The sequence below is a fragment of the Chaetodon auriga genome, chromosome 3, assembly GCF_051107435.1.
Source record: "Chaetodon auriga isolate fChaAug3 chromosome 3, fChaAug3.hap1, whole genome shotgun sequence".
NCBI lineage: Eukaryota > Metazoa > Chordata > Actinopteri > Chaetodontiformes > Chaetodontidae > Chaetodon > Chaetodon auriga.
In genome coordinates this window covers 17,705,841-17,765,578 of record NC_135076.1, presented here as the reverse complement: position 1 = coordinate 17,765,578, position 59,738 = coordinate 17,705,841, and the positions used below count along the sequence as shown (strand labels likewise).

The window sequence follows — 59,738 nt, the reverse complement described above, 5'->3', positions numbered from 1 at the left end:
GCACACACAAGCAGGCCTATATACTGTTTCTATACAAAACAATAACTCTGTGTCTCTTCGCAGGATTGTTTCACAGCCTTTCTGTTACCCGCTCAGCTGGAAACTTTGCCTGGGAATTTGTGTGCTCATAAATTTCAGTCATTGTTTCTGGTCGTGTGTGTAATGTGCATCCAAAGTCCAGCAGAGGGACCGCAGTGGGGTTCTGGATGGATTTTTCCTCGGGAGACTCCTGTTGCTGTAGTTTTCAGCCAGAGGTGCAAAGCTGAACTGTGCTTCTGAAAGATTTCGTATGTTTGTAAAAAAAAAAAACATGAACAGCCTGAAACGCTGCAGAGCTCAGCTGTCTGGAAAGCAAAGCCAAAATCTGCATCATCACTGCAGAATTGGTCAGTATCTGTTAAAGCAGGGCTGGAAGTTGCAGGCCACCAGCGAAATGTTGGAAGGCTTGGTGTCTAATCTTTTTAATGTGTTAGACACTGAAGCAGGGTTTCATCTGAGGAGCATTTCAGCTGAAAATTCAACAGACAGTAAAGACTTAAAATCTCAAATCTCAGCAGCAGCAGCAGCCACTTTTCTGGTTATGGGGGTGTATCTTCCAGTGGTTTGGTTGTGACATATCCCACTGAGGGCATGGCAGTGGTGTTACCACATGCAGACGAAGCATCAGTATGTCAGGTATGTTGATGAACCAGCTCCACTCAGCCGTTCTCATTTGATGGGTGTAACTCTGTACTTTCCTTGAGAGTGGCATGATTTATTAAATATGCTTGACAATAAAAGACAACCCGCCACTGACAGGAAGCACTTCACACAAGGAAATGACTGCACAGCGACTCCATGACAGACATAAAAGAATGAGCACGGGATCAAAGTATTTGTCTGTTTTTTTTTTGTTTTTTTTTTTTGAATATATAAGACAACTGTTGCAAATTGGCGAATGCTTTCAGTGAACATATAATATGGTGTGTCTGTGCCACCAAAAATAAACATGACGCAGCAGTTACTGTACTGTATATGGACAGTTTTAGTCTTCTGGCTTAAATTAGTGTCATTAATATTTGTATGTGCAGAGTTAACCTGTGCAAATGTCGTCCAACAGTTATTAAACTTTCAGAACAAATGTGAGACTAGGTGTCAGCCAACACCGCCACAGTTTAAAATGTAAATGTCTTTTGTGCCTTTTGCTATGCAGATTTTCCTCTGGGCCAAAAGGTTTCAGCAGGTTAGAGGGTGGAGGCTGAAGATAACACGAATTCATCTTTTCTTGGTTGCTGTGGGCAGTGTTAGCCGTTCTTGTGCAGATTAAAACCTGTACTACAGGTAGAGAGTGTGTCATCTTTGTGGTTAGATGACATTCTAGCAATGAACGGGTGCTAAAGAAAGGTTTTAAAGCCGCCTTGAGGTATTTTTTCAAAGGTTTTTTGAGGCCTGAGCTGCTTTATTACAGTAGATGCGCACCTCGTGTTCAGTGACTTGATGAATGAGTCGTATTGATGAACAGTGGAAATGCTGATACAGTTTATTACATTTCGAGATGCTATAGGTAAAAGCAACTTGTTAATTCTTTGTACTTAAAAAAGTTCTGTTACAGCAAGTGCCAACACATATGTGCTGAATCATGATTTGATTGCATACAAGCCCTGGATTAAAGAAAATAAAAAAACATAACACTCGATGTTTGAAGTCGACAGCACTCGGTTCCAAAGTCTGACGCACAACATCCACAAATACACAAAGACATCCTCATCAGATCCTTTTTGTACACTTTTCTCCTCAACTGTCAACATGTCCACAAGGTGGTGCTCTCACCAAATAAATTACGAGTCCCACCCCCGGTGGGTGTGGCAGCTCTGCTACAACCACAGCAACTACTTAGCTTTTCCCCATTTTCAAGTCCCTGAAAAAAAAAATTGCAAACATATGGCACGAATGTCATTCTGTCAACAGCGAGTCTCACATACGAGAGTTCAATAAGACCCGTCTGTCTGTCCTCACACTCCTAACACCTGGGTAAAGAAAACTGCTGTTCTCTGAACAGGGAGGGAAGCATCCTGTGCAGCGATTTAGAATTTCAGCAACATTTATCACAACATGAGAACCCAGGAAGCAGCACTGCATGTTCACTCCAGTGAATCACTGAGGCCATCACAAACATTTCAATCAACTCAAAAGCCTGACGGTGCTTCCTATTTTCCTCATCATCCGTATTCAGTATGAACAGAACATCATGGATCCTGGAGCAGTAAAAACACTAAAATAGTTTCCTTTGAGCAGTGATACATATTTTATGTCCTGTGACTGATTTCCCTCCATCCAGATCTATTGTGGGAATGTTTGCTTATTCTGCAGGCAGGAAGTGAAATCTGCCTCTGAGACAAAGAAGAGGACTGGAAGTGACTGCAGGAAAGCTTGGGGGGGGGGGATGGAAATTAAGGGAACAGTGTGAGGAAAGAGCAACAAAATCTTGTATAAAAATATAATATAAGGCTCCCTTTCTGAACAAAGATAACTGCTGGGACATGAGATACAGGGACTGAAGAGAAAATCCTGTATTTTCCACGATGGGTAACATGATTTGGTAGCACAAGTGGAAAAAAAAAAAACAAAAAACAAACTTGGATATTTACATTTAAATAAAACAAAGAACAAATATTCAACGTCTGCGCTGTAAGCACAAGCATGAACACAGACAAGCAATGTACATGCATTTCCTTTTGGTACTGGATCTTTTATGGGGCAGTTCTGGTTTGAAAATGACAAGCCGATATGAAAGAGTGGTGAAAAAGTGATAACATTGTATAGTAGTACATGAGCTAACATCTATTTTGTTCATTCACAAAGAGATTATTGGCTTTTTGTGGCTTTAGCCCTTTCTGACGATAAAGAGGGAGACATAATTTGATATAGAGCTGAAATGCATGTACACAGTTGTACACTTTCAGTAAGCATGCACATAGAAACAGTGAGTCTTACACAGAATAGCATCCATCCACTTTAAGGGTGATGGGGTTAAAAAAAAGTGCTCCTCACAAGCAGAAAAAGACACAGTCTACAGCCGATTAAAAGTCCATGGATCATCACGAAGCTTCGCCTCCTCTGCACTGGAACACGGTGGTAAACACGTCAGAGCCAAAACTACCAGCATCTTGATAAAGGCTTATTTTTTTTTTTTTAGTTTGAATACAGCAACAGAAAGGTGTGCCTCCGGAGTCACGCGCTGCGTCGGGCCCGGAGTTGGGCCTGCGCAGCCTCGTTGCACAGCATGACGAGAACAGAACCGCAGCATGGGCGTACAAAGCAGCTGCCATGTTGGTAATATCTAAGACACTGTAGCAGCCATGTTGGAGCAGACAGGCACATCCCATGAAGAGTTATGAGGAAATTTGAGATTGCATGGTCGTGTCCAGCGGAGGCCTTGAGCCCTTGTGACGGCACGGTCCACGGATGGGACGAACATCAGCACATGATGACCACAGCAGGTGAGGAGGCGCTTCCTCCACTTCAACAGCTAAGAATCAGGGGAGTTTATGTTGCAAGGCTGATATTTTGGCTTGTCTTGATGTCGAGTCAGTTAAAAGAAATAATAATTTTAAATCACAATTTACAAATTTAAAAAAAAAAAAAAAAAAAAAGGAAAAGATGAGTGTGGTTCCAGCACTCACAGACCCACTTCCTTTCACTCTGGGCCCAACTTAGGAGGGTGTTTTTAAAAAAGAAATCCCATTGCCAACTCAATCGATTGTCCCAAGGCTTTTGGTCAACAGAGTGCGAATGGTTGAAAACAAAAGATAAATTAAAAAAGAAAAAAAAAAAAAAAAAGCGGACGAAGGAGGACTGACAGCATGTCTGCACACGGTGGAGATCCTGAGTCATCGCTTGTAATAGGCACCTGGAGAAGACGGAAGAGACACAGATCCATCAGCAGCTTCATACTTCACACTGCAATTTAACTTGTACTCGGGGTGTTTGTGCACTGCTCCTTTCTGACATCAGCTTTTCTTCTTCGAGATCAGGAACATATTTCTGTTGATTATGAGAACTAATCTTTTATGTATGTGAAACATGCGCTGTTTAAGCTTCAGGAAAACACATCACGTCTCAGAGTGTGGCTCCCGGGGGGCTTTGGGGTCAAGACTAAGACCATAAACACAGAAAGTCCTGTGTGTTTTCTTAAGAACAGAAAATGTAAAAGTATACATTAGCTGAATATGGACTGATCCCAGAGGTGTTTGTTTAAGCAGCGTTGGGGTTATTTACAGCAGAGTGGAAACAATTCAACTGTTTTGATAGTAGATTCGTAGTAGAAGTGTTTCAGTCACTTTCCAAAGAAAAAAGCGAAACATGTTCATTCTCAAATGTGAGGACTTGCTCGCTTTCTTCGTCATCTATGATCGTTAAAGAAATAGGTTTGAGTTTTGGGCCGATGGTCAGAATCCCTCTGAAATCTGGATGACTGTGATGTTCCCCTGCGAGGCAGCTGGATTCACAAGATCACGCCAGGTGAGAATCCATGTTGCCAGGCTTCAAGTTCTGTGCTTGTGGTTGGACCACAATAATTTGGGCTAATCAGCATCCTATGAGGAACTAATGGCAGCTACGGGTGAGGTTTAGGTGTAGTCCAAAATAATAAACGCCTGATAAACTAAAGAAATAGCGATGATGTTAATATGCAGTTTATTGTAGAAAAACAAAAACACCAGTGCGGTCCTTAAACACAGGCTTCATACTCATTTGGATTAAGTAAACACAACCACTCTGTCACATGGATTTCATACCTTTGTAAGCAGCCTCAGGTCTGGTGGGAGCACGGGGGGGGACAGGGTGGTCCGAGTAGCCGTAGCCAGAGTTCACATTCTCATAGTCGTGTGCACGAGGCTGAGGAGGCCTGACGCAGGCAGAGAGAGAAAAACAGAAAAATTGATGGAATTCCTGAGGTTTCCACGTCTTGACTGACGGTTAATATCTGGCCCAAAGAAGCGGTCTTGCAGAGTCTTGTACCTGGCAGGCCTGCTGTGGTTCTTCTGCCTCTGGTATTCTTGCTCGTCTCGTGTTCTGGGCCGGACGACTTCCTCCGAATTTAACTGGAAACCAACAAAAATTATGGTTCCTAAAATTATGGTTGCTCTACCGCAGTGGAAATACACTTTCATATAAAATAAAGTCACAAGCTGCAAAAATATTTCACCTCAAAGCACATATTTTAAAACTAGCATGGTTACGGAAAATTACCCTGTAGTCTTTCTCCTGCCGCCTCCTTTCCATCGCCATCCTCTCCATGGCCAACCTCTCCCTCTCTCGCTCCTTCTCTTTCTCCCGTTCTCTCTCATTGTCCCGCTCTCGAATCTTCTTGTACTCCTTTTTCTCTTGTTCCATCATCAGCCGGGCGATTTCCTGCCACAGCGACACATCAGACACATTCACATCAATGTATCCAAAAACCTCCATATCCTATGTGATTTGATCTGTGGGTGACATGTCTATCATGTTTCATGTCAGCACATATTGAGATTCTGAAAGCACCCTGTTCACAGCCATATGTGCATCTAAAAGTGCATTCAATAACAATAACGTCACTTGCACAGTAGTAGATTACATCTTCTTACATAATCTTGGGCCAGAAAGTGTGGTTTGGACACGGCTTCATACACTCAGGGTTATATGGCAATAAAGCCGATTCAATTGGCTGAGCTCAGGAAATGAAAGGATATAAAAAGAGGACAGACAGCAGAAGAAGTTTCCAGACTTCATGCCCACTCACCTCATCCTGCGCCACTTGGGCTGCACGCACATGCATCTTGCTTGCCTGAAACCAGAAAACAAAAAGTCACATTTTCCCCGGAGCGGAACACATTGTTCCACATTATACAACATAGGAAACGACTGCGATTGAGGCCTTTCGTAAGTTTTTTTTTTTTGACACTTCAAGCCATTTACAGCAGAGACTTCAGAGTATGCTGCTTGAACACACTGTGCTGATAAAATAAAGCCTCTCATGTGGTTACTCCCAAAAACCTTTATTCTATAGAAAGCTGAGTAACCCCAAACACACGAGTCCAGTGATGTGTGTAGTTTTATGCTGAACCCATTATTTTGAGATCAATTTTACAAGCTCTATATCTGACTTTATTTATCTGATATGACACATTCAAGCTGCATCCAGAAGCTGGGTGTTGGCACTCAGCTCTCGCTCTTTGTAGCCTTCAGTATTACCACGTTTAAGTGCTTGAGGTTGGTCTTGAGCTGTCAGAATTTATGGCCAGGTATTAATGTCAGCACTTTACACATGCCTGGTTGGACATCTCTTAGATCTCTTAATGGAGGAGGACTTGTTAAGTGTGTAAAACTGACATACCATAAAATGTCTTCAACATAATTATCCTGTTTCTACTTGTTTGGTTGCTTGGTTTTAATCACGCCCATAAAACTGTTAAAGCTGTTAAAATGTACAAGTAAATAAAACTGAATGTTTCTCTGGTGTCCTTTCTCACTTTGATCTCCTCATCTTGCAGCTTTCTGGCCACTTCCATGTCCTTCAGCTCCTGATCTCGGAGATCAAGCTTCGTCAAGCCACTGGTGGCCTCACTCAGTCCGTACTCAGTTTCTGCTACGACTGCTCCGCTCCCTCGGTGCACAATACGACCTGCGGATGTCGGCATGTGATGGTAACAATAGATTAGGATTGTTTTTAATCTAGTGTTCAGTCTTACATGGGAAGATTATGAAAAAGAAATCAGCGATTTTTGGCATTTTTCTTGATAAATGACAAAATTACAGATTAAAACAATCAAATCATTTTCTGATTGATCAAGTAATCGTAGTCTTAAGGCACCTAAAAAGGGCTGCAGTGCATCTCCACTGGTGTTAATCACTGTTTTGTGTAACAGCTTTGGGATAAGAAAACAACCATCTGCCCTGAAGCCCTTTGTGAATGCCAAAAATCTGACTTATCAAAAATCCATGGAGCTATTCTACTACAAAATCACAGCACACGTTTCAGTTTGAGCACAGTGTTATCATTTGCTCAATGCAACAACCCAGCAGAACATGCAAGAATGAGTGATTCCCACAGCACAGCAGTGACAAGTTCAACCATGTCAAACCTGCAAAATCACATCGTCACCGGAAACTCTCAGATCACTGTCGTCCTCGTAAGAGAGGTTAGTTCATTAGTGATTGCAATGTTAGATCAACCCACCACCTGAGACTTCCACAGCAAAAAAGAAAAAGAGAAAGCTTCAGCACACCACACAAACAGCCCCGCAGAGCCCAGAGGGGGGGCTCAGGGTGGTACCTGTCTCTTCGTTGGGGTGGGTATGACAGCGTTTCCTGCCGGGACCCTCCCCATGTTGGGTGTCCCTGAACTCTCCGGTGCACCCTCTCTCTTCGACGCTCCTGAGCTCGTCAAACACCTCTTCGGGGCCGGAGTGGACGCGCTGCCGGCCCCTCGCCCTCCTGTCCCTCTCACCACCATCCCCTTCCTCCTCCCAGGAAGCCCTGCCCTCCCTCAGCCACTCCCTGCTGTACCCTGGCTCCTCTTCAAGTCCCCTCTCCCTGCTCCTGGTTCTGGCTCGTTGTCTGTCTTTGTCTTTGTGTCGCTGCATGTCTCTCTCTCTGTATCTGTCCCAGCTCTGTCCCCTGTCTCTGGATCGTTCCCTGTCTCTTCCTCCTGTTCTTCCCCTCCTGAGGTCCTGCTCCCTGTCTCTCCTCTGGTCTTTGCCCACATGCCTCTCCCATTCCAGGTCTCTGCCCCTGTCTCGGTCACGATGTCTGTCCCTTTCTCTGTCTCTGGGCTTGTCTCTCTCTATGAGGTTCTGCGGTGGAGGTGGCCTGGCTGGTCTCTCCTTCCTCCTCACTACTCTCTCTGTGTCTTCACCCCCTGGGCCCCTGGCTCTCCATGTGTCTGTGGACTCATAATCTGGGTACCTGTCCCCATGCTTGCCTCTGGAGGGCAGCAGGTGCTCTGGGTACGGGTCTGCATGTCTGCTTCGCCCTCCTTCGGCCACTAGGTAGTGCTCATGGTATCTGGAGTGGCTGTGGGGTGCTGCTGGGTCCTGTCTTGGGTACCTGCTCTTTTTGGGCTCTGTTGAGCTATAGTCTGGGGAGTAATCACGATGTGAGCTCACTGGAGCATGCGCATTGTATCTGCCTGGGGAAGCTGATTTGTGCCGGGTGTGTTTGTCCAAGTCAAGGGGTCTTCTTGCAGCTGAACAGCGCAGAGATGAAGGAGTGAGGGTGGTAGGAGCCCAGTGTGGAGAGAATGATGAAGATGATGGGTGATGAGAACATGAAAAATAATAGACAGGAGTTATATAAGCTAAGGTGGTTAGTAAGCACTGAGCACCTGTGAGGAGAGTGTTGAGTCAAAAGACAAAGTACATGCAGCAGATGTATAGAATGGAGGTATTAGCTGTACCCAAAATGTCCAGAGATGTGGTTAGTACCATGGGAAAATGAACATAAAGCTGGAACAGTAGCAACAAGTGTCTGGAGTCTTCATAAACATGGCAGCATTATAGCAGAATAGTCCTTAAAAAAGGAAAAGCTCCGAACACTTCAGACTACTGATTGAGACATAAACAAATAATATGTGCTGTAACACCCTTAAACACGGTGTTGTTTGACAGACATACATCGTGTCAGCAAAACAAATGCCGTATCATAACCACAGCACGACTGACTCAAAGGGAAAAAACTGAACCTTAGACTGAGAACGACATGTTCTTCCTTAAGAGAGCGTCCTGCTGGGAGTTGGCCTGAGACTGACAAAAGTTTGAATGAAAACAAATGAGTTGAAAAGCATGTTGAGGAAGCACACAGCGGAGGCCAGAGATCTGTGCCCTGAGAGTCAGCTCAGTGGAATTCACTTATCTAACCGGCTGCGTGGTTGACTTCTAAAAAAAAAAAAAAAAAGAGGCAGGTAGAAGGCTGGTACCTGCTCAGAGTGACTGGGCTTAGCTTACATTTTTGCCCCATCTCACTTTTAAATACGCTTTCTCTCTTCCTCACATTTTTTTCCCACAGTCATGCATCCGTCAGGCAGAGACAGGCTCTGGCCTCATCGCTGGTTTGTGTGCACCTGTAATCCACTGGATTAAGACAAACACAACCAGCAGCAGCAGCTCATTTCCTGTGAGGAGCGGCCAATGACATCACCTGATAAAATATCCAAGAAGGATATACACATACAATCACAAGACGGTGTCATTTTTTCCAGACTCTCACAACTTAACACGTGTGTGGACAAATACAATCTGCAACCTGCATGAATGTGCTGTGACGTCAGTCCCTCACAGAGCAAACAAAGGTGTTGAGTCTTTGTTCAGAACATTCACTCTGCCACAGTTGTGTACATATGTACACACACACACACACACACACACACACACTCTCTCTCCACAGGGACATTATCAGTGACTAGATAACTAACTTGCAAGGTAATACTGCTATCACCGTGAGGCTGGGAGTGGCAGAAATATAGCAGCATAGGTTGTCAAACGTATTGCTCAAAGATCTGCATGGATTGTTACTCAAGGTCAGCGGTCTGGAACGACTGGTGATAACAAAATAATATTTAATCAATTAATTAACATCACATCTCTTGTGATTGGTCCAGCACGATACAGAGGCAGACAAGGCGACTATTATTGCTTAATAATTTCACTGTCTCACAAAATGAATGTTATGCTTCTAAATCTATTTGTGAACATACTAATAACTAGATACTGACCAATGAGTCCATATCTCAACTAAAAACTCCTCTTCTGGGACTCAATACAACAGTTGGCCCATGAAAATTAACCAAGTGATGCCTCTTGCATCTAATAGACCAGCTTTGTGATTCTCTGTGACTATCCGTAAAACAGGTGAACTGTGAGTTCTGAACTTTTTGGGTTGGCAAGCTGATCGACCATCACGCTCAGGACAGACTGGACCTTTTCCACTGGTCAGTAATGTTACAAGCACACATTTTCTGAATTCATTAATATTCTGCGGGCTGGATGTGATCCACGAGCCGCCACTTGGATTGACTTGCCTTTTGGTCCGGATGCGGACCAAGGTCCAGACTTTAAGAAGCCCCGTTCTAGTATCAAGAGAGCAGATATCAAGGATGTACTCTAGTGTCAGTCCAAGCACCTGTCATGTGTGACACCTTTAGAAAGAGGTAATACACCGGGACAGCTGGTGATCTAGGCCAGGTAGACGGACAGCTGGAGACACTTGCTCAGACGTGTTTATGTCAACAAACCAGACAGTGCAGCCTCTAAACCCTCCTCTACAGCAGCTACTCACCCACGTTTCACTCACGTACATCCAGAGAGCCTAAAGAAGTGGAACAACGTATTTTACTCCATCTAGGGATGACGTGAGTGCAGCTGCATATGCTAAATATCCACCTCTGGAGAAGACAAAATCTGACATGGCCAAGGGTTCAGGCAGGAAAACCGGGAGTCCATCTAGATTAGACTCAGTAGGCGGAAAAGGCTGCGGAGAGAAGAGTCAGGAGGGGCTCACCTATGGCTCAAGAACTAGAACTGCTCTCAGACCTCGCCACACTGCTGTCAGATAGCTAATACATTTCAGCATCAGCGACATTTCTCAAGCCGACAATCTGATGGCCCTTTATTACAAAAGATCTGCATTTAAACCTACATTTCTCAAAGTGGAGATGACTCAGGAAGCCGGATCAGGCCTGATCTTGAGGTGAACGGCCTACACACGTAACTCGACAAGGGGCAAGACTTCACAAAAAAGTCGAAGAGGATGATTCAAATGAGCCTCTGTTTCTGCTTCAGTAGAAAATGAGCAGACCTCCTGTGGGATGAATCATGCAGTGGGGTGGTGTGCATGAAAAGACTTGAAACAGATTCCAGTACATCACACAGAGATGCTCCCCAGTATTTTATAGAAGCATAACAAATACAGATTTGTGGACGGAGGTGTTTTAGGTGGGTATGTGGCATCGGTTCGTAAATCTTTATGCATTTTTTTAGCCAATAACTCGAGATTTATTTAATATCTGAGGTAGAATCTGATATCAAAGCACATTTCAGCTGCGTCTTAAAACTGGAGCACTGTTAAACCCATTTACGGCCGTGTTTGTGCTTGAATGGGAGCGAAATTACAATTACGCCCCTGTATGAACATGTAAGCCTCCCTTCAAGGTTAATTATGAGCTTATGAGTGCATTCCAAAATCTCTGCCTCGTGTCAGCAGCATCAAAAGCACACCCTCACACATCCAGCTGGAAAGAAAACCCAAGTCCACGGAAGAAGGAGCACATCTTCTCATGTCCTCACACACACACACACACACACACACACACACACACACACACACAAGCTCACACAAGCAACAAACACATAAGAGGAAAGAGGTACACACACACGCCCAAACAGCCGCACATTAACATGAATCAGCGGAGCTCTCCCCACCTCCGTGATCCTCAAAGTACTCCTCCTCAAAGTTTGCTTCCAGCTGCTTCTGTCTCCTCCTTTCCTCTTTCATCTCCTTCTCCTGCAGCTTACGAGCTATGGCCTGCAAACAAACAAGCACGCAAACAGTAAACACGCCGCCCCGCATGAATATGAAAAAGTCTGCGTTTGGGCCGCTCTGTAACAAACATGTCACTGTCTGTTGAGATGCAGTGTTTCTTCTGCCAGTCAGTGCGCTTTCAAACGGATCAGAGTACAGTAGTGACAAACATCATTCCCTGATGTTTCAAACGAGTAAGCAGGTGCTGTGGAGCCCCAACATAAACATTCATTGAACTATGGAGCAATGAGACCCATCACTCCCTTCAGTCAAAAGAGAAAAATAATCAGTGTTATCTGAGACACTTCTGAAAGATTTACTGACAATTCACCCTTTAGGGCAATACATGCAACACCGGCTTATGATGGATGGACCTAAACTGAACCATGGCCCTCACTGTGGGGAGAAACAGATACTAATGTCTGAAATTATTACCAACAATATCAAGGAGAAACATTTGCAAAAACTTCCTGATATTGTGGCCTGAGAACGTCCTTAAATTCTGCTCTTAATGTGGAGCGTAAACATTGTGATTGAGAAAGATTCACGATGGCTGTCATTCCATCATTACAATGGGGACAAGGTGATAATTCAAGTGGAATGACCCACCCTGCACAGTGCATCGATACTAGAAGCCAAGCCATCGATGGGTGGACGTAACCAGCATTGTGCATGAATGGGCAGACGTGTGTGTGTGTGTGTGTGTGTGTGTGTGTGTTTCTCACCGCATCCTTCTCCTCCTGCTGTCGCTGTTGTTCTGCCTGTCGGACCAGTTGATCCTGTATTTCCTGGGCGATCTCATTATCTTGGCGCTCACTGAGATGCCCATAGATGTGTTCGTGTGGATAAGGGGAGAGGATTCGGAGAACATTAAAACATTAATGGCAGATATAGAACTGTTTTATACATATAGAACTCCAGGACGTCTTTCTTTTTGAGCACTTTCTGCTGATTCTTCTGTCGACTTTCTTCTGACCCTCAATACTTTTTCCTCATTCTCCAGGATACATTTCACCCCAAAGTCCCATGAGGTTAAAATTCCCTCTAGCCTTTATCCACACTAGATTAAAACAGCAGATTGAGACTTTCATAGCAGACAGACTTTCACAAAAATACTACCCAGCTTCCCAATTACTATGATGAAAATCTACATTCACAGTGTATTATCTATGAATAAATGACCCAGCAGCTGCACAACAGTTGAAATAATCATGTTACACCTGGGAAACATGATCAGCGGTGAAGTTGTCATCTAACATGTTGTGAGAGGAGTGTGTGCACTTCAGGCCGGAGCAGGAACGTCTTTGCCTGGTGTGATGTTGATCTCAACAGCTCGCTTTGGCTGACTCTTAGCGACATGATTTTGACAACAACACCATCTGCCTGGAGGGCTGGTATGCACAGACCTTTTCTCTGTTTGTGTGTGTCGACTTACATGAGTGTATAATGCTTTACTTAAAAAAGGCGCAGTAACAGCTTAACTACACTGAGCTGCACCTGTATTCGGCCTGCGTAGCCGACAGCTCCGGCGGACTTAAGCTGGTAAAGATAAACAGACATCGTAAGAAACAAGTGATGCAATGTCTGCGGTTGGCGTTGGCCAGTGCGGGGTGGATGGCAGTGTGGGCTCCCAGCACGACAAGCAGCATTGGCCTGCCTGCATAGATGGTGGAGCATCTGGTCTCTCCCTGGGGGTGCAATCCCACTACTGGAGCTTTTAACGTCTGTGTGGGTTTGAAAACGTGATCTCACTAAGCCGTGAGTCAGCAACTTTATTTCAATAATTGCAAAGCAGAGATGAGGAGGGGGGGTTCTGTTGCAGCTCCTCGTCAGAACCGAAGCGGAGGCAACAGAACACTGAGCTATGTTTAGGAGCCGTCACTGTGGGGAAGCTGCATAGCTGTGGATGTGCAGCTGGAGCTGACCCAAACCCCTCAGAATTATAATGATACATCAGGGCTATGGAGACACCGCACAGAGACCACAAGAACTGTGACGGGTCTGTTTGTGTTTTCTCCTACATATTTACGATGCTGGTTGTTGTGAAGATGACATCTATCAAACTGGAGACAGGCTTCATCATCTTCTCTTTTTGAGTCAAGCTAGACAGATTTATATTTTGTGATCCAGCAAAGCCTCTGCTTGTGCTAATCTTCTCCCCACAGGAACAGTTGGTCTTTATCACGAGCTACATGTAGGAATGTAAGTCAGTGAGATCTTCTGCGTACTGTATGTAGTCACCTTGTCCTCTTCACTAATCAGAAAGAAAAGAGGTTTTAGTGACTAGCTGGCAAAGCCAAACCTTGTCATCACTGCTGTCCATGACAAACTCAATGAAAGAGAATTTTAAGCTTATTTATGGTAATGAATCCAAGACATGACCTATTTACGACATTAAAGGGTTAAACCTACACAGAAGGATGAATTCATTTGGAGTCATCTGTGTCGGGAGTGCTGGATCACCTCGCCGGTGAATCTGTCTCAGGTACAGGGTTTGGGAGTAATTAGACTAATCTAAAACAGATGCAGATCAACACGTACACAGGCTATTGCTGCGACGTACTCTGAGGACTTCCTGAGGCGTTTGAGGGGCCAACAGGCAATTAAGTTCAGAAAACAGATGAAATAAAAGCAGCACATGTTCAGAATTCTGCACAAATTAAAGTGACTTAAAATATAACATTACAACCACGTAACTGTTTTCCTGTGTATGATTTCATCGTCTATTTCTGTCAGTGGAATAATGTGTGTGTGTGTGTGTGTGTGTGTGTGCGTGTGTGATACACCTACAGCTCAGTGTGCTGTTTCTTGCTTTGGACCTTGGCCCTCAGATCCTCCTCCTCCTGCAGTTTCTTGGCCACCTGCAGGTCCTTCTGCACCAGACGGCTCTTATTGACGTTGGACGCCAAGTGGCTCTCAACTGTAGACACAAACATATAAGCACTGCTTTTAAAGCTGCATACAAACACATCACAGCGCGCCAGTTGGCTGGACAGCACTTGTGATGAAGAACTGGATGAATGATGAGCAGCAGAGCACTGGGAATTTATTTACACATCCACACTTTCTTGATGTTTTTCCTCTCTGAGGAGCTGTAGTTTGGTTTAGATGGTCTGCAGAGAACAAGATTAACGCTGGGGACGCAGACGCTTCAGTCTCTGGTAATAAACAGAGAGCGCTCTTAGTCACTGAGAAATGAATGTTCGCAGCTGAGGTGCCATTCCAAGGTTGTGTGATGGCACGCTGTGGGCCATAGCAGATGATAAATCCTGCTTGCTGACGTACTCCTGCCACTTGGTAAGCATGGAGAGCATCACTCACTCCCTCAGCTCTGTTTCACCTGGCTATCGATCTGTTGCCAGCTTTCGTGTGAAAAGGACCAAATTACGTTTGGCAATTTACCCGCGACAAGCTCCATAAAATTTCTGCTTTCTGATTGGTGGGATTGAAATAGGAGACACTGAGTCACAGCCGTGGCAACTTGATAAAAAGTCAAGGGGTCGACATTGATTTTTTTGGGATGACGCTGATCAAAGATGTTTGAAGGCAAAACTGATGTCACAGCCCAAAATACGGCCGTCATTTATCCACTGCTATTTTTCATTGATTCGTCTTTCAAGGCAGAAAAAAAACAAGCAAAAACAAAACCACGAGTGGACATTCATTCATTCACAAAACTCAACTCACGTCAATTCAGGAAAAGGGGAGTTAGGGTGACAAAGCTGGACCTCAGACACATCAGCGCGGAGCTGTGTGCTGAAACAGAGGAACACGATCCAGGAACAAAGACGCCAAGTGCTGACACGGCCAAAAAGAAATGTTTTCCATGCAACATTTGGATGCTTCAGTGTTCTGCACGCTCAACATTTTGAATGAAAATAAAAGCCAGCTGTAACTTCCCATTAAAACTGAAGGCGAATGTGCTAAAAGGCCCCTTTTGCGATGGCCATCTGTTGTTGTGACCGAGAGAGAGAAAAAAAAAAAAACTGTCAGGATACGTCAGCCGGCGTTCTCCTCAGTGACCTCCAGGGTCAAGGGTCAAACAAACATTTTGCCTGCTCAAACCAGATCTGTTAAGCGTGGCAACAAAGGGGGACGAGCTGTGGTTATGGATCACTGAGGCTTTTAAAGGTTTACTGACAACACAAGGACAGGCCAGCCAAAAACAAATGAGCGACAGCTAAGACACAGCCTAATGTGTACTGACAGCATGGCTGGGTGACATCTGGCCTTCGCTCTCACAGAGCTCGTTGCATACTTTACCCTTTTATGGTGATATAGTGACATATTTAAGGAAACGGGAAAACAAACCGTTGTCCGAAGAAGTCAAAGTGGTTGTGTTTCTAAATTTGTACGTTTACCCATCCCTTCAAAACAAAAGCTCACCAGACAAATCTGAACAGCAACCAGCTGATTTCCTGCATTCCACTAGAAGCCGTCTTCTCTTTCGGTTCCTGTCATGTGTTTCTGAATGACAGCAGGTGAAGGATAAGAGGAGCTGTGGTGGCCATAAGCCATTAGTCATTTTTGCCCGATGAAAGGAAAGCCTTGTTATGTCTGGATCTGTGTTTGTCAGTGCTTCTTGGCAGAACATGTCCTTTCAACCCAACTCAGCAGGAGATGGCTTAACCTCCAGTGACGGGCCAGAAGTTCCTGAGAGTGCTTCTATTGGAAACACTCCCGCAAAAGAGAAAACTGGGAGATTTCAATCTTTCATCTAAAAAGATGCCGGCTAATTACCTGCATGTGCTCACATGAAAGCACCAGCTAATCTAATGAGGTGAGCAGGGACAATACAGCTAACGAAAAACACACTACACGCACAAAACGATCCTTTGTGATCCATGTGCACAAACAGACAATCGTAGCTCACAGTGTGTTCCATATAAAAGCTCTTGTTAAGCTTCAGATCCAGATTCAGATCCGGGCCTCTCTGCGCTACAGCTGCAGCGCACACAAATTAATGTGATCCGGTCCAATCACATGCGCCAGTCCACTGTCACCCGCCACAGCCCTGCCCTGATACAGTATCACTGTGGCATCCTGCACCATTCACACTGTTAACTGTGTGGCTGAAGCGAGGTTTTATGTGGGCTTAATCAGGCTGCAGCCACTGACGCTGCAGTTTACCCTGCTGGACTTGACAAATTTTCCAGAAGGGAAAAGAGGAGCGTGGCGGACTGCTACGCTCTGAAAACATCTTTCATAGTTTGTTCTTTTGCAAAGCAAGCATTAAGTGACCTACTACAGGAATGCAGCAGGGCAGCTTGACAAAGCGAAGTAACGGGTCGGATGCAGAAAACATTACGACGACGAGTGACGGAAGTGTTTAAGCAGACCTACAGTATCTGTGTGGACAGGAGCCGTCAAAGGCAGCTGAGCCTTCCTCTGGACCACATCACTTACATTAAAAGCAGAAAAGCAGAAGGCGTCCTCTGTGATAGGCAGAGATGACTTATCTCTAAGGGTGAAATCAAGGGGGAACAAATGAAGAATGTGGCAAATTTGTCATTTCTTACTTTCTTGTTCCTGGAGGTTGTAGGCCAGGCAGTGGTCCTCCAGCACAGCAAAGTCTCGGCACACTGGAAAAAAAAAAAAAAAAAAAGAGCGAAATTAAAAACAGGTACTGATACAGCCTTCTATGAAAAACCCAACTTAGCTTCAACCGCTACATGCATACTTGAGGAAATTGAGATGTTCGATCTGAATCTGCCAGTCACTGTTTCATATGTTTAACATCCGGCCCATCTGCCTGCACTCACGCTTAAAAAGAAAAATGATTTCAACAGTGACCCACAATGGAGGGCAGCAGGCCAAGTTTAATGGGTTAGCTAGAACACACACGTAGAGGATCCAAAGCATGTCAACGCAATTTAGGAGGAGATCTAATTTGTGACTTAAGTTCATGGTCAGTGGTTGTTTACAGCACACGATGCACTGACAGCTATGTTTAAAAGAACAGTCTTCTGGGTGATCTATGGAATTGCCTTGTGAGCCACATGACTACTGGATGATACTGAAGCAAAAATCAAAAGATCTGTTTCACACTTAAAGACCAAGTCATTAACATGATGTGAGACTTTTAAAATCTGCACATCTATGTTAGTCACAGATGAGAAACTGGGCTAAACAAGTGTTTCTCAGTCTGATAAAGAGTTTGGCCATCTGGCATGTGGTTTGGTTATTTTCTGACTGCAAAGACATGAAGTGAAACTGAGAATGAGGAACCATCACGCGTCCTCGCTCTGTAAAAGCCTAAATAGAGAAGCTCTAAATAAAGAATGATTTCTGAAGGAGCTTTTCAGCTTTTTCTTAAGTAATTTAAAGGTTTAAGACGGGAGAAGCAGGTTTATTACTGTCAAACTGCTGCTTTAAATCCCTGAACTGGCTGAGAAAATGCGACAAGTAAAGCACATCTGTGTCCATCAGAAAGGCAGAGACAGATGACTGTATTCACATTCATTTCAATCTGGTGATATATCCTAAATGCTGGTGTTTTTATTCAGACATGAAGAATGAGTTATCTCAAAGTTCTCAGCTAAAATATTACAGACAGTGTGAGACGATTATGATGAAAATTTTTAGCCTGCAAGACTTTCCTGGAAAAATCTACACTCTACTGTTGGTTTTCCATCGCCTGTGTACGTCTTCACAACAAATCTAAATGACAGCGGAATTTCCATTTGTGGTTTCAATATTACAGATACTGTCAAAATGTGTGAACATTCATCCTGGAAGCAATTCAGCAAACTGATGTGGGAGGGGAGCTGTTCTCATTAAAACCCGATATCATCACCACACATGCATCTGATCTGAGTAAAATGAGTCAAATAGCTTTTCTTCTTCTGAATATTTGGGATCCACCGCTCTTCAAACGCTGACAGTTTCCTGTGCAGGAAACAGTAGAAGCTGAGGAGACATTTAAGAGCGTTCTCACAGCCTCGGCCAATTATGGGTGTGGACCGCATAGCATTGGATGTACTGTATGTACCTTATAGCGCCTGCTTCTACGGTTCAGTCAACATGGATTGAACTGTTTTAGCGTGTATCGTGAAGTAGTAAACCGCAGTCGGAAACTTTTCCTCAGCTGCAAAACTTCTGTAAACATCGCTGCATCAAATATAGAAGAATAAAATAAAGCCATGATTTCATCCTGGCGTGCACCACTCTGCTCAGTGGCCAAGTTCAGCCACGACCAAAATAAGCAATGACCTAACTCTTTAACCTACTCTCGTTTTCGGACGAGGATCAGTCATATCGTCCACATTCAGTGATATCAATCCTTCCTTTGACTCTAATCTTGTATTTAAAGCTCCCCGCCTCACAGCTTTCATTACAGAGCCCACCCACACTCGATAACCTCACATTGCCAGGCTCCCAGCCCTTCACCCGCTGTCACAAAGATTACTTCACCCAACATTAATAATTAATAAGCAGCAACAGTCTACAGCTATGTGTTATTAGGGATAGCTCTGAGAAAACAAATCTGGAACTTGAACATTACAGTGAGGAGAGGTCCCGATTGTCTGGGTGTATCAGATGGGATGTGACTGGGTGAACGGTTGGGTTTAAAGTTTAACAGATGTTGTGAAGAGGAGGGCAAGACCTCCACAACATCCCACCCATCGTCTCAGAGCAGTGTGGGATTTGATTAACAAAGACCATTTTTCAACCATATGTTAAATCCTCTTAGCCAAGAAACATGAGATTAATTCGGTCTTGAAAAGCTGTTTACTCTGGGCGTTTTACCATCTAACGATTCGTTTTTTTTGACAGTTCCTTAAAAAGCTTGTAACAGCTTAGATTCTGCAAAAAGCAGAATCTAACTGGGTCTAGTTTTCAGAACAACACCAAGCAACAAGTGACAGAAGGATTACAGCCGCAAGCTACGATTTAATCCACCATTTGATCGCTTTGAGCTCGGCGCCACAATGCACAAAGACCACAAGAGTCAAGTGTTTGTGCTTCATGTGCAGTGCAGAACACAAGCTCGGTTCATCTGTTAGAGCACAGCGCAACCAGACAGCTCAATATTTACTACTGTCCTAACACACGCGGGACGAAATTGAAACTTTTCCAGCAGCTCTCTCAGTCTTTCCCTCTGCAGACGAGCCAAGCAGTGGGAATGAATGAGCGCTCCTTCTCTCTCTGACCAGAATAACAAGCATCCTGCTGAGCAGCTGCTTCACACGAACAGGATGGCTCCTTCCCACCAACACAGCATCCCATCCGGAACGTGCTTCAGTGTAAAAGCCCCGCTCTGCTCCAGCTTTCCACCTTCACATGAGTAACGGTATTAGACAAAGTTTTTGGGTTTAAAAGTTATGTGGGAGGGGGTTGGTGTTACCTTTCTTTTCCCCCCCCCCCTTTCTTTCTGGTCACAAAGTCTTTTAGGATAATGTTACAAAGCAGTGACAGACTTTACAGCCAAAAGCAAAAAGTAACCGGATATGTCAGATATGAAATTCAAACAGAAGAGGCGAGAGGACACTCAGCCCACTGTCCATGCCTTCATCACAAAAACAAATGCATCAAGTCCTCAGAGCTCTGCCTGAACTACAGACCTTAAAACAGGTGAATGCGATCTCCGTGTGATCAGCAATGAAGCGACAAGTTCCCTGACTCTTAGACTTTATTTGCCCACACCAGTGTCGCGCCAGATTTAGTACATCCATTACAGTGAATACCCCTTTACACACCAAGCATTTCACCATAATCCACACACAGTGAGAAACATGAGGGAGACACCTCTTCTCTCCCCGCTAAAATAATGTTTCTCCATCTAACCTTGAATGGAAACATATCTGGACCGGGACAAAAAATGTGGCACGACAACTGCACCCAGGCTAAGAAGTCTAATCAGCGCTGGCTACCTGTCTCCAGCCTTAAGTCTACAGTGCTAGCATCAATAGCAAACTGTGCTAACAAACGTAACAACCACAGTGTATGAGACTAATAACAAACACCTGTGTTCACTCAGTTAACGTTAGCCTCGCTAGTGTCACCTAGCTGGATTCGTGTGATGCTAAACTGCTAGCTTGCTTCAAATTTAGCCGGCAAATATGTTGTGGACGTTACCCTCTTTCACTCCAGGTAGTTTATTCTTGTCGATGCTAACGTTACATTCAGCCATGTTGTCACCGATAATAAGTCAAAAAAAACCGTTGACGTTGAATTTACACTTCCGCGTTTCTTCCGAAGGTTAACTTAACCGCAGGCTGATTGATCGCCTTTACTCATAAACCCGATTGATGGTTCAGGTGCTGGACGGCCCTTTTGATTAGTTTCGGTCGCCACCCTCCCTCGATAATGTTACGTCGCTTCTGTAATTGCTTGGCAGCTGAAGCTAGCGTGTCACGGTTTCTGCGAGCAAAGCGTCCCTCCCTCAGTCAGCCTTCCCACTAACAGCCCGACAAGTCACATCACGTTTACCGACAATATCCGCTTAGAAGTTTCAAAATAAGAGTCGCGGAATAGTTCTGTTGCTCATTTGGTAGCGAATACTAAATGTTACTAAGTAATTAACAAAGAAAAAATATCATCTTAATTGTATTATTTATTAAGGTTAACGGTGTGGGTATTATGAAATAAAATGTTGCTAAATTCTCATTGGTACACAGATTTATAATACATGACACCACCAAACAACCAAACAAGTTATTACTAGTTATACAGAAAAAAAGCTATCATTTGTCATAAGAAACTTATGGAAATATGCGTTTTCAGTGCCTTTAAAAGTGATTAATTCACTATTTCCAGTTAAGCACTTCAGTGTCTTACAACCCTACAAATTGTTAAATTACATGTTGAAAATACAGCCGAGCAAGTTTCTGACAAAAGCTGCAATACCTGGTGTAATAAGTGAATTATTGAATGTTATCAATTTACATTTATCTGAGTGCTGATGACACAAAAATGGACATAATGCTGTAGTTTGTTTAAACAGTAGTGGATAAAAGAACTCAGGATTTGTGTGTGTGTGTGTGTGTGTGTGTGTGTGTGTGTGTGTGTATTTAGTATTCACAGCATCCAAAATAACCTAAATGTACAATGGTATCTCACAACTCTTAGAATAGCTGCAGTGACATTCATTGCCATAAAATCCAAGGATGCTCAAAACATAAGACATTCAGTAGCCATGCGATCAACTTTCGATCTAATTTTGAAGTGTGAATTATCCACTTCCGGTATAATTCTAGCCAAATGAGACTGACTTGACGCAGCTCCTTTTGCAAGGTTTAGTGACTGTAGACATCTGCAGCTGCAAGAAGTCTTCAGCACGAAGCGAAAGGGAACACACCTCCCTGGGTCCAGTCTATGTGAACACTGATGCCTCCAGACACTGCACGTGGACGATATGCAGGGCTAAAATCTCAAAAAAGACAAAGTGGACTGACTACACACTTGTTTGTTTCAATGAAGGTGACACACATTTGTAAGTGGCCATGTGATACAAGCTTTACTCGGGCTCCTCTTGCTCTCTCTCTCTCTCTCTCTTTCTCATTTACACAAACAAATACATACACGTGTCATGTGATCTGACAGTTGCTAGTATTCACAGTATGTTAATGTATTGCTCCCTCTAGTGTTCAGAATTTTAACTTGCAAGTGTCTGCCACACCTGCGGCCTGTTTCCGCGTAATTTTACTTAATGCATCCATCAGTTACAATGACCTGGTATTAGTGGTCCATTTACCGGCCAGTCAATAACAACACTGATAGACATCTATGGCCCGTGTCCACACTTATTACTGAATGAGTCTTATTGCTTATTCTCCGGTGACATATTATGTCAACATGGCCCTGACCTCGTGCATTAGTGATGCAGTGGACTGGTTGGCAGCAGAACAGGATTGATGACTGCGTGCCTTTCGCTAACACATCACACACGTGTTGTACATTAATAGAAATGGTTCAATTGTTTGCAAGCTTTGAACTGCATTGCTGTATCACTAAGAGAAAAAGTAAGGCCTCGCTGCATTGTTGATACGAACAATAAGCAAGTACCTCCCTTGTTATTTGTTTCCATGGCTAATTATGTCTAGTTTGGCTGTATTTGTGACAGAATTGTTTCAGGTGCCTCATCAACACATGTTTTATAGGACTAAAACTAGAAATTGGTGATTCAATCCCCTCAACAGGCTCTCCCTGAACTTTTTCAGGTTATTCCACATTGGTAGTTTTATTCTTCATCAAGTCCTTAAGCTGCTATGCATTCAAAAAGCTGAATGACTAAAGTGATGAAAGTGATGAAAGGTTCCTGGACGTGAGACAGTAGACGTCAACAGGCTCCTAAGTCAAGTCTGACGGGATGCAATGTGGCCCTTTTACGAGACTCTCAGCAGCCAAACTCAGTAGGTGCCAGCAGTTCATTTCCCTAAAACTGCACAGGCACTATGGCTGCTCGTCTGGCAGAGGTACAGTATGAGATGTGATTTCCTTGATGCACAAAATAGACCACAGTGACTTAGGAGGTGTTGGGTAGTTGGCTTGGCCGCAGTGATGGATGTTCCTTCAGCTCCAAATCAGTCCCGAAGCCAAGATTGAGGAGCTCATCTCCGGCTACGATGCACTTAGAGACTGAATCAATTTACTTCCCCAGACCAACACACTCCCATGCACCTATTTAAAGAAGCAATTAATGTAAAAGAAAAAGACTTGCAAGTGCCAAGAACATCTGATTGTGGTCTGTCATAACCAACAGGCTGATTGATAACTTCCTCTCTCTGTTTGATTTGCCCATGTCAGAGTGATGTAGGGTTACTGGCCTCGCCTACAACGTCAGATCACCGTATTTCACTCAGACGCTCCGCGGTCCACGTGAAAAGGTGGCCTATTGACGAAACCCACAATGTCTAGCTATTGATTTAGTATGCAGGGGGCTGAACGGCCCCTCCTCCCAGCTCCTGAAAGGATAAATATATTGATGGGATGGACTCAAGCCAGTGGATTGCTTGCCTTGCTTCAGGAAGGGCTCAAATTGTGCAGCATTAGTTTGGGACCATACAATAAGTACTATGGATCGGGTCACAGTTGTGAACTACTGCTTAGGACTCCTGGGTTTGTTACTGCTGCAGGGAGTGCTAAACGTGGAGGGCAGGAGCATATTTAACCCGGGTAAGTGAGCAAAAAATGTATTGTTTTAGGTCTTTATACAATGAAAATGCTGCTGAGGATGCTGCATGTAACTACTGCATCCTTTAAACTGGTGCTGTCGCTGTTTTAATGGCCAAAATGCAACAGGTTAAGAGGTGATGCCTAACTATGAATTGGGGTGCATGTGACTTAAAGTTGCTTTTCATTTGCTTTGTGTATGCAGGAAATCATGTGTTTAATCCAAAAGAAGACATAGACCCCCAGAGCAAGATTCTAGCACTGTTACTACACAAGAGCTTAGTTCCCGTTGAAAAGGATGATCCTCTAGGTGAGAGAGAAAAATAAAATAGTGAGACTAATATAAATAACACAATGTATTCTTGCTGTGATAATGACTGGTTTTTCTATCTACAGGTGTTGAGCTGGCCAACAAATTAGCTGAATTAGAGGAGGTAAGGACAGATTCACCTTGAAGCAGCTTTGGTGAAAATGTGGTTTAGGCAGAAAAGATGATTTAGAACAATGTTGTAAATCGAATGTAGGCATCCTCTTTCAATTTCTCAAAAAATGTGGATCAATTCTCCGTAGGCAAGAGGCTCTGAATGAGTAGCGGTTCCACTAGCTCCTGGATAGATGGTGTATCAATACTGAGATGACAGCTACATGTCTTGCTGTGTTTAATCACTCTGATCTCTGCTTGTAGCTGCGGGCGCTCAGGGAGGACCTGGAGCTGGAGAGGGAGATCGCAGCCAATTTGGCAGAAGGCAAACCCATGACTAGGAAGCGGGGTGAACGTGAGTTAATTCAGTGTCTTGATTAATATGCGTCATACAAACGGGTTAATGTTTTTAGTTAATTATATCATTTTCAGTATCCGTATTCTGCATGTAAAGTCTCAGTCAAGTCTTTTCTCCTTTCCTCTGCAGCTTGCTTCTGGAAGTATTGTGTCTGACGTGGATGCAAGAGGAGGAGAACCACTGTGAAAACTTGCTGCAAAGCCCAACATAGCCTTAAGACTCAAAACACCAGTAATATAATCACATTGTATTTATCCTAGCAATAGAGAGTTGTACCATCATCGTCAATAAACACTTTATTTCCACTGCACCGAGGTGCTCTCATGAGAAATCTGAACTGTGGCTCTTCATCTTTGATCTGTAAATAATCAGCTGCTCACTGGAAATACTTGAGGGTCAGATATGACAAAATGTACTTGACTGCAAAGACATGCTCTTATTTTGCAGGGATTTTATTTAACATATTGCTTGTTTATGTCGCTCTCTTGTGGCAGCATTTGGCACAACAACTTTTTTTTGTAGACAAGCATCACATCTGTCACTGCTGTTCATTTTACAAAATAAAATTATAATGTCAGTCTCTATTTTTTTTGTGTTACTTGGTTCCTCAATTGACTTTTTTTTTTACAGGAGTGAATGGAAAAAAAAACCTTTTCCATCAAGAAAAGAGACAAAACATCACTGACCGACATATCAATCCTCTTAACCCTCGTACCTACATTTATTCTGTATCTACTTCAGATATGAAATATTTGAAACAGTGGATATTAGAGTCTGAGTGAAGGCATGCGGCACATGGTGCACACCTGTGGTGATGGGCGAATGACTGTACAGTGAAGTTCTGTTGACTGGATCTTTTGGAGGAGGGTGACAAAGCTGAGTCACAGGCTTAGTCTAAATAATGGGAAAGTAGTTGTGAAAAGATCTGAATCACACAGAGCACGACGAACACGGGAGGATTCGGGGAAACCAGACTGAATGTGACGCTGAGCTGCACTGACAGCAGCATCACAGAAAGTGTTGACTTTTGCTTTGAGCCAGTGAGTCCTCTGCCGTGATGATTTCAGAGATTAGCAATGCACTCGCACGCCAAAATAACCACATACACAAACACGGGCATTATGGTATAACCCTTCATAAATATTCATACTATAGTACACTTATAAGATGTTCTTCTGCGTAAGGAGGCATGACAACTTGATCAGTGAGTGCTTCAAGAATAAACAAATTTTCCTTTTATAAATTTCATCACTGAAAATAAAGACACAAAGAACCAATTCTATAGTATAATTGACAGCTCTGTAGTAATTCATTACATGTATGCATATATCAGTAATTTTATTTTCTGTCTCACTGTCTTGCTTTTCTGTGTTTTTGCACTTTATCTGCTATGATGTTATAAGATACTGAACTAGTCAGAAAGATGTACATGAAAAAATACTGATTCGAACTGATTCACTTCTAAAATTCAATTTCATGTCCTTATTACTGGGTTTTATTTAAGAACAAGTCACTGTTTTGAATACAGGTTATGCTTTATTATATCCTGCTTTTAGTACATCAGTTCAGCAGCTTACAGCCGCACACACTCGCTCTTTGTGTGGCTCTGTATCAGCTCTCAGAGGACTTTGAAGAGAGAGACAAGAAAAAATACTACAATGAGAAAACCTTAAATTGCAATTTGCTTTCCTGAAAAATCAGTGCCACAACAAAATTAAAGGTTGCATACTGCTGAAAATGAGATTTCCACATTATGTTTATTATAAAGCAGGTCCATATACTTAGACATGCATGTCAAAGAATCAATTCTCAGCCTGTATTCAGACACTGTGCCTTTAAAGGTGTAAGAATTGGTCACCTGTTAAAGGTCAATCCAAACAAACAGGGGGCAACATATCACCACGGTGATCATTAACTGCTGTTCATTATACTCTTTGCTGTAGCTATTTTGGCTGTAGCTACTAGCTATCATTAGCTAGTTAGCTCAGTTAGCCATTGTGACGGCCCCAGGGCCTTGGTCCTTTGAGGATGCTGTGTGTGTGCTCTGTCTTGCAGGTGCTCGGCTGGGTGGAGCTAGGAGGACATTAGGTAACTGGGAACACCTGGCCAGTGTTCCCAGGTTACTTAACCCTGCCTGCTCAGTCCACGGGTGGGGGTTTCGTGCTCGTCAACCACAGCAGCAGCAGCGGGCTGCTGCCACGCTGTCGCCGGTCTTTACCACGCCATGCTGTTCATTGATTTTTGAGTTATTGTTTTTGGTTTCGCACTGACAACATGCACCACATACTATACATCACACCCATGCACCCTCACACACTACTGACACTGATTCCCACACCCCATAGCATTTTTCCTTGTTTGCACTATTTAATAAACTTTTGTTAACTTTTGGAATCGCCCGCTTTGCATCTCCCTTATTTGCAGCTAATGACCCTATTTGCTAACAGTCTGATGACAGGATTTACAGTACTGAGGTGATTTACAACGGCTCTGACCAGGACTCTGACTCCGGGGATGATAAAGACATGGCGGGCCAGCACAAGATAGCCGTAAACTAGCATGGAAAAGCAGACGGACCTTCAAGAATTTCCACATTGCTGACATGATTATTTTGACTCATTCATCATGCACCCACAACTTTTGCAGGAACATGTTTCATCTAACACGGATTCTTTCGTGAACTTGAAGGAATGTTGGAGTAATTGAGCAGCACACCATCACTGCCTGGTACTCAGTTTAACTTTGGCTGTCAGTGAGAGGTCAAGAATCATAAACACTGCTAATACACTTTATTTTTCTCTCTGTCTTACACACACACACACACACACACACACACACACACCATATGGTCCAGAAGTGACACACTGAAGAAGCTGTCAAATCAATCATTTTATTTCTTAACTATATGTTGTTACCAGCTGCCAAGTTAACACTGTATGTATAATTATCCTACTGTTCTGCCTCACAACAGGCATCAGACACAAAAAGCCCTAACTGACTGATACAGAAGTGGGTGTTATCTGTTCCAGTTCAGTCCACAAACTGCTTCACAAGCACAGTGAGGTCAGACCACCCTGTCAAGATAAGCCCACAGGAAATGAACCAGCATCCTCTGTGTCAATCATATGATAGTAGTAAAACACACAGCATCATGTCAACAAGAGTTTTTATATGTCAAAGGCTTTACAATCTCCAAAACTGCCCAAGACGAGAGATACTCTCCAAAAATGTATAAGAAAAGCAAAACTCAAGAAAGCACATGAAAGCCAATTAAAAGATGCAAAGATGGTGTAACATTTAGTAAAAACACAAAAAATATAAACTGGGATTAATATTACAATAGGTCCAATGTTAATGTAGAATTTCCAACATTAAGATGTCCAGTAAAATAAGGTCAAGGAACAGGTCCAGTGAACAAAGCCTAACATAAGTCATCGTATTACTCCAATATTGTCATATTTTGATGAGATAGGGGGTGGTGCCTAGTGGTTGGACAGCATGAAGGATGAATTTTGGGTGAAGTTGAGGGCAGGGTCACTTGATAGACAGGGTGATTTTAAGAGAGGAGCAGCAAAGAGCTCAGCAACACGATCATAACATCAAACAGACAAAGATGGATTCTCACTTCAGAGGTTGGTAGATTACTTAACTTGTTTTTGTTCTTGCCTCAAGTTAGGTTTAGCCTTTCTACTGTTATTGAAAAATCTTACATGTTTTTGCTTTATTTAATTCATAATTGTTGTTGGAGAAGTACAGTGTGTCAAGAACTGAATTCTAGATTTGCATTAAAATATGATGTGATGAAATTTGAGTGGAAAATTGGCCTTTTGGATAAACAGTGAAAGATAATTAGAGTACTTTATAGGGTAATACTACGTAATTTCAGATCTGATCCAGTATTGAAATATCTCTTTATTTTCACTGTGCAGGCACCTTGTGGATGATACTCGTCCTCTTCACACTGCCACACCTCAACTGCAACATGGTCTGCCCCAGCAGCTGCCTGTGCAATTTTAAAGGTGCTGTCAAGTGCGATGGTTTCGCCATCAGAGATATACCGAGGCAGCTGCCTACTCACACATACACGCTGCTACTTAATGGCACAAACATGAACGTCATAAATGAGCAGAGCTTGGCAGACCAGGACCTCCTGTTGCGTTTCAGTTTGACTCACAGCCATCTACACACCATCCATCCCAGGGCCTTCCACGTTGCTCCACAGCTCAAGTCTGTCAAGCTGTCTTCCAATGATCTCTCTACACTCCCTGCTCTGGTTTTCAGTCCACTGATCACTCTGGAACAGCTGTATTTAGATGAGAACCAGCTGGAGACTTTAGCTCCAGATATGTTTGAAGGACTTGTTGGGTTGCTGGATCTGGACCTGAGCCGGAACAAACTGGGCAATCCTGCTCCAGATGTTTTTGATGGACTGACCAGCCTCAGGTTTCTGAACCTTGGCAGGAACTCCATGAAGAAGCTTCCACCTACCATTTTTCACTCATTGACTAAACTTAGACATCTCCTAATCTATAACAATGAGCTAGAGGAGCTAGAACCTGGGATCTTTGATGGACTTGTCAACCTCGAGGAGTTGAAACTACACCATAACCAGATTACCAGCCTTCCACCTCAGGTGTTTTGGTCACTGTGGAACTTGAAGATCCTCACGTTGTCCGCCAACCGACTTGAGGCAATCCCAGAAAAGAGCTTCTATAACATGCCCAGGCTGAGAAAGCTTACCATTTTCAACAACCCGCTATTATCTCTACCAGACCAGCTAATGGGTCACATGCCTGACATGAGAGAATTGTATCTGTATGCCACTAACCTCACCACTGTTCCTGGAAATTTGTTTTCTAACATGTCTGGACTCGAGACCCTTAACTTCCATTATAACGAATGGCTCTACGAGTTGCCTTCAGACCTCTTCTGCTGTCTTCCCAACCTTCACAAGCTCTCGCTGAAATCCAACAAACTTGTTCATCTACATCCTCAGCTGTTCTCCAAACTAACCACACTCAACATACTGCTTCTTAATAACAATACGCTGCAGAGCCTGCCAGAAAACATTTTTCAAGGCCTTGGACAAGTTTCAACACTTGATTTGATGAATAACCACCTCAAGACTCTCCCAGGAGATATTTTCAAGTCGAATACAATGTTGAGGTCTCTTACTCTGAGTGGCAACCCCTGGGACTGTACCTGCAGTATCAGAGCTATTGCAAAATGGATAAGGCACAATGAGCATGTGATTCTTGACAGAGATAATGTGCTATGTCACAGTCCAGTGTATCAAATGCTTCGCACCGTTGGCTCTCTGCCCGATGAGGAGTTCAGTTCTTGCAATCCCAGAGTCACAAGTTACTTTCCTACACAGACTGACTGGCATGAGCCAACGAAACCATTCCACACCATTTCAGCGAGTGGACAAACAGCAGTTGTTGCTACAACAACCACACCACCCACAGCAACATCAACTGAAACTCAAGGAGCCACCCAACAAGCCTCAACAATCACTCCAACTACAGAACCATCTGTCTTACACACCACAATCCTATCAACACCTCTCCAAACTCTCCAAACTCCCATCACCAGCCTGCCTGACAAGGACTTTATTCCCACTACTGAGAACCCATCGACTTATTTCATGTTACCTTTTTTCTATGATAAATTGGTGGTTGAGCAGGGTCCAGACTACGTTCACCACAACCCTCACAAGGGCTGGGTGTACGTGTGGTTTCTGCCCTCGGACAGGGTCTGGATGGGGTTCCTCATGTTTTGTCACATCCTTCTTGTTGCCACAGGCTTGTTCCTCATTCTTGCTGTCATGTATGCCACTTATCGCCTTAACAAGACCATGGATGAGCTAAAGGCTGAGCGTGCATGTTATCAGGCCTTGTGCACAGAAGACCAAGATAAACTGTAATTTTCCGGAGGTTGCTTATAAAAGATTGTCTTCAAGTGTTACATTAGGACAATCAGGCTTAGAACATTGGATTAAAAATATTGCGAAAAAGCTAAATCTGAAGATATTTCGAGATACCGAATATTGGGTAAGATAATAAAAAATGTTATATTATATAATACAGTAATACAGTATATAATAATAGAGTACAGTATATAATATTGTGTAAGCTTCAAAAACTGAGCTATTCTGATGTAACGGTTTGTTCACAATTTTGTACAGTTTCTGTAGGGCTGCAGCTATTAGCTGATTAATTAATTAGTCATTTCAGGCATTTCTTGCAATAATGCCAATCATCTACATCCTGCTTCAAATATTTTATTTCCGATGATTTAAGTTTTGAAGCAAATATGTAAGATAAAACTTCATCCTTTGCCATCTCCTTGTCTTAGTTTGCACACTAAATGTTATACATACACTTTCTGTCAAACATGATTAAGTTTTCCATAATGCATTTATCTGCTTTCTCTAAAGTAAAGTCAAGCCAATGTTGTCAATAGCAATCACTGGTGATTTGTCTTCCTCTGGTGGTAAAATCTTCAAACTGCACGCAGAGACAACAAAACTTAAAAACAGCATTGACTGTAAGTTTTGAGTAATTGTTCAATACATTTGTGATTAAATCATGTGATGTACAAATGTCTTTCTTTCATCATGTTGACTAATATGAAATGCTTGTTTGTTTGTCTGCACAAGATTTGATTTCCTGCAGCTGAGGTATGCAAAAAATGTCATCAAGCTTTGTCATGATGATGTTATTCGTGCCTCTCCCAGCAGTAATTATGAGGTTATTTTTCTACATCTGTTCTTGCATCTGATCGAGGCCACAAGTTACACTGTAGTAAGAAGAACTTGCAGTATCACTATCACAATAAAGATTGTTTATTGGTCATACATGCACATTTGCACAAGAGACCTTGCTCCCATGTAGCCTGGTCCAGCACTGCAGTGTGTTTTTTTATATGTACACGTGAACCGATGTCTACACACATTTGAAGTGTGTTGTTTCAAACTTGGTGCCAGGGCAGCGATTGTATATGAGAGGACTGCTTCTGCAAACATCCCTCATGTAAAGCTCTTATCTGGATTATGTCATATCCTCCTTAAACGGGAAAAACAGAGAAAATGTGAATTCCCAAAGTGAATCACAGCTTGGATACTGGGAAGTTCACAGCATCATCTTTGTGACAGTCTTCAAAACAGGAAGCTCTGGTTCAGTCATCACTCAGATTTCATAAGGTCAAGGAGCAAAATAATGTTTGAGATGACTCCTTCTTTTGCAAAACAGCGCCTCTGTAATTTCACAAGCTGTCATTATGAAAGAAAACCACAGCAATGTGCACAGTCACAATTCTTTTTTTTTTTTTCATACAAATGTTTTTATGTGAGAAATTTGGAGGTGATTACTGGGTTTACATGTTAAACCAGCTGTGTTGCTAACTACACATTGGACTGATAATATAGTTTTAACATTATTCTTTGAAGGCAAAACAACAGAGAATGTTCGACCGCTGGTCAAAAAAAGCTTTCAAAGCTTTTAAACCTTCGCAAAATGACAGTGGATGCCACAAATTCCACGAGAAGTGATTGGACTTTAAAACAAACAGCAAACAAAGGGGATGAATTGGTGAACAGCACCCAAGTTCATTGCTATGACAACGGGTGATTAGGCCTTTCCAGTACGCTGAGCTCACACAACAGCGGGCATACGCACTCCCACACACGCACACACAGTGACACACAGCGAGAGAGGGCGAGTGTGGGGAGAGGAAATCATACTGCAGAGGTCATTTGGAAGATTGGGCCACAGTGGAAAACAAGTGGAAAGATTAGCAAAACATTTTTTTAAACAGCAAACCTTTATTTGACTAAGATGAACTTCTCTGAAGCTGGTGTTCAGAGGGATTTTCCACAGCACATTTTTAACTGCTCTTAGCAGACTCTTGGCTGTAGGGTAGAGCGATAATCCTCTTACCGTAAGTCTAATAATTAGCTGTTAGATAACAATTTGACATTAAGAAAATATAGTTTTAGCCAAACATTTTGCCCGAGAGAGCCACAACAACATCACTGTCATGTGTTTCTCTTTGGTCTCTGACTGGTTGCCATCTAAATAGAGCTGGTTTGTCATGTTTAGCCTGTATGTAAATGAAAATCAATTACTGCCATCAATCTGTGACTCTTTCCTGCCTAATTGCAGCACAACTTGAGCAAATTCAGTTACTTTTAGCCATTATAAAGCTCGTAAAATGTAAAAGGATGAGTCAGTATATGGGAAGCACGAGAGCTCAGATACTAAACTCTATCCAGGTGCCCAAGCTCATCTACACTTGAAAAGAGAAGCGTGGTATCCGGGAATTGTCATTTATTTGTGTCTTTTTTCTCAGACTGGGAGAAATAAAATCAAGCACACTGCCATAATCCAACTTCTTCATTTCTGTCTGCTCGCCCCTGACCTTTTGAGTCCCTTTGATGAGGACAAGAACAAAGAACAATTTCTTCTAACTCTCAAACCACAGGAAATTTTTCTCACATAAATCCTGTCACAGGTAGACAAAACGACATCTTTAACTCCTGAAGTGAACGACTGTAGTGTCTCTTAACAGAAAGACTCATAACACTCTCCTTCACTTTTAACTGTGGAGTTATCACAGGTAAAGTTTGGAAACTATGACATAGACATTATGAGATAGAGAGGGGAAATGTTCACTGTGTAACACAATGAATAACATGTGCTCCAGCTTAATGATGAAGGCACTTCATGATGATTTTGTTCACTGAAGAGGGGCTGAGGCTGTTGTGAGTTAAGTCAATTATGAAACACTGGTATGACCTGCAGCACTTATTACTTTCTCTGCTATTTATTTTCACAGGAAAATTTAGAAAACATGAAGTTTTGAGTATGAATGTTGTGCACTGCAGCAACTGACTGTGTATACATCAACTCCACCCTCACTATCTCCGTCTGTGGTGGGGAGGGAGTATGTCGTGCCACAAAACAGATGGATTTATAGGAATTGTAAAAGCTGCAGGACGCTCCCTGCTCAACCTTTTCTGACCTGATTTATTGAAGAACGAACCACATTTTAGCAGCACAGCTTAATCCCACTGAATGCACACGAACAGACTAAGAAACACTCAAACACAAGAACATTTTCAGAGGCTGTGGAGTGTTTTCCACCTTTTATACATGAATTATTTGGGATACTATCTGGATATTTGGGATTCTCATTCATTCACTGAGTCTCATTCACCCACATACTGTATATGGACGCAAGAAAGAAAAAGAAGCTCCCTCCAACAGGATGGAGAGCCTAATCATATTTTCATCTAGAATTAGACAATACTGAAAACTGGTTATTCTTTCCCCTGAACAGAGTGGGACAGAAGAGACTTTGCAGATTGTTTGGTAGTTTTTTGGACCACCTTGCAATCTATAATCCCCTAACAGTGGATAACAGTGTGAACATCCAAGACTGCCAAGTTCCCAAACCATCGGTTTCCAAGCATACCACAGACGTCATACCAAAGATTTGTTCAGCTGCTATTTAAGTTTGCACACCCAAAGAAGAGGACTCATACACACAAAACAATGTCACAAACAAAAACAAAAAACCGACTTCATTGTCTTTAACCACACCAAATTCTCACCATCCCTGTAACCCTATCTCCCACACAAATATATCTCTTTTTCCTGGAAGAAGAAACATGTAGATGTTAAAAACATATGGATCCTGTAGGAGGAAGCACAGCTCACACATCCCCTTACATACATTCAAACAAGCACAGACACTCATATAGGCACAAATCACCAGAGGGTGGGGTTTCCCCCACCATGAGTTTGTGAGAGGAACAGAGGGGGCAGGGGGACAGCTTAACAGTGCCACCGCAGCATCAGAAAAAGGACCTACAGATTTCATGAGCTCAGGGCAAAGAGAAGAAGAAAAAAAGAAGGGAACCGAGTGATGACGAAGAGCAGGAAAATGTGATGTGTGAGAGTTCAGACAGTGCTGGAAACTTTCATCAGAGGATTTGTGAAGCTGAGGAGGAGGAAGGGAGGACGTACATATAAAGATAACCACACCAACTAACTGTCTGTTCATGCAATGGTCAGCCACGGCGGGAGGTAAGTTCTGAACAGCATGCCGTCCTGGTTAAGAGTGCTCATTGCTGTAACATACTAGGATAATCTGGCAAGAAGATTTTATTGTGAAATGAATCAGAGCTGACATAAGAGCTAAATTAGAATAGTTTTGTGTAATTTACAGAAGTTTTATGTAGAAGTACCACCCTCTGTGCATAATTCAACCCTTAATTTTGTTAAATAATGGGTGTATTCATGTGTGAACTTCAGCATTGCCTGTAGGATTCTTAATTTGCGTTGAATTTAGTGAATAAGTGCAATTTTTTGTTGGAAAATGTGGTTTACTCTGGATAGCTTGAGTCTTCACACTGTCTCAGATGGAGCGGTAACCAAAACCATTTTAACGTGAATTAACTTCTGTAGCTTGACTACTGGTCTCTGTACTGTACTCTTTCCTACTCTGCTAGCTCAGGCTTTTCATGAGAGACAAAGTGCTGATCCTTCAGCTATGGCAAGAGGGAAGAAAATCAAAGCAATTAATGGTGAAGTGGAAATGCCTTAGCCATTACACTGTACTGCAGACCACTCCAGGTTCAGTCCAGAACAGACAGCGGTTTTGGTTGGACTGGGATGTTACAATATATACCAGAGAGGAAATGTGGTTTAGCTGTCAGGTTTTGTTCAAATAGGAATATTATTAAATTCATACTTGTGAGGAGTCACAACAGACACATATGCTGCACAGTTTGCAGTGATGCATTGAGGCTTGAATGTGTCTGAAAGCTACTGCTGTTTAAATCAGTATAACATCCCCTTGGTAGGGGACCTATACTGAAATTACACATTACTTAATGGATATCCGGCTTTTAGTTTTCTGTTTTTAGTTTGCTGTATAAGCACAAACACATTTCTGACTTCACATTCACAGCAGTAAAAAAAGGAAGCGCTAATAATAATGTAACCAGTAAATGTTGCCCCACAAAACCACATTTTAACAAATACGAAGGAAAGTTATAATGAACATTACTAAGGGTTAAGGTCAGCAGTAGTAATAGCAAGGAGTACTAGTAACGTAGGAGTACTGGTAGGGTTAGGTAACAAATTATTACTAACAATGAAAACTTTGCTTTCCCTCTCACAGCAAGGGCCCAGCAGGCCACCACATGAATGAAAGCAGGCATGAGTACAAAATGTTTGGAAAATGGGAACAGCTGTGATGCACCAGGATGTATTTTATGACCCTGTATCTTTGATGTGAAAAAAAAGAAAGAAAGAAAGAAAGAAAGAAAGAAAGAAAGAAAGAAAGAGAGAAAGAAAAGTTCATCTTGAGGAACATACTGGTCTCTTTAGAGAGTTACTTCCTCAGAAAGACACTTTCTGCACCCTAATACACCTCAGCCACTGAGAACCAGCTCACGCTTGCCAACCTTAAGTTGCAGAACTTTAAATGGATTTGTATGGAGAAGCAGGTCATTATGTTGGCACAGCTCTGTCTTTGGAGCCTCCTGTGCCATTACAAACAGTGAGCACAGCCTCTGCCACAGCCCCAGACATGTGCAGGCAGTCTTCTTAATATGTGCTTTACACTGAAATCATTTTGATTGTGCCAGTAAACCAAACACCATGTCCATATTCAGTGAGCGTATACCCTGCAGTTTCAGGATTTACTTTCTGCAGCAAACTTTTTGAGCACACGACCTCCAAAATTGCTGTTGAACACAAATCCTGAATAAACGGTTTTAATGCCAAAAGGCTGCTAAGCATAGTGATTCACCAGCCAATCTTGTTGACAATGCTGACGGGCAAGGCTCCTAGCCACAGGCAACAAAGCACAACACTGGATCAATTTATGCAAATGTCTTCTTTTTGGTTAAAACTAGAATGCTGAGGCTGCAACATGCAGGGACTGTTACTAATTAGAGTTGCCTTCTGTATAACTGCCTTATTATGGTGGTGATTTAAAGTGCAGAGAATCCCAGTTGTGGCTGTTCTCTCAATGAGAGAGTGAAAAACAGACCAAGCACTCTTCTTTTACTGTCCTGGAAACTAACAACTATTGCACATTAAATCTGAGAAAGTATTGCATTGACGTAAAAAGCACAGCAAATGCAAAAATGTTCCCCATGTCTTTAATTCATTTTCCTTCATGTGCAAGTGTAGACATAGCCAACAGTAACTTCTAATTTATATTGTAATCGCTTTTCACACATTCGTCGTAAATTTCAGTGTTTGACTTCTATTGTTCCTGCCACTTTGGTGGGATTTTTGGTGAGTGGTACAGTCAGTCCACTTTTAGACAGAGTTACTGGCATCAGCCTTTGCAAAACTCAGCACTAACATAAAAGCGTACTCCAGCAATTTAGTATTGTACTTTCATTAATTTGGCGTTTTACAACTGGACTTGCTACATTTGCCAAAAGGCAAGTAGATAGCACTGTTTGCTAGACCCTCCCTACCTGGTCACTACATGTCTTTCAAACACCACACTGCGATTTGTAACAGTGGCTTTATTTTTAAAATGCGTAAGCCCAAGCCCAAATTGCTAAAGTAAAGAAATTTGAGTTTTCAAGTCATTGAACTTGACACCAGTCATTCAGAGTCACACATGACATAAGAAAACTATCCCAGGCTGAGTGAAATTGGAGCATCCCTTTCAGGACAAAAACAGAGTATAATGTATGTAATGATCATTACATGTTCACAAAGCCCTTAGCCATCTATATAAAACTGATACAAGATTCATAATCAAACTTGAATGTTAACATAGCCATTTCTTCTGTTCTAGGGAAATAATGGATCTGCCCCTGACCCTTCATGTGCTCCTACTTCTCTGTTCCCTCAACGCTGTTGTTTGGGCATGTCCGGATGGATGCAAATGTCAAGGAACCAAAATCCTTTGCAGTGGACTCTCAGATTTCCCCACAACTGTGCCCTCATCAACCACCACCCTGTACTTCTCCAATTGCAGCATCTACTTCCTAAAACCAGAGGATCTGACTGATTTCTCAAATGCCCTTAGCATCTTTGTGATTAAAGACACAGCTCTGAGGGAAGTGCACCTTGGCACATTTGATTCCACTACAAACATAGGTGCCTTAGGGTTTACTGCCACCGAACTGCAAGATCTCCCTGAGAACTTGTTCCAAAATCTTCACAAGCTTGAGTCTCTGAATCTGAAGAGCAACAAGCTCCTGGTTCTCCGCCCCAGTTGGTTTTCCCCATTGACAGATCTGAAAGTTCTTGACCTCAGTAAGAACCTTTTCACTTCTGTACCTGTGGAAACTTTTCACCCTCTTGCTGAGCTGCAGTATCTTTTTCTTTCCGGAAACAATATCAGTCAGCTATCTCGGGAGTCATTCAAGGGTCTCTCTAAGCTGAAAACCTTACGGCTTAACAAAAACTCACTACAGGAACTCCCCATTGGGAGTTTTGATGACCTTGGAAACCTGGAGGAACTATCCCTACATGATAATCGAATCACTCATCTCTCCCATGACCTGTTCTCCAAAACTTTGAAACTCCAGAGGCTGTACATCTCCAACAATAGACTCACATCTCTTCCAGAAGGGATCTTCTTAAACCTGCCCCTCCTTTCCCAGATCTCCCTTTACAAAAACCAGCTGGAGAGTCTAGGGCCAGGGGTGTTTGGGCCCGTGGCCCTGCAGGAACTGTGGCTGTATGACAACAAGCTGAGTCGTGTGGAGGATGACACATTCAGGAACCTGACTCAGCTGCGTCTCTTGGTGCTCAGTCGGAACCAGATTAGCTACGTATCCACCAGGGCATTCAGAGGGTTGGAGCAGCTGGGAGAGGTATCACTTCATACCAATCAGCTCAGAACCCTGCAAGCTGGAACTTTCCAAGGTCTACCCAGTCTGGTCAACATTTCCTTGGAGCACAACTTCATCAGATCCCTCCCTTTGGGTTTTCTCCAGGGCGTGAGCCACCTGGGACAGATAGACCTGCGAAATAACTCCCTTCCTAACCTACCACAGGCGAGTCTAGATGCCCTCAATGCAGCAACGGAAATACTCCTGGAGCAGAATCCCTGGAGGTGTGACAAGGATATTCTGCCACTTAGAGACTGGCTGAGACAGAACCCATCCAAGGTTAACCAAACTCTTGTGGTCTGTGAAGTACCTTTCAGTCTGAGCGGTGAGGTAATTTCTCTGCTGACAGATGAGAACTTAATGCTTCTCACTTCAACTGAGGAGCCTGTATTCACCTCAACGGAGAAGAGGAGGAAACCTAATACCCCTCCAACCAGACGAACCACATCCTCGCCTGTTGCCAAGACCACTCCAACCTCAGAGCAGGAGGAGGTCACCAGCAGTGGACAAGGGGAGAAGGAGACAGTTTCTAATAACACCTCGATCATCCTCATCATCCTCACAGTTGTGTCCACTGTCATCATCAGCACCGTCATTATCAGCTGTGTGTGCTGGAGGAGGAACAAGAGGGGCAGGGGAAACATAGGCCACAGAAATAAGAACTCTGTGCTGTAGAATAGACCACCTAACATCCCAGCAACCCAAGAACTTTTAAAGCCAAGGGCAACTGCTCACTGATTACTGTGGCTTTCTTGGAAAATGTGGAGCCTAGAGTTGATTTTAGAGCCTCAAAGGCAACAGGAATAACCACTTCAGCTCCATTTAGATGTACCAGCTATAAGTAAACTTTTGAATTCATTAGCTTTCAGTTTTTAATGATGATATTTGCCAGCCAGTTTTCCTGTCATGGGTGCTGTAAAAATAAAACAGACATTGTGTATACTAACTGTAAAAACACCCACCTTTCCATCTTGCAGGCATCCTGGACATTTTGGTGAATGTAACCTCAGATACACTGAAACAGTGTTTCACAGTTCTTTTAGTAAAATTAAGCCTGCATTCAGTAACTATTTTCTTTTTTCAGTACTAATTGCAGTTTGACAATGGCTTTTTGTGCTAACAATAATACATTTAGGGGACAGTTTTGCTTTTTTTGCAAAATGGTTATCCATAAAAAAAATCAAAAAATCATTTTGACTCTACTGTAACACAGTTCATCCTGTGGTTTGCACTCTTACAATGCAAAATGCTACCATATGTTAAATAAAAGTGCTACTTTCAGTTGGAGCAATCTTGCATTGTGTTACTGGATTTACTTAAGTGGTATTACGACTGCATGTCTTGCATGATATTGTACTCAAACTTTTTTGGGGGTGCATTCACAGCACTCTGTATTTTTGTTTGCTATAGATTAATGGAGTGATGATGCATATTTAGCACTTGATTACATCAATTATATACAGTGTAAAAGGCTGCCATCTAATGGAAAGAAGTCTGAATAATGTTTGAAACCTTTGGCTGAAATCCAAAAACTCCACCCTCTGCTTTGAGTGTAATTACAGACACCAGACAAAACAAAGTTTAATCACAAATGTTGTAATTAATACTAAGTTCTTTTGTATGCCGTGATGGCAGAAGACACTGTTTTTAAAACTACTTTGATATTGAGTATTCAGAATATTGAAAACAAATAGCCTGTGAATCCTGTCAAAATGTCAGCGATTATTAAAAATAAGAAAAATACATCAGCTTTGTAATCTTGGAGACATGCTGCAGAGCAGTGCAGTAACTGCCTAAAGTATAAAAAACCTTCCGTCTGTGCTGTTATCTCAAGCTGCAGAAGTTTGTTAAACCACGCCTCAAACGGGATGTGAAACATTGAAGGCCTGCTGGCCAACACTGATGCATAAGATAACTAATGAGCTTGTTTATGTCTCCTCACGGCTGTAACAACCCATCTCACCCTGGGGCAGGAAATAATAAGGTACGCAAATGTTTTTTGGCATTTGAATGTAACGGCAAACGGAGTTAATGATAACTTAACAAAGCAAAGCTTTTTATGATGTCACTGATTCTAGGTCATTCATGTTTTTTCACAAGAAAGGAAAAGGTACTTTATACTACCTTCTCAATTGAATCCAGCCAATCTTATGAGCTATAATTTTTTTTTTTTTTATAGTGAAAAAAAATGTCAAGAGGATCATCAATCATCATTTTTAATCTGCTATTGCTGTTTGAGTCTTCACTGACTCAAGTCAAACAGTGCGAAAAGGAAACGGACTGCCACAGAGATATTTTCAGTTCATCCGTAACAGAAATCCCACGCTTCCTGAAACCAGGTGTGACAGAGGTCTTCTTTCTGGACAGCAAGATTAAAACAATCCCCAAGGCAGCCTTTGTTGAAAACCCCCAGCTTGAAAAGGTGGAGTTCATGAACACTAATACTACATCTATTGAGCCAGGAGCCTTTGAAGGTTTGGTAAACCTTAAACATTTTGAGATCTCCGGCACTCCATTATCATCAGTCCCAGTGAGTGTCTTTCAAGACCTCAGCAACCTGGAGAAGATTATACTAAAGTCTAACAAGCTGCACACTCTGGAGAAAGGCTTGTTTGACGGCCTTAAAAAGATACGAGAACTCCAGTTACAGAGTAATGAGATCAACTCAATTGAAGATGGGACCTTTGATGATCTTGAAAACCTTGTAACTCTCCATTTAGCAAAAAACAATCTCTCCGCTGTGTCTTCCAGCTGGTTCTCAAACCTAAAAAAACTGCAGGCACTTCGCCTTTATGAGAATCAGCTAACCACCGTTCCTGAAAATATTTTTCACGATTTGCCAAACTTGAAGGAAATTGGCTTGCAGGGAAACAAAATAACAGAATTATCACCAAATCTTTTTCCACATAAAGACAAATTAAATAAGCTGCTTTTGGAAGGTAATCTTCTGACTGGTTTACCTCAAGAATTTCTGGTTGGCTTCCCTCAGCTTAAAACACTGACCCTACAGAAGAATAAACTGACTAGTCTACCACCAGTGCTTTTTGGGGAGATGCCTAAATTGACTGAGTTAAGCCTCAGTCAAAACAATCTCAGCACTCTTCCTAAAGGAATAGTAAGCCCTCTGAAGAAACTCAAGAAGTTAGATTTATCTAAAAATCACTTTGTCACCTTGTATGCTGAGTATTTCGAAGGCCTTGAGAAGCTCACAGAGCTGAATCTGCTGAACAACAAGATAAACTCGCTGAGTGCAGATGTGTTTGAAAAGCTACAATCACTGACCACACTGAAGCTAGCTCACAATGACCTCCAGACACTCCCCGAGGACATTTTTCAGCCTTTAACCAATCTCAGAAAACTTCACCTCAATGACAACCCTTGGCATTGTGACTGTAATCTGATACATCTTAACATCTGGATGAAGGCAAACTCTGACAAGATTGTGTCTCCTGTGGTCTGTGAGTATCCAGAAGATCTAAAAGGGCAAGATATCACATTATTAACAGAGGACCAATTAATTTGCCTCACTCTTCCCGCCACAACTCCCACGGCTACTACGACACTCCCGACTACAGAACCAACCACCATCATCCTTACAACCACAGAACCAACCACCACTACACCTCCAACCACAGAACCAACCACCATCATCCTTACAACCATAGAACCAACCACCACTACACTTCCAACCACAGAACCAACCACCATCATCCTTACAACCACAGAACCAACCACCATCGTCCTTACAACCACAGAACCAACCACCATCGTCCTTACAACCACAGAACCAACCACCACTACACTTCCAACCACAGAACCAACCACCATCATTCTTACAACCACAACACTAACAACCACTTTGCCAACTACAGCAATCACCACTGTCTTCACCACACAACCAGCCACAACCACCACAATCCCAACAACCACTGCTCTGCCAGAAACCACACCCACTGTAAGCACAGCTATAGCCACCACACCTACACCTTCAATAACAACAACTGCACCTGTGACGACAATAGCGACAACTTTACCTATAACCATTGTAACAACTGCACCCACAACCACTATAATAACAACTGCACCCAACACCACCACAAGCATACTCACAACCACAACTATACCTACAACAACTATGGCCACAACCACCACTATCAGGACTACACAACCAACTACCACCCAAACAGCGACGCATCTTCTTCAAACCACTCCAGTGATCTTCAGTTGCCCCTTGGAGCAAGCCGCTCAGGAGCCATCACCATCCATCATGTGTCAGTACAGAAACAAAGCTCAGCGGTGCAAGTCTCATCTGATGATCTACACTGCACTGTTGGTGGTACAGATCACCTGCACACTGGCCCTGGCTAAATTCACTTTGTCTCTTTACCGTTTGCTGCAGCGGAGAGAGAGGATGTACCACAAGGTCAAACTCACCCACTTCTCCTACAGGAAGGAGGTTATCCTGAGGCCTCAATGAGAGACGGAGACTCAGAGACTTTAAACAACAACTGCACTTCAGAGAACGTCCATTTGTTTGATGCTAATGAAGGTAAATGAGCAGATTAACCGTCATACAGTATGACCTGTCAAAGCATCCTTTGAAGGGTAATTCCATTATTTTAAACCTGAGCCCTATTGTGACATACTTTGGCATCCAAATAATTAATAGGTACAAAAAGTTTTGGAATTGGTCCAGTAGATAGCTTGGGGGCAAATGCACTCGTGAAAGTATGTTTACTAAAAGTGCTTGTTTTCGCCACTTGCAGACTCATATTGTTATTCTAACCCTTCTGACAACATTATGGAAAGGATCCCAACAGACATAGACCTTTCTGTTAAGAGTAAGATCCTTTTTGTTTAACCACAAACAGCTGTTATATCACTCTGTTCAGTCACCAGACTCCTATGACAAAAGCAGTAATTTTACCTCACAGAATACGGGAATTACTGTTCTGCCACTGCCTTAATCGGTTAGTTTGTTTATGTTAGTGTGTGACTGTAACACAAAAGTCACACGCTACCACGAAATAATATATGCAATACATGCATCCAATATGAGATCAGGTCAAGTATAATAGCAGAACTGTTTTCCTATAATTTGTATATTTGGCCTCACACTTACGTACATGGAAAGTGATAGTCTGCCTTGTTAGCCTGTTTGGGCTGGGTATCTGTTGATGCAAGACACTATATTGATATCAGTATATAATGGCGAACAAAGTTTTTGGTTGCTGAGCTTTTTGAAAACTCCTTCCAGAGTGAAGTTATTTAGAAACTCTGTTTGCACTGTTGACATGTTGACAGGGAAGACTGAGTTTTTGGCTTGTGACGACAGAGTGTGTGCCTATCCTATGTCTGTTTTCAGTGTGCGCGGCATTATCTCTTTGGTTTACTATGGCGAAGGTGGGTTATAGTGGGATCGGACCTCTAGTTGCAGGGAGCCTACTGGTTATAGGCTTCTTATAGGCTTTTTTCAGGCTTCTGACTGGGGTTAGGCTTATATTGCTGCCTGAATGTAAGTCAAATATTTACTCTTCTTTTAGCTCTGTTTTTGGCTTCTACCACCTCTTGAAAGAAATACCAGGCTTTCAGCTGCTAAATGCTCCATTATGTTCACCAGTGAGTTGCTGACTTCGTTTGTCAGCTCTTTGGTGCTGAGCAGGTAGAATACAGTGGGTTTGTAGAGCTTTTCACAGGAAACAGAGAACAGAGAGAGTGAACCAACACAGTACAGCTGAGGGTCGTAAAACCAAAACAATGACCTGAAGGACATTTAATTCACCATCGAGCTGAGGGGAGCTGCACAGTTGGGTGGTAATTCCCTGAGTTTGTCACTATGAAACACCCTTTTCACATACAAATTATCGAGTGATTACAGCAGATTTAATGAAAATTCTAATGGAATATTCAGAAAATGTTCCAAATTACTAATATTATGGCTGATGATATATGTTTTAGCAGGTTGTAAATATGCTGTAGAAATCTCTCACCTGGAACTTTTTTTTTTGCTGTAAAGGATTTTGGAAAATATGTATGTTTGTAAGCATATGTGTTTTACACATAATGCATTGTACAATGATTAAAAAACATATTTGTAGACATACTGTATGTTGTCTTGCTATGACTGTAATCCAGCACTTGGCCACAATACATACACTCTTGCAGCAGGGGGAGCTAGAGAGCCAAGAGACTTGATTCTCTGTCTCATTCACCAAAAACAAGTGGAGCTTCAAAAACTTTACATGACACAATCTAGAATTGGTCTGTGATTTAGATAACATCCCACTGCACTGAATAAAATGTGTAAATGTCATTTCTTCTGAACAAGTTTAGTATTGCAGCTTTATGTATTCTTCATCCTCTGTTTTCTATCAAAGTGGCTATCCTATGATGTTACTTCCTAAAAACAGAAATGATTGCACTTTTCCCACAAGGTCAAAATGGATCTTTACAGCAAAACAAATGACTCCCTCAGGTCATGAATTCATGAAGTGGAAAACACTGAGCAGGGGTCTGGGACTGAGATTTGTGTTTAGTTGGGTTGTCTGCCTGATAACTAAAGGTTAAACGCATTAATTAGGCCTTTTATTAGACAGTAGCACAGGAAGAGAACAGTAGGCCAGATTCATTAACCCAGTCTGTGTGAACACGTGTGTGAGTTTGTGCATGTGTGTGAGAGATAATAACAGAATTAAAAACTAAAACTCACTTCAGTATGAGCTGTTTACCTGCTGTCTGCTTTTAAAATACAGTAAAGCAGAATAATGCCTGAACATGACACTGAACACTAAGATTACATTTAAGCTCCAACTTTATTTTAAGGGTTTTTACATATACCTTACGTATGCTATATCTCTACACTGACTGCCTTAAAATTACAAGATAGCACTTCAACCTCCTAGTTACTGAATAGAGACAAAACAATGAAAAAGTGTCACTGTCCTCTCTGTGATGGAGCATACAGTGTAACACATTTCATGTCTTAACTCATATTCTTGTTCTTATTGTGACAAACAAGGATTCCCTCTCTAACAGCCAGAATTTTAATTATTTTAGCTCCATTTTATTCACCTCTAAGGCCAAAGCATCTGCACAGATAGATTATGATTCCATCTGAAAGACTGGCAGCAAACCTCCAGACAAGAACCCTCCCAGGCTAACCATCTAATACTGAGTGAAATAACAACAGATGAAATGTAGGAACAGTAGGAACACAACAGGAGAAAATGTCAAACACAATAATTCTAGTAATGCTGGAGAAATGTGCAGAAACAGATACTGTGCATGCTGGGAGGCTTCCCACCACTCCTTCCCTCCTGGGACGTGATAACACTGATTAAAACATTAGTGCACGACAGAAAGTATATGAAGAAACAACTTAGCTTACTAGCCTGTACAACAGACGGCATGATTCTCAAGTGATTATTCTTACGACATCTCTGTCAAGTTGATAGCACGTGCAGGCGAGCATCAACCTCTGCTCTCAGAGGGCATTATGTGTCTCAGACCATGTCAAAAGGTATTAGTGACATTATGTCTACTGGACCATTAATAAACTGCCATGTTGTAACTTTCTGTGGACATTAAGTTTCTGCTTCTCATCTTTCCTAATTTTTGTCTTCTGGTTTGTTATAAGTACATTTTCTTGTCTCTTGCAGTGCCAAGAAGAAACTCAGCAATGTGGAGATGTAGAGATATGAATATCTTACACTGCAGGGCACTTCTGTTTTTAATAAAACAGCACAACAGCTACACAAAAAGCTTCATTTAACCATTCCCCCTCTTAAAAACAAACTGCTGTATTGAATTACAGAGTAGGTTCCTGTTGAAATCAAGTGGCACAGATGAGAGAATCCAGTTTTGAGTAAAATATGTGTTCATATTTAATCAGATGGGATTCAAACCGAGACTACTCCAGACACGGCACCTTACATAAATCCCTTTGGTGGAGTCTTCTGTGAAGGAGAAAATGTTATGAAGTTGTGCCAGCAGGAATAGTGAATGAAGAGACTGAATGAGGGTAACATAACTTTGCTTTATCAGATTTACCTCGAGGCTATATGGAGAAACACTCTCTCTCTCTCTCACACACACACACACACACACACACACACGCACAGAGTGAGAGAGAGATGACTCGATTACATCAGACATGGGTCTTCTGATGCTGTAAGAGGGAAATGATAAATAAGCAACTATATCAGAATGGACAGAGTATAAAACAAAGTTAAATGCATTTGTTAATATCAGTGTCTTAATCATATAACAAGTCTTGACCAATCACTGCAAGTACAGAATGAAACCTGCCATGAATGGGTATCTGGCGCTGATGAACGCTAACAGGCTACACAACTCAGCTGAAGGACGATGAGGAACCCAAAGAGTTGTGTTGCTAAATATTTCATCCCACTCTGAGCTGCAGCTGAGTGTAATGTACGGCTGGCTTTTGTTAAGTCTCCTCCTGTGATGGTGCATCACAAAGCTTTTCTCGTCTCCACGTGAAGTGAGCTGTATGATGTCGTTATTATTTATCTAAATTTGAGTGACTGGCCTATTTTGGGCCACTCTATACTCCCCCATGTCTCTGTGATTACAAATAACGTAGGAAATTTGTGATTGTCTGAAAGGGCAGACACAGCTGAAATCATTCAGTGCATCACGCTGCCAGGAATAAAATGCTGATTTATCTATTTGTTTGTCCTCATCAGGTATAGGTGATTAATTGTAAACTCAAAAAAAAAAATCCAGAAGTTATGATCTCCTTCATCCTTCTGGTCAACCTTAAACTGGATTCAGTCTCATGTCTCAGGTTCAGAACAGGTTTTGTCAGCAAGTAGGATCAGCTCTCACCCTCTTTATCTTCTTATCTTTTCCCTTTTGGACATGTCAGTGAGAAGCCATGTTTATATGTTACTACCTACGACAGTGCTGCCTCATCATATCGTTCATATCTTAAAGTAACAGTAACATTCAGGCTAGATGAACAGAGCAGAAGTGTTCCATTTAACAGAGCTGAGCTTACAGTAAACATCTGCTAATTCTAATAGATAATTTATCATTTCTTGCATCTTCTAAACAAATACTAACTCATCAATCATTTAATTTGGTGTTAATTTTTTCTGCCTTAACGACGCAGTTTCTGCATTTTTATAACTGCGGATTTATTAAAGTGAAACATGACATGAATTTAGCAGAAGACATCAGCATTATATAAAAAGTCTGTATATTCAGGTAGTAAACATCATAATACAGCAGACTGTGACCTTTGCTATGATTCATCACACTGCACGGTGACTGAGGGGCCCTTCACAGGCAGATAATTTGATTACTATGACATCTGTAACAGCACTTACATCAGATGAGACTGCTTCGTGGTGTTGTAGATATATACAGAAAATAAGTACAAACTGTGAATCAAATATGATTGTATTGCACTTTTTCTAACAATCTTTAGGGATTTATTTTATATGATATGAAATAAGTACTTCTCATTGGAATTTTTAAAGCCAGGAGAAATATCCCTCCCCAAAATCCTTTAGGAAACTGACTGAAATAAAACTAGAATCAAAACTTCTGGCAAAACCTTGGCGAAAACAGAACAAAAAGACTAAAACTACTTTTAAAACTCTTGCTTAAAATGAACTTGTCTAACCCTTTTGAAATACTTGATACTTTCACTTGTTTTGGGCCTCCAATTAACAGGAAAAGTCATCGTTTGCTGCTCACAGCTCACGTCCTTACTGAGGCAGAACCTGTGATGAAGGGTCATGAGTTGACTCCTCATCACAGGTTCCACTGGGGTCCAGTGATGTACAGCAGGCGCTCAGAGGTTTTGGTATATCTCTCTTGGACGAGTGAAAAAGCCATCACATCTTCATGACACTTTGGGAAAAGCTCCATCAGGAAGTTCTTTTCTTTCACTTTCTGCCTTTATTCCTTAAAATGATTTTAATTTCTGTTATTTTCTCCTCTTCTGAACCTCTCCATCACTTTCACTTTGCCACAATGTCAAAGTCTCAGCATTCACAGTTCTGACACCCACCAATGATCCTTCACTCCCTGGAAGCTGTTCTTTTTCATATCAATGCAACTCAGTCATTCACACCTGAATAAATATCATTATACACTTCCAGTCAATCTCCCCTTAAGAACTGGCTTTAGTGTGCTGGCAGCTCCAGTTCTGCATACAAAACTATGTGCAAGCATCGAAATGTCCTGCTTCACTTCTAAGAACTACAAACACAAGCATTCACATCCTGGAGCCAAGCAGCGAGCCAAACCTCCAGGACAAAGCTCCACGTATGAACCGCCTGACCACTTCAGACTCTCTGCACTTTGGAAGCATTTCCTCTTCATAGAAAGCCATGTGACTAACAGCAATTTAATGTTTTGATTTTAAATTTACTCTCTCGCTCAATCTGAATTAAAACATTTCCGGCAGCATTTTGACGCAACTTATTTTTTCTTGAACCTCACAGTGCAGATGTGCATAATGTGCCTGTGATTCAGAAGCCAAAACAGCACCATTTGCTCGTAAAAGGGCCAACTACCATCAAAAGGTCAGTTATATGTAACGAGGTGACAGATAACCTTGCCATGAGGCAATGTGACTATAAAGACTGGCCAGAGCGATGTGCGGACTATGGAGGTTTTAGGCTCTGTTCTGAAGGTTATCAACATTCAAATGTTTCCACAGGAACGCAATCGAGCCACTGCTACACGTGCTTACAGCCAGCAGCTGACCCTCTTTTACCCACAGAACAATAAAGTGAGGTAGAGAGCAGAGGACGAGGTACTTATACCTTGAAAAGCTGCGCGGTCACTTCAAACCTCTAAAAGAGGAGATGAGTGCGACTACAACACAGTGTCAGGAGCCACAGTAAGAAGGTCTAAGTTGATTCGATAACTTCAAACTCACATTTATCTTCCCTCTGTGATACATCCTGCTGCCACACAGGTCGACCATAAGAAAACATGCGCTCAATTCAGCTCACTTTAACTTCCCATTTTCCATTCCAGTTATATAGTTTCAGATGAGCTAAACGATGCTCTTCCAGAAGCACCAGAACTCGTCATATCCCTTGAAGCCTCTGATTTTAGGGAAGGATAAGCCTGCAAGTCCTGCTAATGAGCCTGAAATGGAGTTGAGGAGGTAATTGTGTGTGAAAAGGGCAATGTGCTGAAGAACATAAGAGGCCATAAAATGAGGAGGAGCCCATTACAGCCAAAATAAGACATTTCAACTGGAAAATAGTTTGCAGTAAGCAGGCGGATCTTCAGCCGGGCTGGTACAGCTGATTACCTGGGGTTAATGACCAACAGAGGCCTATTATAGAGAATATGTGGAACATACGATAGAGATGTGGCAGAATGATTTTGGAGCATTAAATCTCCCATTCTTCACAGTATGTTCTTGCTTTATGAAGTCATAAGAAAAGCTGAGAGGAAGCTCTTGGGGGAGATTCACGTCTTGGTCAACTGTGGCTACAGAATAGAAACCTTTCAGGTAAAAGTGAAGAAACACTCGCAGTGTTGATGCCGATGTGTATTTTTTCCTTCATTTCTTGACCCACCATTGCTGCACTCGATAGTTACCAAGGAAAAATGCTTTCTGATTGAAAGCAGCGAGTTCACATCCCCCTTTGTAACTGTTGTCAAAAGACATTCAGGGAAAAAATAGAAGTGGACGAGGCAGGCTGAGGAAAATTGCTAATGACAATAACATTACATAACAAAATGCTCCAATCGACCGACCTTCGCAATTTGATGATAAACTGCATAATAGTGTATGTTGATGTCATGATACCTTCAAAAGTCCTACTTTCTCCTACTGCAGTTTTTTAGTGTGAGCGGTAACATGAAGCTTTTGGTCATTTCACTTGAGATATTTTCACTTTAGTGTTTTTGTACTTGCTACTCTCACAAGATTGAAGCGGGCAGTGCTTAGATGGAAGATATCACATATTCATTCATTCATGCACCAATAAGAGTTTAGCAACATTTGCATCAAAATCTGATGTTAAATAATAACTCAAGATAGTTTTTTCCTGAACTTTTGACTTATTTCGCTCCTGATGTGGCGTTAAAGAAGACCGCGGACATAACAACAAGGTTAAAAGCTTGATTTTCATTGGAGGGGGTCTTTAAGATTTGAAATCACATTTTCAGGGGTATTAATGGTACCATAGAATCAAATTAGCGCCCATAATGTGAGAGGATTGCAGTGCTGCTGATCCCACTGAGAAACAACACTTAACTGCAGCTATAAGCTGCTTTCAGACCACGGCTGGCCCGTCTGTATGGCTGACTACCTCCGACTCTCATTAAACTCCCCATATGAAACTGCTGTCACTCTGAGCAGACAGGCTCAGACACACTGTCGATATGATGCGTTACTGTGAACTGGCTGCTGAAGAAAGGAGGAGACAGAGACATTTTTCTCAAAATTTGGAGAACCAGACCTGAGATGAAAGGCTGTGAGAAAAAGGACTCCAACAAGATGTCCATGTCGCTCAGTAACTGATGGAGTCTCGTAAAGGATTTGTTGCTATGCTTTGGAGTTTAGTGATCAAATGCAGCTTTTACCACTACATCACAGAGTTCAAAGCTGCAAAATATATTTTTTTTTTATTTTCTATGTTGCTCACAAACATCTTTTCTTTGTTATTTTGCACTGATTTTTAAATATGTACCTTCAGTTACTACACATTTTTGCAGAGTAATTTTGCTATTGCTCCTGCCTCCAGCTTTCAGCGACTCCTCAGCTCGTCGGGTCTGGCACGCAGACTGACCGACATCTTCTCTTGGCTCAGTGGACTCAGCTCTAACGCTGCCCTCCAGCCTCAAGAAACCTCCTTATGGTGGATCTGCAACCCGCTGTTGTGAATGTGAACACGCACATACAAATGTCAACAGATGCAGAGAAAAAATTGCTTTGTAAATGTCCCAAAAGCACAGATGAGATAAGCTAAAGAATAACAAAACTCGGGACAATTATTGGAGACACAAATTATTAATGTCCCCAACATCTGCTTTAAGTAACAGGTAAAAGCCCCCTGGGACTTGCTGTGTTCCTGCACAGCGGGAGCAAAGAGAGCCTGGAACAAACTGTCAAATCGTGAGGTCCATCAGATATTTTAGATTACTACTCCCCTGATATTGCCTGCATTAAAATTTGATCTGGAAGGGCTTCATTTACATACAAACACAAAGTTTACTCTGTGCTGTATTTCATAAAGACACGGAACACCTGCCATCCCTGAAATCACCCTCTGGTGTCTCGCTTTGACTTTGAATCCTCTATTTTTACGACAATCCATCATCAGGATGCTGTATATTAAACCGAATGAAAATAAATTTGCTTCCATTGATTTTTGAAATAGAAAACATTTTTCAGTTTAGGCAAATAGTCTGCCAGAAATAAAACGGGAACAAAACAATTAAACCACATTTCACACAAGTTAATATAATGAAAGACATTTATACTCTTTTACTGTTTCTATTTCCTAACTGCGACCTTCAGCACCGACATTCAACCACGGCCCAAAATCTAATCCTAGATTTTACACAAACCCCTTTAAATGAGTAAGGATCAGCACTGTGTTACCTCTTGCAGAGCACCTTCCTCATGCTTTTACTGTATGGTTTTGAGGCAACGGTCTGCATAAGTATAGCGAAACAAGAGCGCATATGCACAAGCACACAGGCAGGCAGTGCTGAGGGGCTGTCCTGGCCTCTGGCATTGGAAAACACAACCGCTTTGGCTCTGGTGTCTCACGCATCCGCTCCCTCCCACCCGAAGAGTCTCCAGCATTGCCAGCTGAGTCCAATCTCTCCCTGCCAGCTGCACCCCCCAGGCAGGCTGCAGCAACATGGAGCTGGGGTCACCATGGCACCTTCTCTCTCACTGATAAAAATGGAAACTGTCAGGTACCGAAACTTGTCATGCTACATGGTGGCACAGTGGGTGGAGAGCACACTAAATATTAAATAATACTTATTGCCATTAAATATTTGCTCAAGAAAATCTATAGCCATGGTTTAGTCCCTCAGGCAAGGAATAGATTATCAAATTGCCTTCAGAGATGGAGATAAAGCAGCATCTTTACCTTGTAACCAGGGCGTGAAAGCATTTACAGTTTTAACAGTCTACAACCATGCTAGCAGCTCTGTGAGGATGTATTTAGGCACCGTGGCGCTTTGAGCTAAATGCTAACATGTTCACAATGACAGTGTTGGCATGTATAATGATGAAAATGTTTACCCATTCACACATGCAGTCTGTCCCTGAAATGCTCAGGGACCTTTCCTGCACAGAGCCACGTGTGAATGGATCGAAATTCAGGGAAATCAAGACGCAGTAACATTTCAGGGAAACTGAAGCAAGATGGAAATGTTCCTGAACGCAGCTGCATGTATGGATAGTTACTATATGCCTAAAAGGTTATCCAAGGGATTTACCAGGAAATATGTATGAATGGGGTTCTAGTATAATTTGCAGTAAACATAAAGTGCAGTGGGAATGTCATTTTAAACTGTGGACTCCACAGTTTGGTTGTGCAGTGTGAAAATACCACATAAACGTTGTACATGACAAACATCACCTCAGTCCTCACTGAGAAACAAGAATTCTGACAAAAATCTTCAGCTAAATTGAAAAATCTAATCAATCAGACATGATTCTGCTAATTATGCCGACAGACTGCGTTTCACAAATGCACCGCTACAAATCCAGAAGTAAAAATCTAAGCTGAACATTTGAACTTTGAATCTTCAAACTCTGTAGCTGAGATGAAATGTGAAATAAGATGACCCTTTTCTGGCCTGGAGAGGAAACATTTCCTATTATTGCATTCGATAAATTCCCGAGAATCCCACAACTGACTCTCCTGATGCTTTACTGACTCAGTGTCCAATTTCAGACGACAATCGCAAACCAAGTGCCAGCACAGCTTTTTACTGACTTCTTTTGGTCACTAGCTGGCACAGAGGTTGTAAATGTGAACAAAGACTCCTCTTGAGGAAACATTAAAGATAAGATCACAAACAGCCAGCGTGCCATGTACTGTGCAGCCCTGTTTTCAAAAACATTTAAAAGTTACAGAATCTCATTGAAAAGTTGTAACTTCACATTCATAGTTTCAGCCTTTAACTGCAGTGATCTCAGCATTAGTAACTACAGTAGATTAAACAGTCCCTGGAGAAAACCTAGAAAAAAAAAGGAAGTGAAAAATGTTGCGCTGATGAGAAGATGAATCTTGGATGATACTTTGAATAACGATGCCAACGACCCAGCTGCCAAAACAAGAAGAAATAATGGCTTCAAATAATGACTTGTCAGGATTTGTATGAGGAAATGAGACAGAAATAGCTCTGCTTGGTAAAAAAAAAAAAAAAGGAGAGAGAGACGTGCTTATTTTTACCCTGCCCTCTTCTCCTTTGTCTAATTTTAGTTAAGAATTACTCTTGCTGGCTGCCCGGGCGGAGGTCTCATGGAGAGTGATGAAAATCTCTGACGTCCTCATTCAAACACCTGGATTCACACGCACTGAAAGGCTTTGTTCTCAAAGTCGAGTCACTTCGTTCATTTCCAGGTCAATTTGAGTCACTACATTAGAGAGAAGTTTGAGATATTTTGGGGGATGTTTTGGACTGTGATGTCATTCTAAAACACACCAGTGATAATGGTGTCATTGACTTAATGAGGTGTTTCACCTTCGCCATACCCCAAGTCCACGGTGGGGCATTAGCCCAGCGTACAGGACACCAGAGGACGCTTTGCCATTCAACTTCCACATTCACTGGCAAAGCGTTTCACTCCTAATTGGCCATTTGCAATTAGGGCAATTCTTTCTCCTCTGTTCTCCTTCCCCACAGGACTGCCCTGCAGGTCAAACACTGAGGAAAGGTTTGGGGTTTAATTAGAGGAAAATTAAGTGTAGTGCAGTTTTCCGACATGACCTATAGATATGCAGCCATCCAGCAATTCTATCAAACTGTACTGAGTCTGACTGACTGGATCTTTCCACGCCGTGCTGCACGCTGCACACTGAAAGTCACTCACTTTTCCAGAATGAGCAGCTCGTTCAATCAAGGGCTTATCAACGGCATTTTGAATAAACACACGTGTGTGTTTTGGTGTGTGGTTTCTCCAACCGGGGACGGGGTGGGACTAAAGGACTCTTTCCCTGTCTTCAGAGATAAAATGAGAGACTGAAGTGATGCCAGCAGAAACATAAGTCACTTTTAATACGTGCTTCAGGATGACCACTGACCAAGAAATTGAGAAACTGCAGAGAGTAATAGCACTAAACTCAGACATTAAACTCATTACAGCTTAATGTATATAACTTATGTGCTCCTGAGGGAATATTTCCTCTCCACAATAAATCCAGCGAATGCGTCTTATAACTACTTACATCAAACCTGTATTAGGTTTCACATATTCACGCCTTATTCGTGTATTATCCATATTTATATTTTAAGTGGACAAACGCTCTTCTAAAAACACAAAGGAATCACAAAAATAAGTTTGACCTTCATTTGGTAAATATCAGATTTGCACTGGATCAAGGCACTGAAGTTAGTCACTTTATCAATTTTTCATTATTTGAAAAATGGAGGTGAATATTGGACTTGCACTTGTCAGGTGGACGGACACATGACTCCAAATGCAGGTTAATGCGAGCAGTGCATCAGTGGCATTCCCTCTCGTGTGAGGATCTGGACTGTCTGGTGTAATCTATTACTTTGCTTGTTGCTAATAAAGTGCCTGTTCAAAAGAAGAGAAAACTGCCTCGAAGACAACAATAATAATTTCTCTGTGCAATTATGACACACTTTTGACGCTAATGCACCACTTGTCTGTTTTAGAATAGGATTTTAAGTGATTTACACACAGTCTCTGTCTGTCCTTACACACACTGGCCGTGTTTCATGTTCACACTGAAAGCTGGATATTTTTAGATAAGAGTATCACCATTCTGTCAAATCAGACTCAAACATTATGAGGCAGCCAATGCAACCTCCAAACAACAAAGTCTCATCAACTGCACTGCCTTGGAGAGGACAGCCAATGCGGTTGATTATATCACACTGCATCAATAACACACACACACACACACACACACACACACACACACACACACACACACACACGCATAAGTGCACTTAATATCACACATCTTATGGTGCAGCCTCTCATGACAGAGATCTGGGGAAATTTTAAAGTACGATATCAGTAGAGTTTCTCAAACCTGTTAAAACAAAGCACAGATTCTGTTCTGTGTGCAGGAACAAGGAGGAAGAGGTTGCTACACTTCACAAAGGCAGCAAAACAAACTCAACTCTAAACCTCAAAGTGAATGAAGGACCACAGCAGCACGTGACTGCTGACACACTCAGGTCTGAACTTCTCAACGTCTCATATGTGCAATGTAGCAAAGTTCTGCACCGACCGAGTGCAGCTAAGCTAAAGATGGAACATGAAACATAAAAAAGCTATTTCTGGGGGGGTTGAGGACAGAATTACCATCATCGTCTTCATCATCAGTTTCAGTCGGTTGATTATTTCAGCTCTATGGGACACCCTGCACCAACGGACCTCCTCCACACCTGCGTGGGTTCAAGTTCCACAGCTTGTATTAATCCCACACCATGAAGTTAGCTTCCTGAAAACGCTAAATATATTCTCTATAACTTGCTGCTTTATTGAATGCATCTACCTTTAGGCACATAACAATCACCCAGAGCAGGTGTCTTGGTCAAACAAAAGCAAGCAGCTCCACAGAGAGGGTGCCTTTCAGGTTATATAGTTAGAGCCTAGATGACACAGCAGCCTGGATCACAACACTCTGGCTGTGAAAGCACCTGTGTAGATGTCACCTCAGCCAGAAATCAATTGCAATCACCCTCCACTCTGAGTCTCCCAGGTACTGGTTGTTCCTCCACCCTGCAGTCTCACACCCAGCAGCACTGAGGATGTCAGCTCCCTGCTGTGTCAGGACACAATGGTACACCGTGAGTCTGTTAGTCTGTAAATAATGAGCAGATGATGAGTGCGTCAGCTACAAGTTGATATTGTTAGTGCTTGAACACAGCCTGGTATAGAATCTCATTCAAAAGCGTAAGAAGTACTGGTGAAGACATCCAGGTTCTGGTGTGTACTTCACAGTGTCTCTCGGTCATTGTGAAGTGATGCTGCAGGGTGAGCTGGAACAGCAGGTGATTTAGATCCCGGCGAGCAGCCGTCATCAGACAGATTTACACTTTGGACAATAACAGCAAACGCATGATTTGTCTCTGCGCTCAAAATTCTCCGTCAAGGTCCCAATAAACTAAGTGCGACTGTCAGATTATCTGAGCTCCATCTGAAGTTTCATTTCAGACGTCGTCTTAAAACATCCAACTGAGGAATGTTTCAATTTAGGCAACATTCAAGTGAAGTCAGTGAACAAAACAGCCGGTCGTAAATTGAGTTCAGACTTGATAACAGTGTAATTTGAGCTGTGTAAATCTAGATATATAACATCTTTCAGTTTAGCATTTGGAAGATTCAGCCAGCATTTTTACAGGAGCCCAGTTTATTACGAATAAAACCACTAACACTAAACAAAAGCACTGATGTAATATTACTGTCTATGATGCACATGTTATTCATTTAGTTGACCTTTTGACCTCATGACATCCACATTGCACATGCAGACAGCAAACACATAAAGGAGGACATTGCAGTTTGTCTGTTCATTTTGCCTTAAGCTCTAATGGTTTGTCTTTTGAGTCACCAGTGTTGAGGGTCCGGCTGCTGCTGGAGGGACATCTGTCCAGGCCTGAGCAGAAGATGCAGCTACTGGAGCAGAGCTGTTAAATACAGGAAGAGGCCAGTTGGGCCGTACCAAGTGCCTGCAGCATCTGGGGGGGAGGGGGAGTTAGAATGTTTAGTTTGGGATTTACTTTATTTCTTTCAATTATTCTTACTGACAGACTAGTTGTCCTGCTGTGTAGTTGGTTCTTGGTCCTGGTCATGGAAAGCAGCATCGGAGACCTGGTGGTCAGTTACACACACACACACACACACACACACACACACACACACACACACACACAGACAGATGTGTATACATAATTTATGGGGACATTACATGTACTTACATTAATTTCCTGTAGAGTTAATCTAACCCTGTCCAAACCCTAACCTTAACCTTAAGTCCTCATCTTAAAATGTAATGATTTACATTGTGCATTTTGTCCCCATAAGGAAGGTGAGTCCCCACAATGTGACAGTGCAAACAGATTTATGTCCCCACAATGTAAGGAATACATGGTTCGCACACACACACACACACACCCACACACACACACACACACACACACACATCCTTCGGATTAGGAAGGTTACGTCCCCTCAGGGAAGTTTAGGTCTCATTTCACATGTAATGCGACACACAGGGAGGGCACCACGTTATGGGCTTGCTAGCCTTGGATTCAAGACTCTTAGCTCGGGTTGGCATGGCAACGTAACATCTGGAATCCTGTTTAACGTGTCTTTACTTTTGCAAAGTTGAATGATGACAGCATTTCATGGAAGTTGTGTAACATTTTTGAATCCTGTCATCTGTTTTGTTTTGGTGTGACGCTCTGATGATGAGTCGCACTCATCAGTGACGGTTTCATCCGACGTGTTGACCTTCGTTGTTATAACAGATCTGCTGACACAGACTTGGGGGTCTATAACTTCTGCATGGATTCAAAGTATGTTAGCGGAAGTAGATGATGGGAGGTAGTGAACAGCATTGTCGTGTTCGTCTTTCACTGCAGTTTCTTCCATGAAACATTTGTTCAATTCAGAAAGAGCGTGGCAAACAGAAAAATGTTTCATTACTCATTGAACTCTGGAGCCAAATGTCAGCTCCTCAGGAAACTGTGAAGAAGTCTGATCATCATCGGCGCTGACTTAATGTCCTTTACACCAAAGCTCTGATAATCTGTTGTCCTGAACTTAAAAACCTGAAGAGAAAACTGAAACGAGCCTCATTAAGATTCTGTTAAGCTTTGATCTTAAAAATTCAATCAGTAACATTTGTTATAAATCACATCAATTAGTATGACAGTTAAATATTATTAAACTCAGTCCTGGCGGTGGGACGAACCCTTTGATTTTAAGATTTGGATGATGATTTCTGCTTTTAAAATCAGGCATTTTAGAGGTAACAGAAAACATCAGACAGTTTGTTCTGTGTGGGATTTTGTGTGTCTGTGTTTGTTTTATCCCACCGAGGGGGAGGACGATATGAATAATTCCCGCCTCGCTGCAAAGACGGACATATCAAAATAAAAAATTAAAGCTGTGCTAATTGACCAACTGCTTTTCAGTCTGTTGTTTCATGAGCTGTCAACCAATCACTCATCCCGCTAAACTAAACATGCACATATTAAACGCACTCACACAACATCCATTCTCTCCCTTCTGCTGCCTTTGACTGCACACACACACACACACACACACACACACACACACACACACACACTCTCCACTTGACCCTCTCTTCTTCCTTCCATCCAGCTGACCCTCGAGGAGTCATCTCAGTGCTCGCATCAGCTGTGTCGACCCAGCGAGTGGCCTGTCTGCTGTGTCAGGGTGCTCCCTGAGTTAACCACACAATGAGCAACTGTGAGCATTAAGTAGCAATATAAATGGAAATTAGTCCCTTCAGTGCAGAGACGATAGAGTGCAAGGAAACAATATATGCCTCCAGATAAGTAAGAATGATAACGGTGCCATCAAAATGACTGTCTGGATTACTTGTTTGTTGTGAGGACATAATCCTCAGAGTGAATGCCTCATCTGAGAGTTGTGCAGGTATTTCTTGAGTTATGTGTCAGTTGTCGAGGAGCGCTCTATGCTTTTGTACTGTACTGACAGATGAAGGTTTTCTCTTTTCTTAACCTCAAGTTGCTGCAAACTCATCAATCACAGAAAGTTTATTTTTTTTATTTTTTATTTTTTGGTGCCTCATGTCACGTCGTGGTTAGGACAGTGTCTCTTCAGCCTTATGCAAGTGTTAATTATGATGAGTAATTTACCTGGTTTACAAGCAAGAGAACATTTAAACCACCTGCCACAAGCCTGCTTCTCTGACCCTACAACACCACACCTTAACTATTACTACTTCACACTGTGAGCCAAAAACGGCTGGGCTGGATAAAGTCAGTGATTTACAATGTGAGCGTTCGATGGTTTGGTTCCATCAGTCAGGATCTGGCCTCTGCAGTTACACAGATTTAGCGTGGACACCAAGACAGAGAGGAAAAACTTATTAAGGAAGTTTTAAGCATCTTAATCACCGTGTCCAATCCATTGTGGGAGGGTGAAGGGGTGAAAGCTGTGTCAGCTGCTGTCTTTTTTGATGCTGCCACTGGGGGCGCCACAGTTACAC

The 59,738-nt window shown here is 42.3% G+C and overlaps 5 protein-coding genes across 6 annotated transcripts; 4 read left to right on the top strand and 1 right to left on the bottom strand.

The window, feature by feature from the left end:
* Positions 1 to 220: 220 nt before the first annotated feature.
* On the bottom strand, positions 221 to 20,946 carry ccdc50a (coiled-coil domain containing 50a). Of its 2 annotated transcripts, XM_076725918.1 has the most exons (12): positions 20,611 to 20,884; positions 17,052 to 17,114; positions 14,323 to 14,452; positions 12,258 to 12,348; positions 11,433 to 11,535; positions 7,292 to 8,203; positions 6,489 to 6,640; positions 5,759 to 5,803; positions 5,230 to 5,391; positions 4,999 to 5,081; positions 4,776 to 4,885; positions 221 to 3,889 (listed from the first exon to the last, which is right to left on the bottom strand). In XM_076725918.1, the coding sequence occupies exons 1-12, from the start codon at positions 20,663 to 20,665 to the stop codon at positions 3,870 to 3,872; spliced, it is 1,926 nt and encodes a 641-aa protein (XP_076582033.1). In that variant the 5' UTR covers positions 20,666 to 20,884; the 3' UTR covers positions 221 to 3,869. The 2 variants fall into 2 exon arrangements, with proteins under 2 accessions (XP_076582033.1, XP_076582034.1); XM_076725919.1 differs by lacking the exon at positions 7,292 to 8,203 and having other exon boundaries at positions 226 to 3,889; positions 20,611 to 20,946.
* A 2,536-nt stretch (positions 20,947 to 23,482) lies between these two features.
* On the top strand, positions 23,483 to 25,007 carry uts2d (urotensin 2 domain containing). Its single transcript, XM_076726623.1, has 5 exons — positions 23,483 to 23,649; positions 23,852 to 23,956; positions 24,043 to 24,080; positions 24,332 to 24,422; positions 24,555 to 25,007. Exons 1-5 carry the CDS (start codon positions 23,550 to 23,552, stop codon positions 24,578 to 24,580), a joined length of 360 nt encoding a protein of 119 aa, XP_076582738.1. The 5' UTR covers positions 23,483 to 23,549; the 3' UTR covers positions 24,581 to 25,007.
* Positions 25,008 to 27,982: 2,975 nt separating this feature from the next.
* Positions 27,983 to 31,026, top strand: LOC143318370 (uncharacterized). The gene is made up of 2 exons (XM_076726621.1): positions 27,983 to 28,057; positions 28,355 to 31,026. Exons 1-2 carry the CDS (start codon positions 28,039 to 28,041, stop codon positions 30,349 to 30,351), a joined length of 2,016 nt encoding a protein of 671 aa, XP_076582736.1. The 5' UTR covers positions 27,983 to 28,038; the 3' UTR covers positions 30,352 to 31,026.
* A 3,213-nt stretch (positions 31,027 to 34,239) lies between these two features.
* Positions 34,240 to 39,591, top strand: lrrc15 (leucine rich repeat containing 15). The gene is made up of 2 exons (XM_076726940.1): positions 34,240 to 34,516; positions 37,260 to 39,591. The coding sequence occupies exons 1-2, from the start codon at positions 34,497 to 34,499 to the stop codon at positions 38,977 to 38,979; spliced, it is 1,740 nt and encodes a 579-aa protein (XP_076583055.1). The 5' UTR covers positions 34,240 to 34,496; the 3' UTR covers positions 38,980 to 39,591.
* Positions 39,592 to 40,054: 463 nt separating this feature from the next.
* On the top strand, positions 40,055 to 44,250 carry LOC143318536 (uncharacterized). Its single transcript, XM_076726939.1, has 2 exons — positions 40,055 to 40,288; positions 40,484 to 44,250. Exon 2 carries the CDS (start codon positions 40,493 to 40,495, stop codon positions 42,779 to 42,781), a length of 2,289 nt encoding a protein of 762 aa, XP_076583054.1. The 5' UTR covers positions 40,055 to 40,288; positions 40,484 to 40,492; the 3' UTR covers positions 42,782 to 44,250.
* The last annotated feature ends 15,488 nt before the right edge of the window (positions 44,251 to 59,738 follow it).

Coding starts and splice junctions, on each gene's coding strand:
- lrrc15 (XM_076726940.1), top strand. CDS start 34,497: ATGGTCAGCCACGGCGGGAG. Junction 34,517..37,259: donor ATGGTCAGCCACGGCGGGAG/GTAAGTTCTGAA, acceptor CTTCTGTTCTAG/GGAAATAATGGATCTGCCCC.
- LOC143318536 (XM_076726939.1), top strand. CDS start 40,493: ATGTCAAGAGGATCATCAATCATCATTTTTAATCTGCTATTGCTGTTT.
- uts2d (XM_076726623.1), top strand. CDS start 23,550: ATGGATCGGGTCACAGTTGTGAACTACTGCTTAGGACTCCTGGGTTTG. Junction 24,081..24,331: donor AATTAGCTGAATTAGAGGAG/GTAAGGACAGAT, acceptor CTCTGCTTGTAG/CTGCGGGCGCTCAGGGAGGA. Junction 24,423..24,554: donor GACTAGGAAGCGGGGTGAAC/GTGAGTTAATTC, acceptor TTTCCTCTGCAG/CTTGCTTCTGGAAGTATTGT.
- ccdc50a (XM_076725918.1), bottom strand. CDS start 20,665: ATGGCTGAATGTAACGTTAGCATCGACAAGAATAAACTACCTGGAGTG. Junction 14,453..17,051: donor CAACCTCCAGGAACAAGAAA/GTAAGAAATGAC, acceptor TTGTGTCTACAG/TTGAGAGCCACTTGGCGTCC. Junction 8,204..11,432: donor GTACTTTGAGGATCACGGAG/GTGGGGAGAGCT, acceptor TGCGCTGTTCAG/CTGCAAGAAGACCCCTTGAC.